This window comes from Schistocerca americana, chromosome 3 (assembly GCF_021461395.2).
Source record: "Schistocerca americana isolate TAMUIC-IGC-003095 chromosome 3, iqSchAmer2.1, whole genome shotgun sequence".
In the NCBI taxonomy this organism is placed as follows: domain Eukaryota; kingdom Metazoa; phylum Arthropoda; class Insecta; order Orthoptera; family Acrididae; genus Schistocerca; species Schistocerca americana.
In genome coordinates this window covers 425,505,276-425,577,364 of record NC_060121.1, presented here as the reverse complement: position 1 = coordinate 425,577,364, position 72,089 = coordinate 425,505,276, and the positions used below count along the sequence as shown (strand labels likewise).

Below are 72,089 nucleotides of genomic sequence, written 5' to 3'. Positions count from 1 at the left end.
TTATGCCACACTGAAACCAGAACCATGAAAGAACAAAAAACCAAGCAAAAGTTTTGTAATGAGAGCATTAAGAAACTGTATATTACATGATAATCTCAGGACCGTATATTTTGCTTATGTGCATTCATTATTGAAATATGTTGTAGTGTTTTGGGGGAAATTGTGGAGCTAGTCAGAAATCATTTAGATTACAGAAAGAGATTGTTAGAAAGTTTAGAGCAAAGATAATCATGCATGCCACTATTTAGGGAAAATAAAATACCAGTTCCATGTATTTATATACTTGAAAATGTAATTATTGTAAAAGAAAAACTAAACACCAACAGTCCAAGCATCACCCGTAATGAATCTGTACATAGCTACCACACAAAACAAATGATGTACATCTACAACAGACAAACACAGCCCTATTACAGAAAGGTAGACTCCACCCTGGCATCAAATTGTACAATGCATTACCCAAATCCACAAAAATAATAGACTTAAAAAAAGTTCAAATCAACTGAAGGATTACTTGGTTGAACACTGCTTCTGTACAGTAAAGGAATATCTAGGAAAACTAAATGGCCTCACCAATTAAAACTTTTTTATAAGATGTGTAGAGTAAGAAAAAATTATATAATTTAATCTTTTGTTAATGATACCTGGAAAAAAGATCAAGGAATGTGTATTGTAATTCATGAATGGTCCCATAACTTCTCTGCACTGTACAGTCCTAGATTCATAGGAGCAATAAATAAAACAAGTAAAAAGGTTTATATGTTCAGTAACCTAGATAAAGCATTAGTGTCATTCCTCAGGTAGGAACTTAAAACATTCAGTGCTGGAAGGGAGCATGAAGAGGAACAATGGCTCAAAATTAATCAATAGAGAAACTGCAACTACTACATAATAAGTGCAAAACAATACATTGCACTATAGAGAGAGATGCTGTTTGAAGCATTCAGTGACTACTGTAGCAAATTTTGTTGAAAGATTTTGCACAAGGCAAATTCTTGTCATAAGTCTGTTAGTATCCAGACACTGAAAGATGATACAGGAACTGAAATTGAGTGTAGCCAAGGAAAAGTAGAATTAGTGAGCTCAGTTTTCAAATGTTCCAACAGTGCAGTTGATAAATGGCTAAAATTTGACTAGGGTCAGCACTCAATGAAATCTGTATCAGATTATATACAGAATTTGCCGCTGAGATGGCTTCAGTTTTAAACATGTTATGTGATAAATGATAATTAATTGAATTGAATGATAATTGAATTAATTTGGCTTCCCTCTGACAACCATGCCTCCATCCTTGCTACCCTCCCTATTTTCCTTTCCCTGTTGCTTCATAACCTGTGTTGTGAGTAACTGAATCTCCTTCCCTTCTCCCCTTTCTTTCCCTTCTCTCCTCCCCAATGAAGGAACATTTGTTCCGAAAGCTAGGAATGTAAATTTTCAGTTCTGTTTTATGTGTATCTATCGGCTGTACTGAGCTGAGGTAAGTACTGGCCTGCCCCTCTCTCTCTTTGTTAGTATTTGTTTCACATCTTATGAGATTTTCCATTAATCATAATTAATTGAAACTCAGCTGCTCACAGGTGTTGTTGATATACCTCGATGGGGACAGCTGAAAATGTGTGCCCCGACTGGGACTTGAACCCGGGATCTCCTGCTTACTTGGCAGACACTCTATCCATCTGAACCACCGAGACACAGATGAATAGCGCAACTGCAGGGACTTATTCCTTGCACACTTCCCGCAAGACCCAAATTCCAAACTGTCCACAATCTACATACATAATGTACCTAATAGATATTTGCCCATCCACTCATTACTCGCGCACTCTAAGGTGACTATTCCTGTAAGAGTTCGAGCAACCTGTGCGCGTTCGCACAGACAAAGGTCAATGGCTGGGTAGCCTTTAATTATATGTATGAAGATAGTAACTGTTCTCGAAAGAATGGATACCATTGATGAACGTGCAGCTTCTCTAGAATAAATGATAATTAATTGAAACCCTCAGCTACCAACAGGTGTTGTTGATATACCTCGATGGGGACAGCTGAAAATGTGTGTGGTGGACAGTTGGTAATGTGGGTCTCACTGGAAGCGTGCAAGGGATAAGTCCCTGCAGTCGCGCTGTACATCTGTGTCCTCAGTGGCTCAGATGGATAGAGCGTCTGCCATGTAAGCAGGAGATCCCGGGTTCGAGTCCCGATCGGGGCACACTTCCAGAAGCAGAATACTTGGGGCATTCATATGTATTTTTTTAGGCTAGGCATTGTTTTAGGTTCTCTGGGTGCTTGCCAGTCGGCAGGGTGAAATTCAGGTTGCACACATACTAGACACACTTTGAATGTAAAAATTGTAATAGTACATTGCCAAAGTTCAAGATTTTTAGTTTCTCATGAAAAGTTGTCACTTTAAAATAACACTCAGAACTGAGAGTTGGATTAATCCTGAAGTAGAAAGCTCCAAAACATTTAATGACACATGGAGTGTGTATTGAAAAGACAGGTTAGACATCATAGGACTGCAATTGAGAAGATGTCTAATAAGGCCGGAATTGGGTGTGACGGCTAAGTTATCTGGATGATAGTAACCAGCATAGGTGAACTAAAAGTTAATTAGAGGATAATACTGGCCACTCAATGCTGCTGTAGCAGTTATGGAAAATTCAAAGGAAGTCTATGCTCAGTGGTGTGGAATTACCCTGATGATGCAATATTAGTTGGAAGTGACTTTTAACCTATGGAGTATATACTGAGATGTCAGTAGATGGTGCAGGTGGTAGAGTCAGTCTTGCTAAGTAGTTGTTCTGAATGCTTTCTCTGAAAACCGTATTGAGTAACTAGTTCCACAGCTCTCGCACAATGAAAATATTTTAGACCTTGTAGCTACAAACAGGCCTGACCTTGTTGATAAGAGTGAGGGATTAGTGACTGTGCTGTCATTTACACATTGGTTGCTAAAGTTAATACAGCCATCAAGAATGCTGTAACATTGTTTATTTTGGAAAGAGTAAATAAGCAGTTGCTAGCATCCTACTTAGTCAAATACACAAATGTCGTTCCAATGTGAATGGACATAGATCAAATAAGGGCAAAGTTTAAACTGATTCTAAATCACACTCTGGATACGTACATGTTGACTAAGTGAATTAAGGTTGGAAAAGACCCATCATGGTTTAATTAACAAAATTTGGAAAATGCTGAGAAACTAGAGGTTCTTTCACTCACTATTCAAAAAAGAATGCAGAAATTTCAACAGGCAAAAGTTAAAATTCCACGGTCTATAAAGAGATGAATGGGCATAGGGTACAATAAGTTTACAAAAGATGTTGCTAATAAACATAGAAAATTCTGATCCTACATCAAATCACTGTGACAAAGGGTCCTATTTACTCACTTATCGAGCAATCCAGTGTGCCAATACATTACTATAAAAGGAAAACCAAAGTTTTAAATTCTGCATTTAAAAAATCACTCACACAAGCTGATCATACACATACCATTGTTTGACTGCTGCAATGGAGGACAGTAATAGGCGTCCTTGGTGTTGAAAAACAGCTGAAAGAATTGGGGGAAAAAAATGCTAGGTCCAGATGGAAACCTAGTTTGGTTTCACTGTTGACCCCTCCTTGCATTTATCGCAAATATCTTGCCAAGTGCAAAGTACCAAGTGATTGGACAAAAGTGAAAGTGATGGGAGAAGGGTAACAGAACGGAGCCACCAAATTGCAGACCAGTATCTGAGATGTCAGTTTGCTGTAGAATTCTTGAGCCTATTATAAGTTCGAATATAATAAATTACTTAGACAAAAGCTTACATTCACAAATCAAAACTGATTCACAACACCACTCTTGCAAAATCCTCCTCGCCCTTTCCTTGTGCAATATATTGCGAACCATGTATGAAGTGCCAATAGGCAGATTCCATATTCTTAGATTTCCAGAAAACCTTTGACAACGTTGTCCCACTGCAGGCTGGTAATAAAGGTCTGAGCATACAGAAAGGTTTCCAGATAAGACCATGGCTGGACTTTTTATGTCATACAAGCCAGTTCACTGTTCTGGATGGTGAGTGTCCTTCAGAGACAAGGATATTGTCAAGAGTGCCCCTGGAAAGTGCAACAGGAAGGCTCTTGTTCTCTATATATAGGTCAAAAATCTGACATATAGGGTGAGCAACAATCTGCGATTGTTTGGTGATAACAATGTAGTGTACAGTAAAGTATGATCATTGAGTGACTAAGCAGACACGGGGTGAGTTAGGAATCCTCGTTGGCGTGATGAGTGGCAGCTTCCTCCAAATGTGGAAGAATATAAGTTACTGGTGACAAGTGGAGAGAAACAATTCCATAATGTTTTAATACTATGTTAGTTGTGTGCTCTTTGTCACAATGGTGATAGTCATATCTGTTAACATATTGACTGCCACGAGACTGCCAGTGTACACAGCAGAGCCACACGACTGATGCCATTTGTCTGGTGGCAGCCACATGCTCCACTCTGCTTAGTATAGTATACAGTGCATTAGTTTGTATTTCTTGATTGAGTTGATGACGGTGTCCAGGAAACAGAGTTCAGTATCTTGCTCTACATCTGTTATAAAGTATTTTCTGGTATGGACAGAGGATTTGCTTTATCACAGAATACAACCACAAGATTTTAGCTTCAATGGACCCTCTGACAGTGGAAGAGCACAATATTGGAAATGAAAAAAAAAGTGACAAAGATGATGCATTTGTGTACATAACTAATAGTGACAGCAGTGAAGATGACAATGATTGTATTTGCTGATGGCAATGGAGTGCAATACATGCACTGCAAGCAGAACAGAAAGAAACCAGAACTGTGACCAAGGTTAACTGGTACATACCTCAGGTGCCATCCAAAGATATGTTGTACTAAACAAAGTGGAGCCTGCTGCCGTTGATGGGCACATGGTGCCAGACTGTCGGTGGCCTCCTGGCAGTCAACATATCAAGTATCTAGATATAATGCTGCTAAGCAACATAAAATGGAAGATTGCTTGTATGGAAAGTGAATGGTTGACTTCAGTTGTTTGGAGAATTCTAGAAAGATAGATCTATAAAGAGGAATATGTACAGAACACTTGTGGTACCCATTATTGAATACTGTTGGTGTGTAGGGATACATACAAGACCAGAAGATGCTGAAGCAACTCGCAGCTTGCTGCTAGATTTGTCACCGGGAGATTCGATCAAAATGCAAGTAATACAGAGGTGCTCTGTGAACTCTTTTCATGAATAAATATTCAGATAGTTGAGAGAACCAAAATTTGTTACAGACTGCACAACAGTCCTAGTACCACCACCATCCATCTTGCGTAAGAACCACACAGACAAGAGAAATCAGGGTTTGTATGAAGGTGTATTGACTTATTTTTCCCTCACTCCTGCTAATGGAACAGGAAAGGGAAATACTAGAAGTGCTATAAGATACCCTGTTACATGCACCATATGGTGACTCCCAGAATATATACAGAATTATTCTTATTAACATTTAAAATCCCTCGAAGCAACATAGATGATGCTGAGACAATAATTAAATGTAAGACATATGGGGTCAAAAATGCTGGGCAATATCCCAATAAGGGATGAGACACTGAACATGGGCGTGAAAGGATGATACTTCTATTCGAACAAACTGTGCAAATTTTGAACATGTTTTGTAAATGTGATCTGTTATAAATGTAAAAGTTACAAAACTATTGTCCTCACTGTAACCAAGTAAATGATGTTCTTATTTTGTGTTTCTTTCCTTTTGTCCCTTTTTTTGTTTACAGACACTATTTAGCAAAGAAAATGTAGGTCATGAACAGGTAATGATGCAGTTCGGAAGCTTATACTCATTTACTTGTGACAAATTATGGTAGGCTTTTGTTGTACTGTACTTTGCAGTAAACCAGTGGAGAAAGTGAGACCGGCAAATAAAATAATTAATCTTACTTTACTCTGAACACACAGTTGTCTAATGCAATGAAAAAATACTGCCTGCCAGACACAAGACTCGAACCCTGAGCTCCATCCACTAAAGTCATACATATGATCCTAACTGACATGAATACTTGACTTGGGATGGGATGATCAGCTGCAACAGACCGGTTGACTCAATTGATGCACACATGGTGACATACATCATCTGGTGCCACATCACATGTTCAACGTTTGTGATCCACTTTCGGGATATTCCCCAACATTTGCGACCCCACGTGTCTTACTTTAAATTACTTCTCTCAGTACTGTCAATGTAGCCTTTGAAGTTTTTAAACATTAATAAGAATTACCCTGTATTTAGATTTTGTTAGATCCATTTAACCAAAAACTGTGCCGATTGGTTGGAACAAAGCAGAGGTCACATCCATCTACAAGAATGGTAGCAGAAATAATCAACAAGGTGACTGTCCAGTCTCCCTGACATCCGTTTGTTGTAAAATCTTACAACACATTGTGACTTCAACTATAACGAGGTATCTAGTTTAGAATGACCACTTCCAACGAAACCACATGGATTCTGAAACTGGAAATTCATGGTAAGTTCCTAAGGGACCAAACTGCTGAGGTCATTGGTCGCTAGGCATGCACACTACTTAATGTAACTTAAACTAAATTAGGACAACACACACATCCATGCCCAAGGGAGGACTCGAACCTCCGACAGGGGGAGTCGCATGAACCGTAGCAAAGCACCTCAGACCGCGCGGCAGGATTCTGAAAAATTGTTCACGTGAAACCATACTCTCTTTTTAAAATGACATTACGAAAACCATGTATCAAGGCAATCAAGTAGATGTAGTATTTACTAACTTCTAAACAGTATTTTACTCAGTACCACAGCAACAGGTAGTAACAGGAGTATGATCACAGGGTGTTTCAAATGTTTGCAGCCGGAGTGAGGAATATTATCCTGGATGGAAAGTCATCGACAGAAGTAGAAGTATCTTCAGCTGTGACTCGGGGAAATATATTGGGACCTTTGCTCTCCATATTGTATATGAATGACCTGACACACAATATAGGTAGTGGTATATGATCTGAGCTTTCCTGGCATTCATGCTGCTTCCACAGTTCTTGGGTGGTGTACAGCCGTATGCAGTCGTCGAAGGTCCCAATATTTTGGCGAGTGGTGTTGTCATTAGATGGTGTTGGTGGCTTGATGTGTCTTCTGCATGCTGGCAGTCTTTATGCCTGTTGATCCAGAGCCTGGGTCTCACCAGCCCCATTTGCTGCCCATTGTTGGTGAGGAAAGCAGGTGGCATGCAGCTGCAGTAGTGGGACGGAGAATCTCAGTTGGCTTCTGCCTACTGACCCCGTTGCATCACACATCCAGTCACGTTCTGCTTTGATGGAGCTTAGTCCTGTCTCCCATACCTTGCTCAATGGAGCTTAGTCCTGTCTCCCATGCCTTGCTTAATTTGAAGCCCATGTCATTGTTGGTTAAATTATGAGTCACATGGATTTCAATTGCTTCTTTGAAAATGGGAGTCCCAATGTTTATTCGTGGTAGCCAAGGCTTTCGTTTGCTGGAAATTGATTTTGTGTCCATTTTAAATGCAGTGATCTGCTATTGCAGATTTGATGTGCTGAAGTAAATGGGTGTGCCGCTCATGTTCTGTACACTGATCTTCGATTGTGTGGATCATTTGTCCAATACATGTTTTATTACATTCACATGGAACTTGGTACACCCCCACTTTTTTTGACACCCGTGTTATCTTTCACTGTCCCTAATAAAGCTTGTATTTTGGCTGTTGGGTAGAAAACTGACATTTGGTGTTTTCAAAGTAGTCTGCCAATTTTTGACAATACATTGCCAGAAAATGGTATGAAAGTGCTCTTCCTATTGTCTTCTTCCATGTTTTCAGCCTCTGTGTCATTATTGGGGCTCTTTATCACAGGACATCTGAATCTGTCGGTTGCTGTATCAATTCTTGTGGAGGATAGATGGCAGCTATTGTAGCTCTGCCATCAGACATTGTTCATTCAAAATGTACTTGAGTGTTGAGCACACTGTTCTTCTGTGAGGAATGGTGGCAACTGGAAACACAGAGACATGAATGTGTATGCATTGGCTTGTGGTATGCACTATGGGCATGCAAACCATCGGCCCTACGCTGAACTAGAGCATTGAGAAAAGGAAGTTTATCTTCTTCTATGTCCATGGGAAAATGCTTGTTTTCAGGGATGGAACTTGGAAATTTTAAGAATTTCTGTTGTTTTTTGGGTCCATATGGTGAGTGCTGTTGACATACCGAAAGAAACTAACAGGTTTTAATTTGGCAGTTGCCAGTGCTCTGTCCTTGAAGTACTCTCTGGACAAATTTGATACACCTGGCAAGAGGGGGCTACCCATGGCTACACCATCTGGCTGCTCATCACATTGTCCACTGAAAATAAAATAAGGCAGTGTCAGAACATACCTATAAAGCTGTATCAGTTCAGGGTTGAACTTCTCATTGAGTAGTTTTATGGAATGAGTGAAAAGTTAGCCAACATCAAAGCTAACCATAATGTTGGACTCTCACAACCTTAGCTCCTTCAGCTGACCAATGAAATCACTCAAGTTTCAAGTGTGATGTGTACACTTGCCAACATGGGGCCCTACAAATATGCCAGATGCTTCACCAGGGGATATATTGATGCCCTAATGTTTTTCGCTAATGATTGAATGCCTTCTTTGTGGGTCTTTGGCAGGTCGTACAGTTTACAGCAGTGCACTGGTGAAGTGATTTGGTGAAGTCATCATTGAATGGCCTGTTCTTTAACAGAATGCAGGTGGTTTCCTGCACTTTCTTAGTTTGATCTGCTGCTGCTGCAAGTTGCTAAGGGCAATGCCACACTTCTCCTTCAAAGTAAGGACTATGAGAAGAAAATGTTAGAAATACTGGACTAGCCAGCACACTGGAAAACAGCAAATCCACCCAAGAAAGTGCAGCAAAGCACCTCCTCTCTGTTAAACAATGGGGCACTCCGTAACATCATTGCCAAAGCACTTCGCCAATGAACTGCTGTACCACATAACCTGTATGGCCTGTCAAAGACCCTAAAAGAGGCATTTGACCACAAGTGGGCAAAATTGGAGCACCAATATATCCCCTGGCAAAGTATCTGGGTTATCTGTTGGACCACCATGCTGGCAAGAGTACACATCACATATGAAACTCAGGTGGTTACCTAAGACTGCAGGAGTCTGACATCACACAGCTCTGATGTCGCCTCACTTTTCACTCAAGTCCCCTTGCCAGACTCCATAAAACTAATTAACAAGAAGTTCAGCCTTAAGCTCACACAGCTTTGTAGAAATGATCTGACACTGACCTATTTTATTTTTAATGGACATTACTATGAATGGACTGCTGGTGTAGTCGTGGATAGCCTCCTCTTGTCAATTGCAGCAAATTTGTTCATGTAGTACTTCGAGGACGGAGCACTGGTAACCACCAAACTAACACCTGTGTGTTTCTTTTGGTATGTCACTGACATTTTTGTCATCTGTTCACATGGACCCAAAAAACTACAGAATTTCTTAGAACCATCTGAATTCCATCCATGAAAACATCCATTTTACCATGGAAATTAAAAAAAAAAAAAAAAAAAAAAAAAAAAAAAGGCACACTTTCTTTTCTCAACATCCTTGACAACTTGCTTGCCCACAGTGTATACTGCAAACCAATGTGTATGGATTTATATGTCCATGTCTCCATCCCCCCAGAAGAGCAGCATAGTCAACACTCTAGTACACAAAGCATGCCCCATTTCTGACAAACAAAGGCAGAGCTGAACCACCTGGAATCTGTCTTCCATGAGAATGGGTACAGCAGTGAACAGATTCCGATGGCCTTGCAATGCGAAAGCCCCAAGAAGGACAAAGAGATCAAAAACACAAGACAATAAGAAGACTGCTTTCATCTGTTTGCTGGCAATGTACTGTCAAAAATTAGCAGACTACTGCGAAAACACTAATTTTCCACCTACCATCGAAAACTGAGCTTTAGAAGGGAAATTGAAAGACTACCTCAGTCTCAAAAATGCGGGGTTGTATCAAATTCCGTGTGAATGTGTGAAAAACTTATGTTGGACAAACGATCCACACAATCAAAGATCGATGTAAAGAACACAATCACCACACCCACTTACTGGAGCCCATCAAGTCTACAATAGCAGAACACTACACTGAATATAGGCATAAAATGAATTACTGGCAAATGAAAGTCATGGCTACCACCAATAAATTTTGGGACTCCATTTTCAAAGAAGCGATTGAAATCCAAGTGATAGGTAATTTAATCAACAGGGGCTAGGGCTTCCAACTGAGCAAGGCATGGGAGCCAATACTACGCCAGAGAACCTTGGAACCAATATTGATAGTAACCTCAGACTTTATGCAGATGGTGCAGTTACTAGAAACTAAGTACTATCAGTAAAAAAAAAACTTTATAGATATCTACTCAAATCTCAACATTTCAAAATGGGAAAAAGATTGGAAATTTCCTTTGAATGTACAAAATTTTTAATCTGGGCACTTCACAAAACAGAATGGTAGTTTCCTGTGATTAAAATATGTCACAACTGGAATCAGACAATTCATACAAAAACCTGCATTATAAAAGACAGTTGGGTTATGAAACAGAATGATCACAGGGGCTGTCGTTAGTAAAGCATGTATGAAAACATTGGTTCACGGTAGGAAATAGAAAAAGCTGCCACTCAAAAAATGAGGCTGCATACAAAACAGTTACCGTAGTGTCCCGTTAATCCAAACTAATTGGGACCGGACCTTGTTCAGACCACCGATTTGTTCAGATTAGCCGGAATTATGGTGACGAGTTTCTAGAATGAAGTATACCAAGCAGATAAGTAGGTACTCCATGGTAACAAATGGGAACAAGTATGGGAACAATGGCTCACTCTCCCTCCCTGCCCTTGTTGAGGCCTCTGTAGTGTCTGAGGTAAGTGCACTGCCAGTCGGCTCGCACAGCGCTTGGTTATGTTACTTATCGATTGCTGGCACGCCTAACAGTTGTATTGTATTCATTCGCATGTAGTGGTGTACGTATTTTCATCATGAGTAAATGGAAACATACAATGTTAACTCTCAAAGAAAAACTGAATGCTTTGAAGCGGATAGACAATGGTGAGAATGTATCTAAACTGGCAATGGAACTGGGTGTTGGTAAAGTAACCATTTGTGATTGGAAGAAGGACCAAGTGAAGCTGGAACAGTTCTGTGCAACACCTTCGGGAAAGACACTAAAAATTCGGCACTTTGAAACAGTCCCGTTCGATAAAGAAGATGAAGCTCTTTTCCTTTGGTTTACACAGGAAAGAGAAAGGGGAACTCCTTGGAGTGGAGCACTGGTTCAGGAGAAGGCCATTTACCTGAACAAGTTAATGAATGGTGATGAATCTCTTAGTGCGAGTATGGGTTGGTTGGACAGATTCATAAAACATCATGGAATCCATCAGCTAACAATTACTGGAGAGAAGCTTTCTTCTGACCATGATGCAGCAAAGGAGTACTTGGGTGAGTTTGAAAAAATGATAAGAGAGGGAAAGTATTCTCCCCAACAAATTTATAATGCTGTCGAGACTGGCCTTAATTTTTGGGCATTGCCAACAAAAAGCCTGGCATCAAAAGCAGAAGACCACGCTCCTGGTTTTAAAATGTGATAAGATTGTGTGATTTTATTAGTGTGCAGCAATGCTGCTAGTAATCACAAGCTGCCTTTAATGCTGATTGGCAAATCTGCTAGGCCCAGAGCTTTTAAAAACTGCAACATGAAGTCCCTGCCCATATATTATCGCAACCAGAAAAAAATCATGGACGGATGATAAGCTGTTCAAAGAATGGTTTCATGGCCAGTTTGTTCCCTCTGTTCGATGGTTTTCTAAGGAAAATCATTTGTCTCCCCGTGCAGTCCTTTTGGTTGATAAAGCGCCATCTCACCCCAACACTGAAGAATTATGTGATGGAGAAATTGTGGTGAAGTTTTTGGCGCCAAATGTTACATCACTTCTACAGCCAGTGGACGAGAGCTTACTGCAAACATTAAAATTGATTTACAGAAAACAATTTTTAAGAATGCTGATCCAAGATGATACCATTCCTTTAGTGGACAAAATAAAATAGACCAATGTGAAGGATGTTGTTTATTGGGCTGCTGAGGCATGAAAAAATAATTCAGAAAATACTCTGAGAAAATGGTGGAGAAAACTGTGGACATCTCTTGAATTTCAGGACAACCTTGTTGAAAATGAAGAGGAAAATCTACTACAAATGATACAGACAATCCCTGGATGTGAAGGAGACGTAGATGAGTGGATGGCAGCGGATGAGACTTGTGTGGAGAGCCTTACTGACGTTAATTTGGTTGCTGCTGTGACTCAAGACCAGGAAGAAGTGGACTGCTGTGATGAACGTGACAATGAACTTGAAAGGGACAAAGGAGAGCTGGTACCACACAGTGACGCAGCAGAAGCCCTTCACCTTGCACTATGTTATTTGGAACAACAGCCCACTGCTACACCTGCTGATTTGATGTTTATGAGATGATGCCACAACTAGGCATCAATAACAGACTCTCTTCATTACGTCAAAAAACAATGACTGAGTTTTTGTCATCTAAAAAGCAGTGATAAAATGTCCGCTGTATTTTAGTAAGTTTGACATCTTTTCTTTCATTGTTATGCATTGTTTAAACCTAATGTTTTCTTGCCAGTTTTTCTAATACATGTTAACTCTACTGTGTAAATTAAAATACTGTGTATGTACAGCACTTTACCGCACAGTTTTTCGTACTTAGACTAACATTTTTCATGTTCAGATTAACAGAATGTTCGGATTACCGGAGTTCAGATTAGCGGGACTCTGCTGTATAGTACTGTTCATATACAAACACCAAAAAAAGTTTTACATCACTTTGGTTCCAAAAGTTCCGGAACCTATACAGAAAATTGGAATGTGTGAAAAACTTGTATTGAACAAATGATCCACACAATCATAGATCGCTGTACATTTCTGCCCTTTTTATTGCTCATGAAAACAACACATTTCATGTTGCACCATCATACAGTGAGACCTTCAGAGGTGGTGGTCCAGATTGCTGTACACACCTACACACCAGTACCTCTAATACCAAGTAGCACGTCCTCTTGCATTGATGCATGCCCGTATTTGTCATAGCATACTATCCACAAGTTCATCAAGGCACTGTTGGCCAAGATTGTCCCACTCCTCAACAGCGCTTCGGCGTAGATCCCTCAGAGTGGTGGATCGGTCACGTCATCCATAAACCCCAATTTTCAATCTATCCCAGGCATGTTCGATAGGGTTCATGTATGGAGAACATGCTGGCCACTCTAATTGAGGGATGTCATTATCCTGAAGGAAGTCATTCACAAGATGTGCACGATGGGGGCGCAAATTGTCATTTTTTATGCCTCGCCAATATGCTACCTATATGATAGCACTATCGGTCGGAGGATGGCATTCACATATTGTACAGCCATTACGGTGCCTTCCATGGTCACCAGCGGTGAACGTCGGCCCCATGTAATGCCATGCCAAAACAGCAGGGAACCTCCACCTTGCTGCACATGATGGATAGTGTGTCTACGGCATTCAGCCTGATCGGGTTGCCTACAAACACGTCTACAACGATTGTCTGGTTGAAGAAATATGAGAAGAGAACATGATGCCAGTCCTGAGCGGTCCATTCGGCATGTCGTTGGGCCCATCTGTACTGCACTGTACGGTGTCATGGTTGCAAAGATGGACCTCACCCTGGATGCCAGGAGTGAAGTTGTGCATCATGCAGCCTATTGCGAACAGTTTGTGTCGTAACATGAGGTCCTGTGACTGCACAAAAGGCATTATCCAACATGGTGGCATTGCTGTCAGGGTTCGTCTGAGCCATAATACGTAGGTAGTGGCCGTCCACTGCAGTAGTAGGCCTTGGGAGACCTGAGCGAGGTGTGTCATCGACAGATCCTGTCTCTCTCTATCTCGTCTATGTCCGAACAACATGGCTTTGGATCTTTCCAAGATGCCTGGACACTTCCCTTGTTGAGAGCCCTTCCTGGCATAAAGTAACAATGCAGATGCAATCAAACTGTGATACTGACTGTCAAGGCATGGCTGGTGTACATCCTTCCTTGTGGAATGACTGGAACTGATTGGCTGTCAGACCCCCTCCATCTAATACGCACTGCTCATGCATGGTTGTTTACATCTTTGGGCAAGTTTAGTGACATCTCTGAACAGTCAAAGGGAGTGTGTTTGTGATACAATATCCACAATCAACATCTGTCTTCAGGAGTTCTGGGAATCGGGGCAATTGCAAAACTTTTTTTGATGTGTGTATGTGAGACAAACAGGAGAAAAAGGGGATATTGAATGTGTACGAAAACAGCGGCACAAATGGTCAAGGCCTATTTGACTCACAAGATAGCATAATGGAAATGCTGAAAAAAAAAGGAACTGGCTGTCACTTGAAGAACAGCATCTCTTATCAAGCGAAAGGCTACTTACAAAGTTACAATAACAAGTACTAAGTAACAAGTATTAAGTGAAGCCTCAATGACTATATACTATCTGATCAAAAGTATCTGGACATTGCTGTGTGATTTGGAATTGACACTAGATGACATGAGAGGTGAATCCGCCAATAAAAAAGGTGGTGGTAAGTATTGTGTTGCCAGGGCAGAAGTGCTAACAGCAGAATGGTTTGGTCAGGAGAGCTCAGTGACTTTGAATATGGATTAGTCACTGGGATTCATCTGAATAACAAATAATCAGGGTCATTTCTATCGTTGTAAACCTGCCTAAATCAACTGTTGATGATTTGATTGTGAAGTGGTAGTGCAAAGGAAAAACCGCAGCTAAACCAAGACCAGGCAGAATTCATATACTGAGAAACAGTGACCATGGTGCATTACAGAGCATGTCTGTAATAAATCGCATCAAAACAGTAGAAGGTATTACTCGAGTGCTACCAGCAGTCCAGCTAGCATAATGACTATGCATAAAGAGTTGAAAAAGAATGGGATGCAAGGACGAAGCACCTCCTCAGAAGCCACACATTTCTGCAGCCACTGCTATGTGACACACTGAAGAGTGAATGAATGGAAACAGGTGATTTCGAATGATGAATAACACAATGCCCTGTGGGAATCTGGTGTAAGGATTTGGATTTGGTAAAGGCCTGGATAACTAATCTGCCATCGTGTTTAGTATCAACCAGTGAAGTACAGCAAAGATGGTGTTAAGGTATGTGGGTGTTCTTTGTGGTTAGAGTGATTGCGCTTAAGAGAGATATTTAAGCAGACATTTTTCTCACTCTCCATACATGAATGGAATGAGATGAAGCCATAACGTGTCTTAGAATGCTTAGTACCCTCAGCCACGTGCTCCATAGAATATGTATAAATGTATGTAATTGTAATTTAGCAGTTCTCTCATGATTACAAACACAAACCATTACCAGAGGTGAAAGAAAATCTCTGAGGACAATATGGAGACTCAATGTCAAATTTTTAGGTTTGTAGTCTAGCACTTACCCAATGAGCTACCAAGCCACAGCACAGATGTTTATGAAATGCCATGTTTTCAGAGTGCTATTGTTTGTAGCACTTTATATCAAAAAAATAGAAAAGCGGCAACTGTTCAAAGGTCATTAACCAGACAGACTGACAGAAGAATAGTGTCATTTACGAACAAGCTATCTGTCCTTTACTGTATCCTCCTAGGTACTTCCTTGTAACACACGATGTATTCCTTTAGCACAGGTACGTCAGCAATATTCTTCTCAGCAAACTTAATCACAGTAAACTTCCCTTTTCCATGAATTTAAGTTCCTTCATATGTGTTTTGAAATGAGTAATATTTTATTGCCACATGGACACTATCCTATTCACGACACAGTGTGGGTTAATTTTTGTCTTTCAAACATCCACTATTGGTGTCACAAAAACGAACAGGACAACTAGTGACTTGTGTGTGCAAAATCCACCAACGCATCATATTTTTGAGGGAGAGGGAGGGGAAGGGGGCAGTCCTGGGGCAACATAGCTACATGTGGGTATATTATTGTTATTGTTATTATTATTATTATTTTGACTCTGAGGGACAACACCAGTCAACAACTTGGTTTAATATGTTCAGTAATGATAACGACTTCAGCTGTATATGTTAGCTTATATTTACACTACAGCATTTGACAAGTTTTATGTGATTGACACAAGAGGAACACAGTTCTCAGCAACCCTCCGGCGAAATGTACACAAACTGGTCACAAATAAATACAAACTAATACATACAGCTAAAGGTATTATCATTACTGCACATAAACATAGCACCTGTTGTACCAATACCCACCAGAAGATGGGTGAACATAAATAGGGCCAGTATTTTTTATGTGCCTGTAAACTACTCAATTATATGGTGTGATGTTACCTTTACTCATTCCATTGTGTTCCACCCAGGTTTTTCTAGTACATACTCATAACTGTATAATTACTAGAATATAGGATGGCTAGCTTGTACTTATGATCACTATGCAAAATTATTAGTGCTGCCCATAAAACTGAATAGAAAATGATAATCCTAGCTTTTGGAACATATATATTACTTCTTCAGGGACGAAAAATGCATCAGTTGCAGTAGGTGGAAGTAGGGCAGAGAGGACGGTACAGGTACACCAAAGACCGATTTGTGTAAATTGTGTTTATTTGATTGTAAACCTCTTTCACAATAAACTTTTGACCACAAGAAATGGCTACATGCAGCTATCAGAGAAGAGGTGTGTGTGTGTGTGTGTGTGTGTGTGTGTGTGTGTGTGTGTGTGTTAGTGTGTGTCAAATGTTCACTTTATAGGAAGGATTTTTGTTCTGTGAACCAGTGTATGTACTATGTAAATAACTATTTAAAATATTAAATACTGAGGTGAGAGGTCATTCCAACTGATGACCATAAAATGATGGTGATTTACTGACTTTTAAGACTGACTTATACCTGCTCATTGCAGTGACAAATTTCATTTGTAACACAAAATGTCTATTAAAAACCAACTTTATAAGTATTTCAATTTGATTTGAAACTAAATAAACTGTTTGATGGTGCTTTAATTTAGTGATGCTATGCCACAAATAAAAGTTAATTTTGACTAATTTCTTCTCCAATAACTTAATTCTGACTTTGTTAAAGACTGACTACCACTATATTTGGTGATCACAGGGAACAAGAACAGGTGGGAAAAAACCCTCCTTAGTTGAAAAAACAATAAAAGCCAACATGTCTGCAAGGTAGTCACACATGTTTTATCATGTTTGCTGATGACACATGCATACTAATCCTGAGTCCAAACTCTACCTTACCAGACTGATCAGGTGGCCTATAAGTGGTGTTCAGCAGTTGTCTAAAGCTGACAAAGATGTCACATAATTTTAAACATGCAGTAGACACTAACAGTCACACAACAAATGAAACACGGGTCAAAGAAGGTAAAAAGTTGAGAAGGGGACAACACATACATAAGCTAATTAAAGGTTCTGTTGAGTGTGTCTTGTCTGTGGAAGTGTCATCTCCCCTTGCACTGACCTAAAGAAAAGATTGTTGGCTTATTCTGAATATTATCATACCCTCCCATCTGTGGAATTATTTTTTGAACGGCAGTGCACAAAAAGCATTTATTCAGTAAAAGCAAGCAGTAAGACTACTGAAGTCAAGCAGAATATTCAGGACTAATTGTCAGCTTTGATTAGCGACATAATATTTATGGCTGCTGTGATATCTTTCTGTGCATGTTTTCACAGTTTGGTTGTTAGTTGGTGAAGCTGACCTTGTAACAGCCAGGATGTTTACAATGTTTGTCGCATGTTTCCTAAGTAACTTGACAAAGCCAAATAGTAGTACTGAACATCCCTCTTTATCAAAATATTGTGTACAGAAGATAACCTGATGTCTTATAAAGGCTTCATATGGACCTCGGAATTCTTCCATTCACTTTGCAGTACATTTACTATCTAATGGTTTTTGTTGCTGATAATAAAAAATCAGTTTCAGATTAACTGTGATCTGCACAATCACAATCACAACAAAGCAAAAATTATTTACACGTAAACTGCCTCATTGCCTATGCTCCTGAGTTGAGTTATTTACTCTGGCAGAAAAGTATCAGACAAACTCTCATCTAACAAAAAGAAATAAATTTGGAATCCCAACCAATGCAAAAGTAAATTAAAAAGCTACCTCATTAGCCACTTTTATGCATTATCTGAATATCTAGATTGAAGAATTGAAAAATTATTTACATGTAAACTGCCTCCTTGCCTATGCTCCTGGGTTGAGTTATTTACTCTGGCAGAAAGGTATCAGACAAACTCCCATCTAACAAAAAGAAATAAATTTGGAATCCCAACCAATGCAAAAGTAAATTAAAAAAACATACCTCATTAGCCACTTTTATGCATTATCTGAATATCTAGATTCAAGAATTGAAATGATCTGTTAGCTACATGGCAAGTAGCAGTGTTCAATGTATAGCTGCTCGGTATGTAGTCCTATACTGTAAATAGGATGTTATATTTACAGATGTAGGTAACTATCTCCTTTGAAAGTGATTGTGTAATCAATTAAGTATTAAGCTTCCAATACGACAGAAATTAAGCTATTTAATATAACTGAGGAACCAGCAGGTTTTCAGCTTTCCTTGTAATTTACAAGGGCATATTTTGTTGCTATGAATATAAATAGCACACCACAGTTATTGCTAGTACAGTGTACAAATGGAAACCTTATCAGATTCTACATGGAATTTGTGGCTGAGTTAGCCCCTCTTCTAACTATAATCTACTGTAGATCTCTCAAACAAAAAACCCTGCCCAGTTCCTTGCAAAAAGTACAGGTCACAACTGTCTAGAAGCAAGGTAGTAGAAGTGACCCACAAAACTACAGTAAAATGTCCTTGATAACAATTTGCTGTAGAATCTTAGTACATATTCTGAGCTCAAATAAAATGAGGTTTCTTGAACAGAATGACATCGTCCTTGTCAACCAGCATGGATTCAGAAAACATTGATCATGTGAAATCCAACTCACACCTCTCTCACATAACATACTGAAAGCTTTGGATCGAGGCGGTCAGGTAGATGCAGTATTTTTTAATTTCCGTACAGTGTTTGACTCAGTACCATTCCTATATTTACTGTCAAAACTTCAGTCATATGCAGTGTCAAGTGAAATTTGTGATTGGATTGAGCGCCTTTTAGTACGGAGGACACAGCATGTTACCTTGGATGGAAGCCGTTGTTGATGTAGAAGTAGCTTTGGGTGTGCCAAAGGGAAGTGTTTTGGGGCTCTTCCTGACCATGTTGTACGTTAATGACCTGGCGGATAATATTAATGGTAACCTCAGAGTTTTTGCAAATGATGCAGTTATCTATAATGGAGCACTGTCATGAAAAACTTGCATAAATATTCAGTCAGTTGATAAGATTTCAAAGTGGTACAAAGATTGGCAACTTGGTTTAAATTTTCAGAAATGTAGAATTGTGCATTTTACAAAATGAAAAAAAAAAATGTAGCATCCTATGACTATAATATCAATGAGTAACTGTTGGAATCAGCTACCTCTTACAAATACCTTGCTATAACACTTGGCAGGGATATGAAGTGAAATGATCACAGTTCAGTTGTACATAAAGTGGGTGGTACGCCCCAGTTTATTGATAGAATACTGGGGAAGTAAATTCAGTCTACAAAGAAGATTGCTTACAAACCACCTGTGCAACCGATTCTAGATTACTGCTCAAATGTGTGAGACCTGTATGAAATGGGACCAACAGGGGATATTGAACGTATACTGATAAGGGCAACACAAATGATCACAGGTTTGTTTGATCCATCACACTGTGTTACAGAGGTACTGATGGATCTGAACTGGCAGACTCTTGAAGTTACACAGAAGCTGTCCAGACAGAGGCTATTAACGTTTTAAGAACAGGCTTTAAACGGCAACTCTAGAAATATACCACAGCCCCTTACGTATCGCTCACATGGGGATTGTGAGGATAAGATCAGAATAGTTGCTGCATGCACAGAGGCATTCAATCAATCATTCTTCCTGCACTCCTTATGTAGATGGAACAGGAACTAATAACTGGTACAGCGGGATGTACCTTCTGCCACGCACCTCACAGTGGTTCGCAGAGCACAGATGTAAATTATGTCCTGCAATTTCCACATTCATGAAGGTTCTCCTTGATGGTAGCTGTGGAACATGACGATTAAATGAATGTATATTTGACTATGTAGATTGAAATATGAAACTCCCATCTGTTCCCATTTTTACTTTCTTTGCACCTAAAAATTATTTAAATAGTCCTACTTTTTCAGCCTGCATAAAAGGCTGTGCCTCAACAAATAAAGAAAATATTAATCCTGCTATCCACTAATATAAATAATATTGATCATTTTAATTTACATAATCTCACAAACATAATTACAAAACTACTATTGGTGTCCTTGTTCTCTGCATTAGATCACATCATAAAAATGTTCACCTTGAATCTGTCACCATGCAGGATAGTGTGGTCTCTGTTCTCCACCAGATACTTCCCTCTCACACTCAGACATCAAAATCTTCTAATAAACTAAATTCCAAAGAAATAAATCACACAAATGAAACAAACAGTTTCAGTGGGGAAATTTATGGAAAAGTGTCATCTATTATACTGAATTGTGCTAAAAACAAAGGCCTACATTTCATTACCTTGCAACTACATAAACTATATATCAGACACAAGTAATTACAGTTTGTGTCCATTTATTTGTAGTATCTGTTAACGCTGACAAAGCACCGCATACATGTAATGTCTTGTCTTTACACAAACACAACCAATATAATTACTTACTGGACCAGAATTCAATAATTAGTTGATGCTACAGGTAAGTGGTGGCATTAAAAAAAATGTTTATTCTAGACAGTTTCTATACCATTGCTGAAATTTTATTTAGAAACTTTTAGATAAATCTGGTAGTAAATGATAATCTACTTATTGATGTTGTGAAGCTATTTTTGACTACTGTGAAGAGCCCTTGTCAGTAAACAACATACACCCCTATATAAGGTTGAATTGTTAATCATCATTTAAATTTGTTTACATTAGTCATGTAAAGTGAGCTAATGGTGTAGGTGACCTACAATATCCTTACTGAAAGTACAGACAGAAGAAATTAGATACAAATAAATGATGAAGATAAGTATACTTAATTCAATTTTCTTGTTAAAGAGAGGCACAAAGGTGACTGGCCGGAGAACAAACATCATTGGAGGGGCAGATGGCTATTTTTATGAGAACAGTTCACCCAGATCTCCTTCCTGCTGACAGAAGGAGCAGATTCCTTAACAGAGCTGCAGCAGCGTTCTGTGTAGCTTCTTCTGTTGTACATCCTTTTCCGTACTGAACAAGTGTAATATCCAGTTCCATTTTCAGAACTATAAGGTGTTTCTCCTCTTCACCCTTCTTCTGTATGGATTTCAATGTTGTTGTTGTTTGCAGCTTTGTGTTCAGTTCTTTTGCTATGGCTTCCGTTAATGTTAGTGCACTGCTATCAATTTCAACTTTACCACTCCTAAGCTTTTCTAGAGTCTCACTGCGCAGTTCCTTCAGCAAATGTATTACCTCTGGGAGCTTGTAACCGTAACTTTTATTGCTACTAGAATAGTTGCTGGCAAATGGCGATTTCCCAAGAAGATCTAACTTTTTCTGTAACTCTTCTTCCGAGATTTGGCGACTACTATTGGTTGCTTCAACCGGTGGAATATCTCCCAGAGACTCCCTCAATTTTTGATACAGCTTTTGAGCTGCGAGCTGTTTGGCTTGCTTTTTCGTTCGGCCTGTTGCAATCTTTTGATTCTTTGAAACGGTACACGACATGGTAAACTGCTTGGCGTGAGCTGGTCCTTCGTCTTTAAGAAGATCAAACTCAGGCGGCGGTAAGTTATGTCCAACACACAAATCAATTAGCAAGCCAACAGAATTTTCCTGAGTTTTATCCTTGTATGGTGATTCAACCTCAGCAACATTTACAGCAGGATCTGGTTGGTTGAGTCGTAACAACGCCTTCCTTGCAGCTTCATGTTTCGCTTCCTTCTTAGCTCTACCATCACCGATTGCTGTAATATCAGCAGCTGTAACTTTGTATTTAAATATTGGATCGTGAGTTCCTGTACCATCCACAATAAGTTCGTATTGCGGAGTGTATCCTCTTCTCATCATTAGCTCTTGTAACACTGACACAGGCGTCTTCTGATTCATTTTGGTCTACCTATTTCAACAAACATTCGCCCTTCACTTTATCTGCAAAGACAAGCGCACTTTTCTTCACACAATTGACAGGGCGCGGCGAGCGGGAGGAAATGCAAGTGGCGCAAATAGATAAACAACATTGCGGTATGTTTACATGGGATTCCCAAAACCGCCTTTCGTTACTGGTGAAAAGACTTCGAAAACCTATTCTGCAAATGCTGTTTAGCTGCCAGATTTTCACTTCTACAATCGATTTTCGCTCCCATGTAAACACGGTTTTTGAAACATCCTTGGGTTTCTGGTTACATATGGAAGTTTCCAGCTAGTCTGAATGCAGTGACTTTTTATGCGGTGAAGGACAATTGGAAATATTTAACAGAATTGTCTACCTCTAATCTGTAATTAAATAGAAGTAGCAATTGTGCTGACTAAATTAGAAGTTGGAACAGCTGATTTCCAGACGCCATATTCGATCGCTCTAGAAAACCCATTTCAGGCGAAATACCGTATCCGAAATTCGATTTTTTTTCTTTTTAACTCCGGAAATTGTGTCGCATGAGAAAATGAGAGAACGGCGGTGTTTTCCTCACGCAGACTCTTTTTATTTTGTTTCACAATGTTATTTTTTGGAACGTTTAGTTTTTTCTACAACACGATCCTCTCTGTGGAAGTAAATAGCGTAAAGACATTTATAAACTGGCGCATTGGTAATATATTAAAACATTATTAAGTTGTCAGAAATATATCCATGTATTGTGCAAAACTATGGCCACCTGTGCGTTAAATGACTGAGCAGTTGTCATTTCTTTCCGCGGAAATTCATTGTATTCATGACATCAATTGGCTGTGTTTGCATGGCCAAGGGCACAATGAAAACAATATGTTTGACATCTTTGGGCAAACACGATATAAAAAGCTTTATTAACTCATTTGATACTATTTTGACAGACTGTGATGGTAAAATCTAAACACGTTTGACAAATCACTATACCCTACAGCATTTCGATGACTTCATAACCACAGTCTCGTGTTTCAGGTGTGCTGTGGCTCGGCTCTGAGCTTATACCAGGTGCAAACATCGCTTTGAACACGTTTAGGAACCTCGGGAAAAAAATTTTCTACGTTACAAACAACAGCACAAAGAGTAGAGAGGAGTATATAGATAAGTTTAGAAAGCTAGGCTTCGTAGCGTCAGAAGTAAGTTTGTTGTTAAAATTTAAATGTATAGCATGTTCTTACTTTCAGCCTGAAGGTTGGTTTGCTATCTCTCTCCACATTACTCGATGCTACGCAGTTTTCTCCCTCTCGGAATAACTTTGAACCTGCTTACTGTATGCATCTCATAGTCCCCTTCAACAACTTTCACAACCTACACGCCTCCTGCTATACTAAACTGGCGATCTTTTGTGTCTTTCAGTCAAGTGATGCCAGAAATTTCTTTACACCACATTTGTATTCAGTACCTCACCTTACTCACAGTGGGTGCTGAGAATAAGAAATATACCAAATCTCAATTTTTTAATCTGAAAATGGTTTGTGAAATATGGCTATGTAAAATTTTCAAAAACTTGCCCAAACAGCGTGAATGGACTCCTATTTAAACAGCTCTAGGAGCTGTCCTGATTGAACTGGAGAGCTGGGTAAGGTGTAAATCTGCATCATTTTTATGCTTTTTCCAGTCATATACACTACACCATAAGTTGTAATAACAAATGTTTTTTTTTTTTTTTTTCAAAATACAAATTGAAATTTTAATTTTTCTCGTAAAAACATAATTTTAAGTTTTCAAAATATTTTCATAAATACTTAGTGCTGCTGTAAATCGCATGCCAAATATGATTATGAGAAGCTGATGTGGTCGTGTTAAACACAATTATTCCTGACTCTTGTGTTTAACTATAGCCCCAGTCTGACCAAAACTATCTTTATCCGTTAACTCTCGAGGTGTGGTCTCTCAGACAGCGCCAGAATTTTCCAAGTCGCACTCGTAGGTCGTTCACGTCGGAACGTTTTTATACATCACCTATCCTCATTTAATCACCAACCCTACAAATAATTATTATTGTCAGTTGCGTTATTGCCTTATTTGATTTTTGTTTACATGTGTTGTTGACATGTGATGTGGTCTCCTAGACCGCACCTTGTGAACTAAGCGCCTGCTTTCATCAGTTCAGTACAAAATGTGTTTGTGTTATCAAGAATGCGACAGTTTTACACACTCCAAGTTCGATGAAATTTTTAGTCAATGGATGGAGAATGATGTCAATGATAGAACAAGAAGTAGATGAAAAAGACAGTGGTTTTTCAATAGCCAGTGACCACAGTTCTGTTAGCGAACAAGAGGACCTTTCAGCGGAAGAACTTCGGGACAATGGAGATGAGGACCTTTCTGTTTCTCCAACAATATATGAAGTGTTAGTTAAAATTAAATGTGTTCTGAATGGTGTCAAAGAAAGATGTAGATCTCAGTACTGAATATTAATTTTGCAGTCTTTCTCTGGTTATTGAGTTCAGTTTTTATATGCAAGTTTAATCCCGGGAAATTAGTTTTGTGCGAAAATTTGCATTCTACAGAGATACCATAATTTTTCAGAAGGTAAAATTCAGTTCTCCAACAGTTCATTTTGTGTACTATTGAAAAAACTTAAAAGTATGCGATTGCTTGAAAAAAAAAAAAAAAAAAAATACTGTTGGCTGTATTTAGTGCAGTAAAGTCAACAAGGAGTATTTAAACAACAGTTATATAGTTGTAACTATAAATCTTATATAACAAATTAAATTTTCAAATGATTTACATCTTAAATCTTGGTTTAAAGATAGGGGTCTCAGAGACCACACCTCGTAGTATGTGTTACAGAAAAGTCACCATGTGAGTTAAGGATTAACAAAGAGAAAAGTGTAAGTATTGATGTGGTAATTCTGGTCCAAACAGATTAATCAAAATGCACATTCCATTTATACATATCAGGCTAGTGTATGCAGGCTGAGCAGGTTGATTTCTGCCTGTGCGTGCAGACTGTGAAGAAGTTGAAACAAGCACAGCCTGCTTCCAGCCATGCACTTACTGTCTGTCTAATGATTCAGTGGCTAAGAGTCTTTGCTGAGTGGATGTGCTCTGTATTTCTTCCTTCTGTGGTTGGTAATTGAACTTTAATATTAGTGTTTCTAAGTCATTATAGTGCACCATTGTATTAGCATAAACATTGAACCATTTTTTATCAAATATATTTTAGTGGAACTTTATATTGAACCCTACAGTTATGGCTAAAGGGATGCAAGGTGAAAGGTTAGGGCCCATGTACCATCATGTGCCCTACCTTATTGACTTAAATACCTCTGAAACAGGTAGGCCTTTGGGAATCAAAATTTCAGTTAATTACAACACAGATTGAGAAAGATATCAGATCTCAATAATATGGCAATAACATCAGGTGGGCCTTGATTAACAAAAGTTTCAGCTAACCCAAATTATGGATAGTTGGGTTGACAGAAGCATCCGATCCCACACGCCGCCTTTGACCCATTACGTAAGGGTGTTTTCGTGTCGGACGTCATGACGGCGCAGAGTTTGGTTTGTGAGTGTGGCGTGTTTGTAGATGTCGTCGTGTTGTGGTTTGTTGTGCTCTCTGGTGGTGTGTTCAGGGTTTTCGTTTGTGTGGTGTAATGGGATCAGTTACCTTTTGCTCATTATCCAGAATTGTTCAAGTGTCGGCTGTGTTTGTAGTGGAAATCGTTTCAGTGAGTTAATGATTTTGTGTAAAGGTTAATTTAGTGTTGTTCGCTGTACATCGTGTGATAATTCTAGTAAAATTAATTGGTTGTTGTTTTTGTTCAGGAATGTATATGACAGATAAAATTAACAGTGTGCGGGTCAAGGGAAGTGTTCGATCCCAATGTGTGGCTGTGTATGTTGATATTGGTATCGGGAGATGTTTTTGAGCTATATAGGCCAAGGGAAGTGTTTGATCCTAATTTATGGGATCGGGAGTTGCTGTTGAGCTATATAGGTCAAGGGAAGTGTCCGATTCCAGATGATATTGTGTTTAGTGGTATTTGGGGAGTTTTGTGATGTAGGTTTTTTTCGTTGTTTTGTGTGGTTTTGTATGGGGGTGGGTGTCTAAATTTGTTCATATTTATTTGCCCCCCACCCAGAAACACCCCATTTCCCGTGCTTTTCCTGTTAGTGTCATTAGGCCTTTTGTGGAAAGTGTGTGTGTTTGTTTTTCGATGTATTTTTGTCCTCATAATGTGTACGTACCAATTTTATATGCGCCATATTGGAATCGTGGTTTATGGTCGTTTCCCCCATATTTGTGACGTCATGGGTCAAAGCAGACAGGCGGGATCGGACGCTTCCATATTTCCAATTACCAAATAGAGAACAAATCAAACAATGGAAAATCCATGATAGAATATAACAATATTCCAATATCAGTGACTGAGCATCTCTGCTGTATGTTGAGTACCAAATAGAGAACAGGCAGGTGTTCAATAATAACAGCTTCAGTTAAGTAAAATTGCCAAATACCAACAGGCAGGCCTTTTTTAGTAACAACTTAAGTTGAGTAAGGCTACCAAATAGAGAACAGGCAGATCTCCAATGACAACAGCTTCAGTTAAGTGAAAGTAACAAGTAAATAACAGGCAAGCCTTCTTTAATAACAGCTTCACCAATAGGTGGTGAAGCAGTATTTTCAATAGTTCATTTACAAGTGAAACTATTAATTGATGGAGTGTCTTAAGTGATTTTTGTATCAGGGTGTTAAACTTGTAGAAAGTACAGTGCTGTAATCCGTTGAAGAAATCAAATTATTTCATTAGAGATGGGGGGGGGGGGTGGGAGAGAGAGAGAGAGAGAGAGAGAGAGAGAGAAATATCAAAGCATGAATGCCTAATGGCGCCATGATTTGTGATGAATGTGGGAAAGATATAACTCAGGTAAAAATACAGAGCCAATCATTGATAAAGATGCTGAAGATTCTTCAGGTCAAGAGAAATATTCAGTATGAGTCATCGGGTTTGGCCAGGGACTTATGTTAATGGCTGCTGTCATGTCACCTTTTGGTGCATGCACTCTCTCTTTTTTTCTCCAAACTGGTCTTGATGACACTGATCTGTAAATTAGCTCGAGGTATAGGACAGATTGGAATAGGACAATTTGGTTGTGAGTTGGTGAAGCCAACAAATGTGATATTCAAAAAGTTTTGTTGTGGGGAGACAGACAGATCTGTACCTTAGTCCGTTTGAAAAAATTGCCAATAAACATCACATTGTAGTCTCCATATTGTTTACTTTAAGAACTGGGCTAGTCCTGAATTGATAAGAAAAAAAAAATAACATCTAAGCACTGTGCCAAAGCAAAAGTTAAAAATATCTCGTCATCAGTGAAATGTAAACTTTCTATTGCTGCTGAAATTTCTTCTTCAGAAAATGGTATTGATATTGAGAATCTGTTCTCCAAAATCTCAAAACTAACTTTTAAATTATACAAACAGAGCAAAAAAACTTGAATCTTACAAGGTTACCTAAAAAGTAGAGTATCAGGAAGATAATGAGTGAATTTAATGCTGCTAATTACACTGTTCGGGAATCCGAAAAAATTTTGGAACAAAAATGGTCCAGATCTAAAACCAGGGGAATGTTTACCAGTAGAAACTGTAAAATTGTACATCCATTTTATGAAAAAGTTGGAATAAGCTGGTCAGTGCTAAATATCAAAGATCGTATGACAATTACTGGACCAAATAAAAGTAAAACAAAAATATCATCAATACTTAATTTGTGTAACCTTAAAGAAGCTTACAAATTTAAAAATAGGTTTCTCTAAATTTGCTGAGTTACGGCTAAAACATTGTGTATTAGTTGGACAGAATGGCACACACACAGTGTGTGTGTGTGTGCGCATCTCTTCAAAACACAGAATTACTGATAGAAAATGCCAAAGTAAATGCAGTACAGTAAAATGCCAATGTAAACAACATGGTAAATTGCAAATATAGCCCAGGGGAAAATGTAATACATAAAATTTTACAAGACTTTTGGATGAAAATTTAATTGAACAAGTTCAGTTCTGCCATTGGGCCTCAGTTGATTACAATAACTTGGAAATCGTACAGAAAACTTCCATGGAATTTATAGGTTTATTCCATAGCAAGATGTTCTTTTTAGTTTGGCATGTCTTCATTGCCAAGCAGCAAAGAGCAATCCTTAATGCCACAAAAGAAAATAATTAATCAAAATTTGTTGTTAAAAGATATTTCAGAAAATTATAATAGAGTTATACAGGATGAAGCTCGGAGTTACCACTGGATAAGCCAACAGATTACTATACATACGTTTTGTTAGTTTGTTACTTGTTACAAACAGCAGACAGAATTGAACATGGGAGCTTTGTCATAGTTTCTGATTGCCTCGAGTGCAATACAACTATTGTTTACACCTTTCAAAATAATCTAATTTTGTATGTAACAAATAAATTTCAAAAGCTTCCTCAAAAGTAGTAATGTTTTTCAGATGGCTCTGCTGCTCAATATAAAAATAAGAAATACTTTCTGAAACTTTATGTACATAGGAAAACTTTCATGTAAAAGTTGAGCCCCACTTTTCAGCCACGGCACATGGGGAAGGGCCTTGTTATGGCGTAGGGGGTTCCGTTAAGAGAATCGCAGCTTGTGCAAGTTTGCAAAGGCCATACCACAACCAGATCCAAATCACACAAGATCTGTTTGAATGGGCAGCATCTAACATAATACAAATAGATCTTGCCTGTTCCACTAAAGATTATGTGGCTTCAGAAATATTCTTAAAAAAGTGGCTTGATCAAGCATCGACAATCAAAGGGGCACAGCAGTTTCGTGCATTCATTCCCAACAATACATCAAAATTACTAGTGAAGTTTCAGACAGAGGCAATTAAAAACACAAAAGAAGATAGCACACCTCACGCACACATGCCTGGTGAAGGATGTGGTTCAGTTGTTCCTGTGTGGGGTGGTGCTGAGTGGTTAAGGGGGGACTGCTTTGTGGCTGGTTCGTGGGGGTGTGAGGGAAAATGGCTCTGGAGATCTTTATGTGGACTATGTTGGGGGGACAGTGACTGTCTGTGAAGGCCTTTGTGAGACGCTCGGCATACTGAGCATGGCATGCTGAGCAAGGAAGTTTTTGTCACTGCAGATAGGCAGCCCGCAGGTGGCCAGGCTGTAGGGGAGGGATTCTTTGGTGTCAAAGGGATGATAGCTGTCAAAATGAAGATACTGTTGGTGTTCGGTGGGTTTAATGTGAACAGAGGTGCAGATGGAGCCACTAGAGAGGAGGAGGTCAATATCTAGGAAAGTGGCACACTGGGTTGTGGAGGACCACAGGAAGCGGATGGGAGAAGGTGTTGAAGTTATGAAGAAACAAAGATGGGGTGTCTTGGGCCTGAATGGATCTCGTGAAGATATCATCAATGAACTCTCCACCAGACAGCATTTGTCTCCCCCCTCAAACTTTACACTATCATCCCTTCCACTTCCACACCTTCTCTCTAGGTTGCTGCTTGCATCCCACCCTGAGATGCTGTGATGGACGATTTTTTTGTTGTGTGTGTGTGTGTGTGTGTGTGTGTGTGTGTGTGTGTGTGTGTGTTTTTTTTTACTGATGGAGGCTGTGGTCAAAAGCTTTATATAATTGTCTTTTAATTGTGTGTGTCTGCGACTTGATGTGTCTTTTTTACGGTAAGTAACAATCTGTCTTTTCCTACACTGTTGATGTTCCTACCTATAGTTTCCATTGTTTGAAAATTACTAGTGAAGCACTTTTCAGACGATGTGCAGGCTTGGAAGGGGAGGTAACATCCACATCGGACAAACTGAAGTTACAAGGCATATCAGTCTACATTACCACTGTGTATGACAAAAACTGGTGGCTTTGGTACATTTTAGAAAAAAAAGGAAGAACTTGATGAAGTGAAAATAATTTTTTTTTCATCCATGTGGGCCAGCTACATCAGTCTCATGTCATACATATGCAGATGTCCTGTGGATGTCAGTTTTTGGTTAACTGGTTTCAACTCAAAACTTAATTTTTCCTAAGGTTAGTGTTAATTTATATTTTATAGATAGCAGTTTAAAAAATTATCATTAGTACCGGCTGTACTACATTTATGTGTATATAGATATCTATTATTCAAAAACAAGCATCATGTATTTAATTCTTTTGTATTTGATAGTTGTAGGTCCAAACATTATGAGCCAGAGGTATTATAGCAATTCTTTTTTCATATCTTATTTCAATTTGTAGTTGTAGGTCCCTTGTTCAGTATTTTTTGTTTTATCAATTAATTGTTTTAGTTTAAATTGTATATAATTAAGATAAGTGGTCAGCTTAAATCAATTATAGAATATTCTGATTGGTTTTAAGATGGTGATATTTTTATATTTACGATTTTTTTAGTTACCTTTCTGTATATTTTAACTAAATTCCTATTTGTTAATGGTTGGTTTGTTCAAAATGGGTATGTTAGTGAAAAACAAGATAAGGAATAATCTTTTTAACAATGAACCCATCATCAACCAATAATTATATTTTGCCATGTGATTTATAACAGTCTAAGTATTTATGGAAATATTTGAAAAATTTTAAATTATGCACTTCTTGGAAATAAATTAAATCAAAATTTCAGTTTGTATTTTGAAAAAAAAAAACTTAATTAGAACCTGTGTTGTGTTGTATATCAATGGAAAGAGCATTAAAAAAGTGCAAAATGACACCTTTCCCAACTAGAAATAGTTTAGTTAGGACTGCTCTGGAGTGATTTAAAAAGAGTTTGTTCATGCTTTTTTTGGTAAGTTTTAAACTTTATGTAGACATAATTCAGAAAAGGTTTGAGATAAAAAATTAAAATTTGGTATTTTTATTAGTCTCAGTTCCCACTATGAGTATTTCAAAGTTTAGCCAAATCTAAAATGGTGAGGTAGATGAGTGTGTTGATTTGACATGGTACAGCCCTTCCTAATACTTTGAAATATCCAATGTTAACAATTCCCTTTTCTTCAGAAATACTTTTATTGCCATTGCCAGTATACATTTTATTTCCTCTCTTATTCTGTCTCATCAGTTATTTTATTCCCCAAATAGCAAAACTCATATACTACTTTAAGTGCCTTGTTTTCTCATCTAATTCTCTCAGCATTACTTATTAATTAGACTACTTTGCATTATCCTTATCTTGCTTTTGTAGGTGTTTTATTTTATAAATTATCAGCTTTATTGCTGATTTATTATTATTTCTTTTTTTCTTTTTAAGATGCTGTCCATTCCGTTCAACTGCTCTTCCAAGTCCTTAGCTGTCTCTGGCAGAACTACAATGTCACATTTATTGACTGTTCTGTTGATTCTTGGTAGAATATTTTATACATTATGAATGAAACACACACAACACTGGTGTAATGTGTAATATTTAAAACATTTATTATTTGTTGCACAAACCAGTTTTCGGCTGTTACGCCATCATCAGGTACGAAGACAAGTATGTGGTGCAGTGAAATTTTGCTGGATCAAAGATGTTAAAGTATTGCCTGTACATATTATCTCCCTTTCCAGAGAGCAAAAATGTTAATGTTAGATTTAGGAATAAAGCAAGTGGGATTAGTTCAGTGTAAATGCAATGTGAGATTATTTAACTAAGATAAAACACGTGATGCATTAACTAATGAACTATAGACAATTTACAACAGTTTTACATAGAACAGCATAACTGAACAACAAACTTTTTCTCGTTGCTACAATTTCTCTCATTGTGTTAAAAAAATTTACTCTTTTCCAAAGCAGAGAACTGACTTATGATACTTGTAGTTTTACTGTGATGCAGACTGGGCCAGAAATTGTGAGGGTGGAAACTAGACAGCTTAATACCTGTTTAAATCTCAGGTAGCAGTGGTATCCTGGCATAGTTGTAACAAATTTCTAATTAACTTCAAAATATAAGTGGACACTCATGGTGAGATAGGGAAAAAAAGTGCAAGATTATTGACTTGTAGAATTGGCAATGGGTCTTTGGTTCCAGGCACATAAAAAAGGATATCTAACAGTAATCTTACAAAGTGATTCCGATTACAGTGAACAAGCAAAATCAGTTGCAGCAAATATGAATAAATGACCGCAATTTAACTAAGTTCTGGGAAAGTTTTGTACCTGTTAAGAAGCCTGTGTACATCTCTCATTTAACATATTCTAAAATACTTGTCACGTATTTATAATTCCCATCAAGGTTGAGTCTGGAAAATGTTGAAGAAATTCCAGCTTAATGTTGTTAAGTAGGAGAGAATGTTCATGCTCAGAAAACACCAAGAAATTGTTAAAAAAGGCAAGTTTGTTTGTGTGTTTTTTTTAATTTTTATTTTTTTAAAAGCTGATGGTGAATTTAGAGAACCAGTATTTGACACAAGAATGAGTCTGTTGTCTGCACAGGGAATTTCTTTTAAGTCGTAAATACAAGGAAAGAAGAAAAGGTCATGAACAGTGCAGTATAATTAGTTATTCTCTCTTGGTTATTTGCCAGTGAACAGAAAAGATACCTCTTGTAGTATTATGTATTCTTAAATTTATGCTGAACAAGGACTTGCAGATTACATTCATAATCGTACATACAAATGATATACAGATTTGACAATTTATTTCCAACAGATGAAAATGTGTTGTAATAGGCTAGGTACATGTTAGTTATTTAAAAATGTAATGACTTATTGTTGATCATTTTTGCAGGAGGAAATTCTGTCATCTTCATATCTATCAGCACGTTATTTAAATGACATAGGATTTAAGAAGAAGGTGTATGTATTTGGCACAAGTGGCATAACCAAGGAGTTGGATAAAGTGGGAATTCATCATACTGAAGTTGGGGTAATTATTAATTAAAGATGTCTTTTTAGTTGGTCAGTTGAATATTAAAAATGTGGTATTCGTGTTTTTTTTTTCACAAGGAACTGAATGCCATAAAAGTTTTTTTTTCTGTATTAGTTTTTTAAGACCATGGAAAGTCCAGGTTTGAATATCAACAATTACGGAAAGGATAGGGCGCTATTCACTGTAAAAATGATACATTGAGTAGCAGACACGCACAATGAAAAGACGTGCACATTAATCTTTTGGCCAAAGCATTCATCAGAAAAGAAAAACACACGTGAATTCACATGAACAAGCACATGTCACACACACATGACCATTATCTCTGGCTACTCAGGCCAGACTGAACTGAAACATGTCTTTGATGAGTAGCCAGAGATAGTGGTCATGTGTGTATGCAGGATATACTTGTGTGTGTGTGTGTGTGTGTGTGTGTGTGTGTGTGTGTTTTTATTTTCTGATGAAGGCTTTGGCCGAACGCTTAATATTAACAGTTTTTCCATTGTTCCTGTGTGCAACTCAGCAAGTCATTTTTATGGCAATTAGCATATAGCCTTTCTATAATTGTTAATTTTTTAAAAATAGTTTATAATCTGATAAGTTACTTTATGAAATAGTTATTGATAACCACAGAGTAATTTTAGGTAAAGCTATGGAGATATTACTCATACAGTGTATTTTTGTAATTTGTGTAGAATAAGATAGAAGAAAAATGTATTCTTACCACCATTGCAACTATTCCTGGTCTGATAAAACTGCAAGGCTGTAATATTGAGCTTTTAAACATAACAGTTCCTTAACTGGAAGAGAATTATGATTGTTGGAGTCGAGAAGAAAGGTAGAGAAATGTCACTGCAAGATATTTTAGGATAGGCTGGTCATGAGACTTCAGCAGGAGCAAAAGAAGAGGGTGAAATACAACTACTCTAGAATTATTATAATGAGCTCTAGTCAAAGATAGATCAGAAATGGCAGCTGTTATGTCTCAAAAAGTAGGTTGAGAATAAAAATATATCTAAATGAATTTCTCTGCAGTTAATTTAGATTTATTGTTTGAGAGCTCCACATTGAAAATCTCCAAATGTATTCATATATATAAAACATGCATAATAGGAAAGCTGGCCTTTAAAATTCAAATGCAGCATATTTGTACTGTATTTCATCTCTGAAGCAAAGTTCACAGAGTTTAAGTTAATGAAATTAGGAAACACGAAGCTAGTTAAATTGTCCAATCAGAACCCGTGAAAGGAATAGAAAAAAGCATGAGCAACAAGCAGTAGTGTGGTCATCTGTTGTGGTAAGAAAAATGTATAAATAGAGCAGAGGGGAATGGGAAATCATTCTAAGGACAATACAAACTATAAATGGGGAAATGCACTAACATCGACAAAGGGCGGATCGCTATGACCCAGTGCCTAAGAATGACCATTTTGGAAATGGCAAAGCTGGTTGGCTGTTCTCATGCCACTGTCGTAAACACCAATGGAAAGTGGTTGAATGATGGTGAAAGCACGAGTAGGTGACAAGGTGTTGTATGTCCGTGCCTCATAACAGCATGTTGTCAGAGGCTTGCCCCCTCTGTAAAGTGGGATAGGCAACTACCTCTGGCGGATCTAACAGCAGGGTATGATGCTAGTGAAAGTGCAAGTGTTTTAGAGCATACTGATTATCGCACAGCATTGAATATGAGGCTGTACATGTTTTCCCATGTTGACCCAACATCATCAATAATTACAGCTACAGTAAGCAAAGGGTCATCAAGATGCACTACACCACAGACACAGGTCAGTGAAGGCAGTACTTTGCTGTAGGGGAAATTGACTTGGGCATTTGTGGGAAATTGACTTGGGCATCTGTGGGATGTGGAAGTACTTTAAGGCACCATGACAACTGTGGCTGCTGCTGCTCTCAAGGTGGATGCCATTTCCTTAAAGGCAGAGTGGGTGAATTTTTCTGGTCTAAGACATTTGCTTCAGACTAACTGGGTGAAATGGGTTTTGGTACTGTCATTACATGAATCTCATATTCTGAGATGGAAAGGATAATGAATTTACTATGGTTGATTGATGGATGGTTGATGTTTGCTACATACACTGGTGGGCAGTGGTGCTGGTGTATGGTTGTTGCTGATGTGACAGTTCACCACTCCATACACTAGCTCACCAATTTTGTTAGCTAGTGTATGCATGGTGTCTTGAGCAGTTCGCTCCAGAGCCTGTCTGGGGCAAGGAATTGTAGTCTCTTGGTACATTTCCGCAATTTCTTCTCAGTTGGCTGCAGTCAATTTTGCACTGTCGCAGTATGCTGCAGCCCTGGTCCTCCTGCAGTCCTGATGGTGCAGCTGGCAGTCTGCGCTACATAGTGCACTACCCCTACTCTCATTGGAAGATGGTGTGATCTAACCACTGCTGCCGGCCAGTGTCTGCTGCTGTTGCATGACATGGTCTTGACGGCCACCTGTTGCTGTGTTGCTGGCTTCCTATCGAGGTTTCTACTGCTTGCTGGTGTTCATACTCTTCAAGCTTGTTGCCAACTGGCCCTGGTGCATCTCCAGGAAGGATTTGCACCTTTTTTCGGTAAAGTGTGATGGATGTGCTTTTGTTATGATGTGTTCCACTCCATGCATGATCTGGTTGTTAGGTGCCATCTTTTAACTTACAGATGTCTTGCGGTCTCTGTTCTTAAAAGTTACTTGTAGTAATGAACCTGCTATGCAGTGCTGCTAGACCGTGATGTGAGGCTTCTTCACCTTTTGCAGTGGGACTTGCTGAAAGAGATATGTGATCTATACAAGCTACTAAAATGACCTGGCCACCTTTGAGGTAACTCTTCTGTATTATAAGCCTAAAATTTCCACTCTACAATTTTGTTTGCAATTAAAGGTAAAACAGGTCTATCTTAACTGGTAGCTCAAAATAGATCACAACATGCATTCATGTACTGACTGGACATTACAGAATGACAGTTTTCATATATTCTTCAATTGTTCTGCCGTTTATCATCCACATTTTTTGCTCCATGACTTATGAGGCATTACCAAGCTTCAATCCCAAAGTATAAGCAGCCCTCCACAGCAGATGCAGATATGCTCTCACCATTGTAACTTGTTGATATTCTGAGCTGACTTCTTTTGCACCCAATCTGCACATATGGAAAACCAGAGAATGCATAGTGGGAAGTTTCACTCGTAACAACTACCTAAACATCACTTCCAGTTTTCATCTACATCTTTTATCAACTATCCTTCCCATCCCTCCCACATTGGTATTCCGCCGCCCACCGAACCTACACAATACCCTTGTCCTTTCCTAGACAACCCCTACTCCCAACCCCGTTGCCTCATGGCACATATCCCTGTAATAGACCTAAATGCAAGACCTGTCCCATACATCCTCCCACCAACACCGACTCCAGTCCAGTCACGAACATTACCTATCCCTTCAAAGGCAGGGCTACCTGTGAAACTAGTCATGTAATCTATCTACATGCTAAGTTGCAAACAATGTGCAGCATTCTATGTGGGCATGGCAACCAACAAGCTGTCTGTCCACATGAATGACCACCAACAAACTGTGGCCAAGAAACAGCTGGACCACCCCATTGCCGAGCACACTGTTGAACACAGCATCCTTCATTTGAATGATTGCTTCACAGCCTGTGCCATGTGCATCCTTCCCACCAACCCTAGCTTTTCTGAAACTGCACAGATGGGAGCTCACCCTACGATACATCCTACATCCTCATAACCATCCTGGCCTCAACCTTCATTAGTCATTGTCGTTACCCACCTATCCCCTTTCCTCTTTCCTTTCCAGCACTACACAGCTCTCTATTCCACCAACTCACCCACAGTCTTTTTACTTGTCTACTTTTCTGCTGCCCCTCCCCCCCCCCCCCCCCCCTCCAACCCCGCCCTCCGTCTAACATCCTGACTGCACCTAGCTGCCCCACCCTCACCCCACCTCGTCTGTATGATCCTGCAAGCAGCACTTTACCATCCCCCAGCCCTACCTTGCTGTCTCTCTCCCTCTGTGGCCTCGCTTCCTCCTCCTCACCACACCACCGAATTGTTTGTCCCATGATGCACTGCTGCTCACAGTCCAGCGTTGATAGCCAGAGACTGTGGTCTCGTGTGTGTGTGTGTGTGTGTGTGTGTGTGTGTGTGTGTGTGTGTGTGTGTGTGTGTCTATTCTGACTAAGGCCTGTTGGCCTAAAGATTTGTTTGACAGTGTTTTTCTTGTGCCTATCTGCGATTCAGCATCTCTGCCTTGATGGTGAGTAGCAACTACTCTTTTCATAATATTGTTATTATTTCACCCTGGATTTTTCATTGTTTGCTTTTACCTCAGGTAAGTGATAAAGTAAATAAATAAAATCATAAAAATTCAACCTACAGCTTTAAAATAAACCTCTCACATTTGGGAGAACAGAGGTTCAAACTCGTGTCTGGCCATCCAGATTTAGATTTTCCATGATTTTGCATGATTTTCCTAAATCATTTAAGGCAAATGCTGGGGTAGTTCCTTTGAAAGTGCACAGCCAATTTCCTTTTCCGCTCATCCCTAATCTGAGCTTGTGCTCTGTCCCTAATGACCTCATTGTCGATGGGATGTTAAACTGTAACCTCCCTCCCCACCTTTTAAAATAAACCTTAGGGTTTTCTGCAGTTTGATGACTGTTGAACTTGAGACACATTGCGTCTGTAATGATTTTTAGCTGCACCTACACAGTATACAATAGTCTCCACCAGGGTCAGGAATGTAAATGCTACTTAAGTCTTTACTTTCTTCCTTTCTGTTAAATATTCCACTTCTTATTAGCCAGTATTGTGCATCTCTGGATTGTAGCATGCCTTCCAGAAGGCAGTAGTTCACATAATACAAGGGCTGTTCATAAAGTAGGGAACGTTTTGGCATTAAAAAAGAAAACTAAGTATAAGAAATACATTTTATTATATACATCTGAAAGAGCAACTGACATACTACTTTTCCACGTAGGCACCAAACACATTGAGACACTTATCATAACGGTGGACAAGCTTTGAAAGACCTTCATCGTAAAATTCTGCCACCTGAGACTTCAGCCAGTGAGTCACGCTCGCCTGGAGTTCAGCATCGTCATGAAAGCGCTGTGTTGCAAGCCAGTTCTTCATCCTGGGAAACAAGTGGAAGTCGCTTGGTTCAAGATTGGGGCTGTAGAGTGGATGAGGGAAAATTTCCCATTTAAAAAAGTTAAGGAGTTCTTTAGTGCAGTTTCCCATGTAAGGTCGGGCACAGTCGCGCAGAAACAAAATTTCGAACATCAGCTTTCCTCGGCATTTGTTTTGAACTGCTATTCTAAGGCTGTGCAAAGTTTGACAGTACCGGGCAGAATTTATAGTAGCTCCACATTTGAGAAAATCAATAAGAAGCACAGCTTGCCTGTCCCAAAACATTGTCACCATCAACTTCCTTGCTGACAAGGTTTGCAAACATTTTCTTGGTTTTGGGGGGACCTTGTGTGCCCCCACTCCATGGACTGTAATTTTGTCTCATAATTGACGTGTTTCGCCCAAGTCCCATCACCAGTTACGATTCGATCCAGTAATGAATTTTCGATCCAGTAATGAATCACCATGTTTGTGGTAGACCTCCAAAAATGTCAATGTTTCCCCCATTCGCTGTTCTTTTTTGGAGCTCTTTAAGCATTTTGGGCACCCGTTGTGCACAAAATTTGTGGTAGCCTAGCTTTTGAGTGACAATTTCAAACAAAAAAGTCCGTGAAGCTTGTGGAAAAGAAAGCAAAAGTTCCGTTATTGTGAAGCGATGGTTTTCATGAATCGTTTCATCAACTTTAGTGAGTAGATCGTCAGTCACAATGTCGGGCGTCCACTCTTCTCTTCATCATGAATGTTGGTTCGGCCATTTTTAAACCGAATGCACCATTTCCGTACGGAAGTTGTTTCCGTACACTTGGCACAGTTCACGATAAATTTCTATAGGTTTCAGGTTTTTTGCCCACAAAAACTGTATCACAGACCACACCTCACAACTGGTGGGATTCTCGATTGCAGCTCACATTTAAATTCGAATGTCGAAAAAACTAGACATGCAGAGATGTTCCCACTGTCACGGATGGATGCCGACTGAGCTGCTGAGCATGCACACTTCAAAATATACCTGATCAGCAGCGCCTAGTGGCGTCAGACAGAAATGTTCCCTACTTCCTGAATAGCCCTCGCATATTACGACATACATGTTCTCAGGTCAGAGCTTTTTTTTTTTTCATATTCATTGATGTTCACACACTTATTGCCATAAAAATAAACCAATTACATACATAACTATCTCCACTAGTAAGCTTCTTTCTTGACATGTAGTGAAATCAAAATTCAATTTCTCATTCACATATTAATTATGAAAAAAAATATGTTTTATCCTGGGCTTATGAGCATCATACATTTTAGTATATTCACTAGGACATATAAATTCTCTCCTAAAGGCTCCGTTCAACTGACAAATCATCTTAAAATTGTTCTGGTGTTTGGAATCCCATTCTAATTCTTCCACAACTTTTGAAACTCCCTCTGGTGATCTGCAGTATCACTTGAAAAATTGGTGGCAGTGCTAGTACACTCAACCTGCTCTTTGTACTGTTTGTTCAGCTAGCTCCTGCAGATGCTCCTCCAAACTAATCAAAGTGCTTGGAATACTAATTACTTCACCAAATTCTTTGTTTTGTTCTAATGCCTCTACCCGGCCTCGCGTATTTGAGATTTGATTATGTATACTTCCGAATTCGTGGGTCAACAATTCCTTTATTGGTTGGATCTTGTTGTTTACCTGTTTAAAACTGTTCTTGAACTTCATTCATGAAGTCACGTTGTTTAATTATCTCTGTAACTCCTGTCTTTATTCCCTACCCTTGTGTTTTTAAACTTGAGAAGTTCGTGTTAAAGTTTTTTAATTCCTCCCTTTTAGCCTTAATGAGAGCTATTAATTCCTTTCTCTTCCTAGTACAACCTGTGTGCAACATTAAGAATAATAAGTATATCCTCATTTTTAAAACACTGTCAATAGATTCTGACCTAACTACTCAAAGCCAGTGAAATGTTTCTTTTCAACTATTCACAGAATGAACAACTAATAATAATAATAATAATAATAATAATAATAATAATAAAAGAAATCAGGTCAGTGCTGTTTACAGCTCACCTAATCATCCATGCTACAGCTAACTGCATGAGGATGCTTATGCGTCTTGCATGGTCTAGGTAGTAATGGGCTGATTGGCTGTTGCACTGTGAAGTGGAGCTGTGCTGTTGACTTACTGGCCAGCCACCGCAGGGATGCTGTAGCAGATTGCTGCTGCAGCTGTAATCTAGAATCACAACTTGGAATTCGTTGTACCACTCATGAAATTCTTCTTCACTCATGTGCCAAAGGTTACTTAAGCACGTGAATATCTTTCACTATTGACCTCATTCCTATGGTCAACGAACATCCTCTGCCTGACTCTTTATTATAATGAACTCTTCTGCTGTCGTAACCAAACTTAACTTCTTTGTTTTTAAACATTCAAATTAGTTCAGGCAACGTCACGGCATGTGACCGGTTGTATTTCCTCAGTTATTGGGTTGCTTTGGACAGTGTCATATCTTCTTCCATTGTTTTAGTCAAAATTCTTCAAAATTCTTTTTATTATTATTATTATTATTATTATTAAAGCTCTCTTCTTTTAGCACTTCTGATTTACATCTTGCACTAGGATGCCAAATGAAGTGTGATGGATGTGGTTTAGCTATGGCGGTTCCACTCCATGCACTAGACTGTGATGAGACACTTCACCGTTTGTAGTGGGTGGATGCTGAAAGAGCGCTAAAATCTGTTCAGATAGTCACTTTTGCAGAACCTCTTCTGTATTATAAGCCTAACGTTTCCACCGCACAACGTCATTTACAGCTGAGGGTGAAACAAGTCTCTGAACTGCTAGCTCAACATAGATTGCAACGTGTATTCTTGTTCTTTATTTGACATTACAGAATGACAGTTTCCATATATTCTTCAATTGTTCTGGCACATGCTTTATTGTCCGCAGCCTTTGCTCCATGACTTTCAAGGCACCGCAAAGCCATGACACTAAATCATAAGTGGCTCTCCGTAGCAGGTTTAGACATGCACCAGCTGTTGTACTTTCTCAATTTTCTGAACTAATTTTTTTTTTTTTTTCCAATCTGCACATATGGAAAACCAGAGCACACACAGTGGGATGTTCCACACTTAACACTACCTATACAATTATTCCAGTTTCTATGAACATCTTTCATCAGCCTGAGTGGTTAGAAGTGGAATATGTTAGTCTATAGAATAAACATGCTACTCCATATCAGCTGGCCACATGCATGCCCCTGCAGTTCGAGCACTGTGGCAATATCATCTTTTTCCACCTACCTTTTTGTGAGGTGTGGGGTCCTGCACATTCCCCACAAAGAGGGTTCCTGTTGAAGTACTTGGCCACATGGTTACACTGCTAGTATGTGAAATATTGAGAAGAGATGTCGAATTCTGGTGGCATCAGCCCGACCAATATTTCCACGAGTTCCATCAGGCCGAATATGTTGATATTCTCGTGCCAGTGCAGTTCCACAAATAGCCCCACTGTCACCCACTTTTGATTGGACTTCCATCACCTATGGTACAGCAGACTTTATCGTTGAGGCACACAAGCCTCTCACCAACGGCAAGGTCCATGGTTCATGGGGAGGATGAAGGGGGGGGGGGGATTCTTAGATATAATCAACATAAAGTATGCCTTGTTGGTCTCAAACTGATGCAGGCAGGCGAAGTTGCAGCAAAGTTTTATGTATCGTGACCATACACTTGTTCTCAAAGATAATGAAAGCCTTGTTGATAATGTTTGATTGGAGCTTAATTTCCAGTATCAGACTTTCCCTATGGACTTCGGCAGGTATGTCCTCACCTGGGGCTTACTTATATTTCTCCCATAGAGACTTTGGATTTGCTGCACTGCTTGTTTTTGGTAGTACAGCAATTGCTCTGAAAGGGAGACCAGCTTGACTTCTAGCAATAAGCCATCCCAGTGCTATTCTCCTTCCAATAAACCAAACTCCTGATAGGCCTCTCTAAATGCTAGGCATACTTTGCCTTTAACTTGGTCCTGGTCCTCAAACTGAGTTTAGAAACATCTGAAGGGTGTAATATTTGGCATTACTGGAAAGAACTGTTACACTCAGACCAAGGCATCACTTGTGTCTGCATCACGTTTGGGAAATTTCTCACATTTTGTGCAGACAAGTATTGCCCATTCTGATTGTACACTTCCTAAGTACAATGATCAACTAACGTACCATGAAATTTTTAGAACATTTAGGATTAGGGTTTTGGAGAAAATAATTTCTAAATAACCAAAAAATTTCAGATTCTTTCATCTTTATGTACACACATTTTGACAGTTTAAGAATTTCTTGCATTAATGTCATAGCTGACAGTTAGGAGTCCTTCCACTGTATCATTTCTCAAGACAGTTAACATCCTGTGACTATTCATATTTTCAAAATGTAATTTTGAAATTTGTAGAAAGTTACAGTTTATTTAAAAAAAAAAAAAAAAAAAAAAAGCTCAATAGTGCATATGTATTAATCATGTCTCACCCATAGTATTACGAACAAACTATTTATTGGAAATAAATTCAGATCTCTCTCATGTTTGGTTTTTTTATTACAATTTTTCCTTTTGTTATGACATTTTCACAAATATTCTCATTTATAGAGGTCTGTAGCATTTTAACAAATCATCAGCAAATCAAAATATTGTTGTTGTGGAGGAGTATCATGTGGAACTTCAACATATTTTCAACTTTATGAGTCAGTGCATGTATTGAAGAAGGAACTTACCCACATGTTCATAATTTTAGACAAGAAGTGAGAAATTATACTCTATGTAGTGGAGGAGTTTACAGTTCATTTTACTCATTGTGATTCCATGAACATGTGAAATCACTGTATTGAGTAATATGCTGTAAGCAAGCATTACTGTTCTCTGAACAGCTGACCACATGTGGGTTTTCTGTGGTGTGCTTAAAGCAAAATAGAAAAATGCTAGATCAGTTCTTGTAACAGTCCTTGGTCAAAAGCTGCCTCCCTTCTCTAGCTGAGCCATCTGTAATGACCCTTACATCAGTTTGATGTTAAATCCTGATCTTGTTCCTTTCCATTAACATACATAAACCTTTGATTTCTGTCAAAGTTGTAAATATTTGATAATTGATTGTACTCACATTTTTTTAAGTATTTCCCAGGGGTCAAGTTTTTTTTCCCCCCATTTACTGTTATAGTATTTGTGTAGCCAGGGCCAGTTTAAAGCCCAAGTGACACGAGCTGCCACTTTGGATGCCCTAAGCTGAGAGAGGCACCAAAGGTGCCAAAACAGTAAGATTTCTATGCTGGATGTATCAAAATTAGTAGCAGTCACTTGGGGTTGCCAAGCTGATTGTGGCACCCAAGTGCATGATTTGTGTACAGTGCATACCACAATTTCTAGTGAAAACTCACATAGACAAAAGCATACATGGGAGTGTCTCTTGGGTGAAAAAATTTTCTCGAACTGGTCCCGTGTTTAGCATTTGTATGACAGTTTGATGGCTTGTACTTAATACAGTTTATGTAACAGTGTGACATGATATCTACCACAGTATTGAAAGATGTGATAGCGTAATACAATTTTTTGGTTCTGTTTATGATTCTAAATTTATTTTATTATGGAAGTCAGCACCCCCCCCCCCTCCCCCCCATGAACCATGGACCTTGCCGTTGGTGGGGAGGCTTGCGTGCCTCAGCGATACAGATAGCCGTACCTTAGGTGCAACCACAACGGAGGGGTATCTATTGAGAGGCCAGACAAACGTGTGGTTCCTGAAGAGGGGCAGCAGCCTTTTCAGTAGTTGCAAGGGCAACAGTCTGGATGATTGACTGATCTGCTGGTACTGCGAACAGCTGAAAGCAAGGGGAAACTACGGCCGTAATTTTTCCCGAGGTGATGCAGCTTTACTGTATGATTAAATGATGATGGCGTCCTCTTGGGTAAAATATTCCGGAGGTAAAATAGTCCCCCATTCTGATCTCGGGGTGGGGACGTCGTTATCAGGAGAAAGAAAACTGGCGTTCTACGGATCGGAGCGTGGAATGTCAGATCCCTTAATCGGGCAGGTAGGTTAGAAAATTTAAAAAGGGAAATGGATAGGTTGAAGTTACATATAGTGGGAATTAGTGGAGTTCGGTGGCAAGAGGAACAAGACTTCTGGTCAGGTGACTACTGGGTTATAAATACAAAATCAAATAGGGGTAATGCAGGAGTAGGTTTAATAATGAATAGGAAAATAGGAATGCGGGTAAGCTACTACAAACAGCATAGTGAACGCATTATTGTGGCCAAGATAGGTACGAAGCCCACACCTACTACAGTAGTACAAGTTTATATGCCAACTAGCTCTGCAGATGACGAAGAAATTGAAGAAATGTATGATGAAATAAAAGAAATTATTCAGTTTGTGAAGGGAGATGAAAATTTAATAGTCATGGGTGACTGGAATTCGAGTGTAGGAAAAGGGAGAGAAGGAAAAATAGTAGGTGAATATGGATTGGGGCTAAGAAATGAAAGAGGAAGCCACCTGGTAGAATTTTGCACAGAGCACAACATAATCATAACTAACACTTGGTTTAAGAATCATGAAAGAAGGTTGTATACATGGAAGAACCCTGGAGATACTAAAAGGTATCAGATAGATTATATAATGGTAAGACAGAGATTTAGGAACCAGGTTTTAAATTGTAAGACATTTCCAGGGGCAGATGTGGACTCTGACCACAATCTATTGGTTATGACCTGTAGATTAAAACTGAAGAAACTGCAAAAAGGTGGGAATTTAAGGAGATGGAACCTGGATAAACTGAAAGAACCAGAGGTTGTACAGAGTTTCAGGGAGAGCATAAGGGAACAATTGACAGGAATGGGGGAAAGAAATACAGTAGAAGAAGAATGGGTAGCTTTGAGGGACGAAGTAGCGAAGGCAGCAGAGGACCAAGTAGGTAAAAAGACGAGGGCTAGTAAAAATCCTTGGGTAACAGAAGAAATATTGAATTTAATTGATGAAAGGAGAAAATACAAAAACGCAGTAAATGAAGCAGTCAAAAAGGAATACAAACGTCTCAAAAATGAGATCGACAGGAAGTGCAAAATGGCTAAGCAGGGATGGCTAGAGGACAAATGTAAGGATGTAGAGACCTATCTCACTAGGGGTAAGATAGATACTGCCTACAGGAAAATTAAAGAGACCTTTGGAGATAAGAGAACGACTTGTATGAATATCAAGAGCTCAGATGGAAACCCAGTTCTAAGCAAAGAAGGGAAAGCAAAAAGGTGGAAGGAGTATATAGAGGGTCTATACAAGGGCGATGTACTTGAGGACAATATTATGGAAATGGAAGAGGATGTAGATGAAGATGAAATGGGAGATATGATACTGCGTGAAGAGTTTGACAGAGCACTGAAAGACCTGAGTCGAAACAAGGCCCCGGGAGTAGACAACATTCCATTAGAACTACTGACAGCCTTGGGAGAGCCAGTCATGACAAAACTCTACCATCTGGTGAGCAAGATGTATGAAACAGGCGAAATACCCTCAGACTTCAAGAAGAATATAATAATTCCAATCCCAAAGAAAGCAGGTGTTGACAGATGTGAAAATTACCGAACTATCAGTTTAATAAGTCACAGCTGCAAAATACTAACACGAATTCTTTACAGACGAATGGAAAAACTAGTAGAAGCCAACCTCGGGGAAGATCAGTTTGGATTCCGTAGAAACACTGGAACACGTGAGGCAATACTGACCTTACGACTTATCTTAGAAGAAAGATTAAGAAAAGGCAAACCTACGTTTCTAGCATTTGTAGACTTAGAGAAAGCTTTTGACAATGTTGACTGGAACACTCTCTTTCAAATTCTAAAGGTGGCAGGGGTAAAATACAGGGAGTGAAAGGCTATTTACAATTTGTACAGAAACCAGACGGCAGTTATAAGAGTCGAGGGACATGAAAGGGAAGCAGTGGTTGGGAAGGGAGTAAGACAGGGTTGTAGCCTCTCCCCCATGTTGTTCAATCTGTATATTGAGCAAGCAGTAAAGGAAACAAAAGAAAAATTCGGAGTAGGTATTAAAATTCAGGGAGAAGAAATAAAAACTTTGAGGTTCGCCGATGACATTGTAATTCTGTCAGAGACAGCAAAGGACTTGGAAGAGCAGTTGAATGGAATGGACAGTGTCTTGAAAGGAGGATATAAGATGAACATCAACAAAAGCAAAACAAGGATAATGGAATGTAGTCTAATTAAGTCGGGTGATGCTGAGGGAATTAGATTAGGAAATGAGGCACTTAAAGTAGTAAAGGAGTTTTGCTATTTGGGGACCAAAATAACTGATGATGGTCGAAGTAGAGAGGATATAAAATGTAGGCTGGCAATGGCAAGGAAAGCGTTTCTGAAGAAGAGAAATTTGTTAACATCCAGTATTGATATAAGTGTCAGGAAGTCATTTCTCAGAGTATTCGTATGGAGTGTAGCCATGTATGGAAGTGAAACATGGACGATAAATAGTTTGGACAAGAAGAGAATAGAAGCTTTTGAAATGTGGTGCTACAGAAGAATGCTGAAGATTAGATGGGTAGATCACATAACTAATGAGGAAGTATTGAATAGGATTGGGGAGAAGAGAAGTTTGTGGCACAACTTGACCAGAAGAAGGGATCGGTTGGTAGGACATGCTCTGAGGCATCAAGGGATCACCAATTTAGTATTGGAGGGCAGCGTGGAGGGTAAAAATCGTAGAGGGAGACCAAGAGATGAATACACTAAGCAGATTCAGAAGGATGTAGGTTGCAGTAGGTACTGGGAGATGAAAAAGCTTGCACAGGATAGAGTAGCATGGAAAGCTGCATCAAGCCAGTCTCAGGACTGAAGACCACAACAACAACAACAACAGGGAAGTCAGCTAGAAATAAGAATTTTTAATAATCCTGCATGCAGATTTTCTGTTTGTCCACGACGAGAGTGAGACAGAAATTACTTAACACTATTCCCACTGCACATGAGTGGGTTTGGGACAGATTAATTTTAAGCCAATGTGTTCAAAGTGTAATTATTGATGGCCACTGAGAGGGTGGTGACTGTGTGAGAAGCTCATTGGTTTTAAGGAGAACACAAGGAGTTCAGGCATATGCCATTCCTGGGAGGTAGTTGGGGTTAGGACCAGCCAGGTAATGGCAATCTAACAGATCTGTAGAGCTCCCTCAGGACTCACTGGTAAGAAAGAGGTAGCTAATTGTGGGTATGGACATTAGGGTGGCAGTGAATCTGCTGTTTTCTTGCTGGGATCAAGTAGTTTAAATGGAATCCAGCAGGTTCACTCAACCATACTTTTGTCGATATCCTGGAGCGGTCGACAAGTAGTATCTGTGTTCATCGCAGAAGAGCTTGTGGACAACCAGCACCCTCCATCGGCACAACACATTGGACTTCTATGAACTAGAGGCTAAGTAAAGTGTCATCGTGCTCCACTGTTGCCCCTCATTGCTAGCACTTCTCTCTTGCACTTATCACAACTTTATAGCATCTTCATTAATTAAATTTTTATAACTTGTAATTGGTGCTTGATAGCTTGTGAACTTTACTCTTTCTTCTCAGTTTCAGTGTTTAATATTCAGTTTGTATTGCTTTTGTAAATGTTGTTGCAGTTAAGAAATTGAATTTGAGCTCTTTCCCTTGTTGTGATTGTAATACTGCCCTAACTGCTCATTTACAATCCCATGATTTGTTACTTTAAGTAATGTTCAAAATCACTTCTTGATTCATACCTGCAACTAGGACTGAGCCAGATGCTTCTGAGGCCTTATGATATGGTGTCACCTTCTTTGGGTTTCGCTTGTTAGTGGGATCGGTGGGCAGCAAAGGATAAATGTTGAGTAAACTCCAAGAATGACTTATATTTCTTAATGTCTATAAGTTTTCATCAGTCTTTCCAGTTTCATTGTCATTAACAGTTTTTTCTGACTAACATATTTATATTTTATCTATTAAATATTTGTGCGGAAGATCTGTCTTCAGTCTCAGTGAAATTAATTTCACAAATGTTCCCAATCAAAAGATCTGTCAATAAAAGTAGACTTTCCAGGCAGTTCTTGAGCAACAACATAGGAAAGACTTTAATATTGTGAAAGTTTTTGATTCCACGAACACTAAAGATGTGTGTCTATATCTCTTTGTTTTTTTCATTTTATACATATGTGACTAAATCTGTGCTTTGCAGCCTGATCCTATGGTGTGTGATATGGGAACACTAGTTAGCTCCAAAACAAAGCTGGATCCAGAAATAGGAGCTGTAATTGTAGGATTTGATGAACAGATCAGCTATCCCAAAATACTAAAAGCAGGCTCATATCTCAAAAATCCAGACTGTCTTTTTCTAGCTACAAATACAGATCAGCAATTTCCTTCAAAAAGCAATATAGTAATACCAGGTTGGTCTCTCATATCTTATAACTAAAAAAAATATATTATGCTTGACATTACTCAATTTCTCGTCTCGCAAGTGTTCAAATGAATTCTATATTTTGTGATTTTCAGCATAACTTATTAGAATATCATTAAGTTCTGTGACAGTTTAAACAATATTTTACTAAAGATTAAGATTGCTTTAGAAACTCTTAAAAATAAATCATCAATATTTCTTACCCACGTATCAGTGAAGTAATGTTACTGCTAACTGTCATTTACTACTTGCTTGTATCATGGACTAGTTACTGTACCCTGTGTTCCCCTTGCTTTTTAGTGCATTCAGCATTCTTAATAAATACTTTTCGCTCTTTCCTCCTTATGTAACAATAGATCTTCATTCATTCCTTAAGAGGCTTTGTAAAATGATCATCTCCATCCAAAAATTAAACTATCTCTTGTTATTGATGTTGCAATCATTTGTTCATGTTTCAGTTTTTCCACCCCAATATTACTTTTCTGCTCCTTACTCTTGAATGAGCAGAATTGATTTGGTTTAATTGTATGTGGGCTATTTGAATGATATATTGTATTGAAGTGGCGTGAGTCAGTTTATCTATTGTGTAACATAACTTAATGCTTGTTATGGAATTTTGCTGTGTTACCTGTGAGGCATTTTATGCCATTAGGTAAGTGAGCAAAGATTTTTCAGAATAACATATTTCCCAGTATCTGAGATTCAATTATTCCATTTTTCTTCTCTTATTTTAGCTGTAGCGATCACTGTTTGTTTTCATTTGTGATGGATTGTTCATAACAAATTGTATGAGACATTACATACAGATATATTCCAGTTAAAATACCTAACTAGTTAAACATAGCTCTTAGTGATCTTGAGCAAGCACCATAAATTATTTTTATTGGGAATGAAAGCTTCCTTTCTTGAAGATGAATTATACTAAATTATAACTCCATAGCACATCATAGTTGGACCTGGTGGTCTAATGGTAAAGCACGTGCCTGGAAAATAAGAAATTTGGGATTGAATCCCGGTCAGTCCATGGATTTTTCAGTGTGTGTCTTTTTTTAAACTAACCATCACCCCTCAATGATATGAGGATCCACCAAAAATGACATATATTATATGGTTTGGATTCCACTTCAAAGTGTAGATTACCTTTCACAGTTGGATAATTGGGGTAGTTAAGGGACACACAAGTTGCTGAAGTGGTGTCCAACTCAAACAATTGCACTAGACCATTGAGCCACATGTATATTATTAATTATTATAACTGAAAAAAATAAGCAAAGCGTGTTAACTGTTCTCTTAGACTTTAATTATGTGTGTTCTGAAAATGGTAGAAATAAATTGTTTAAGAAGCTCCAGGATATACATTTCACAAATTTAAATTCTTAAGAACTTGTATATCTAAGAAGTTGACACTAAAAGTGCAGAAAGGGTCAAAATGATCCCTCCTTCATTTCTGTTCTGGATACTGTACTATACAATATTGTTTTGTGATAAATACACTAAAAATGAATTGTCAGCTACACTGAATAACACAACAACATGGCACCAATGCTTAGTTAAGTTTCAATGAAAAATTAAAATTAGTTGACACCTGTTTACCAATAAGTTTGATGTTTGAAATGTAAAAAATAATACAGGTTCACCCAATTCGTTCCCAGTAACCCAGAGAAGAGTTGTGTCAGTTTCTGAATTGTTGTTGAGATAGAGGCTAAGTGTGTATGAAGTGATTCCCATACCTCAGTAAGAACACGGATCCTGGAATTCACCCTGTAGGAGAGGAAATTCTCCTACACCAGATAGAGCCTTGTCTAAACCAAGGAAGAAATGTGATGATAGACAACTTCTTTATGTCTCGTCATCCAGCTAACAAGATACAGGAGAAGGAAGACAGTAAACCAGGTCTGTTAAAAGACCTCTGAAGAACTCTGATGAGGTGAAGAAGTGCAGCACCAAAATATATTTCACCAGTGTCCTGTCACTGATGGGCAACAGGGACTGCACCTTGCCTGTACATCATGGAAAGAAAACAAAAGTTTTATTCTTCTAAGCACTTTGCATCATGAAGTGAAAGCAAACAAAGAAGTTGTTACTGTGTGTGACAGGGCAAAGTAAAGATTTAATGATCGATCAAATGACATCTTGGATGAGGTAAGCGGCACAGTTACAGAGCTTTTGGTAGAAAGGAAATACTTCAAGGAAGAAACATTGTGGGAGCACAGCTGGCAGAACATGAAGTTGGGGCACAAAAGCTGAGAAAGAAGTGCCATATAGGTCTCTGCAGAAACAGTACCATCAGTGACCTCTATAAAAGTATAGAAAATGTGCACATAGAATAGGAATCTTGTGTGCAAAATGTGATTAGCAACAAAGTGCTGTAAAGCTAAAAGATGACTACAAAGAGAAAAAACCGCTCCAAAATATATTTTGTACTATTAACCAAAAAAAAATTACGTTAAAAATCTGTAATTTGTAAAATTTCAAATATAATACTAAGCTGAATAGTGGATAAAGTGTAGTAAGGGAACATATAAACATATTGTAATATAATATCACTGACACCAACAAAATAAAATTGAATAATATATTCATTCTTGTAACAGCTTTATTTACATTATTTGCTAGTCACTCTATTGCTGTATGTCAATTGAGATCTATAGAAATAGCTATTTCCGCTTCTTTTATGTATGGGAACCACTGTTTTCATAATTTGGCAGATTTATTTGATTTTAAATTTGTGACCAGAGGCTCCTCCTTTCTGTACAATTGTTGCTTAGCCTACGGAAGAAAAGTTATGTGCCTCATCAGTTTATAAATTATGTAAATTTGGTTCTATATGTCCTCAGGAATGAAAGAGGAAGCCGCCTGGTAGAATTTTGCACAGAGCATAACTTAATCATAGCTAACACTTGGTTCAAGAATCATGAAAGAAGGTTGTATACCTGGAAGAATCCTGGAGATACGAAAAGGTATCAGATAGATTACATAATGGTAAGACAGAGATTTAGGAACCAGGTTTTAAATTGTAAGACATTTCCAGGGGCAGAAGTGGATTCTGACCACAATCTATTGGTTATGAACTGCAGATTGAAACTGAAGAAACTGCAAAAAGGCGGGAATTTAAGGAGATGGGACTTGGATAAACTGAAAGAACCAGAGGTTGTAGAGAGTTTCAGGGAGAGCATAAGGGAACAATTGACAGGAATGGGGGAAAGAAATACAGTAGAAGAAGAATGGGTCGTTCTGAGGGATGAAGTAGTGAAGGCAGCAGAGGATCAAGTAGGTAAAAAGACGAGGGCTAATAGAAATCCTTGGGTAACAGAAGAAATATTGAATTTAATTGATGAAAGGAGAAAATATAAAAATGCAGTAAATGAAGCAGGCAAAAAGGAATACAAACGTCTCAAAAATGAGATTAACAGGAAGTGCAAAATGGCTAAGCAGGGATGGCTAGAGTACAAATGTAAGGATGTAGAGGCTTGTCTCACTAGGGGTAAGGTAGATACTGCCTACAGGAAAATTAAAGAGGCCTTTGGAGAGAAGAGAACCACTTGTATGAATATCAAGAGCTCAGATGGCAACCCAGTTCTAAGCAAAGAAAGGAAGGCAGAAAGGTGGAAGGAGTATATAGAGGGTTTATACAAGGGCGATGTACTTGAGGACAATATTATGGAAATGGAAGAGGATGTAGATGAAGATGAAATGGGAGATAAGATACTGCGTGAAGAGTTTGACAGAGCACTGAAAGACCTGAGTCGAAACAAGGCCCCGGGAGTAGATGAATGGAAAAACTGGTAGAAGCGGACCTCGGGGAGGATCAGTTTGGATTCCGTAGAAATGTTGGAACACGTGAGGCAATACTAACCTTACGACTTATCTTAGAAGAAAGATTAAGAAAAGGCAAACCTACGTTTCTAGCATTTGTAGACTTAGAGAAAGCTTTTGACAATGTTAACTGGAATACTCTTTCAAATTCTGAAGGTGGCAGGGGTAAAATACAGGGAGCGAAAGGCTATTTACAATTTGTACAGAAACCAGATGGCAGTTATAAGAGTCGAGGGGCATGAAAGGGAAGCAGTGGTTGGGAAAGGAGTGAGACAGGGTTGTAGCCTCTCCCCGATGTTATTCAATCTGTATATTGAGCAAGCAGTAAAGGAAACAAAAGAAAAATTCGGAGTAGGTATTAAAATTCATGGAGAAGAAGTAAAAACTTTGAGGTTTGCCGATGACATTGTAATTCTGTCAGAGACAGCAAAGGACTTGGAAGAGCAGTTGAACGGAATGGACCGTGTCTTGAAAGGAGGATATAAGAGCAACAGGATTCTTCCAGGTATACAACCTTCTTTCATGATTCTTGAACCAAGTGTTAGCTATGATTAAGTTATGCTCTGTGCAAAATTCTACAAGGCGGCTTCCTCTTTCATTTCTTCCTCCCAATCCATATTCACCTACTGTGTTTCCTTCTCTCCCTCTTCCTACTGACGAATCCCAGTCTCCCATGACTATTAAATTTTCGTCTCCCGTCACTACCTGAATAATTTCTTTTATCTCGTCATACATTTCATCAATTTCTTCATCATCTGCAGAGCTGGTTGGCATATAAACTTGTACTACTGTAGTAGGCATGGGCTTTGTGTCTATCTTGGCCACAATAATGCGTTCACTATGCTATTTGTAGTAGCTAACCCGCACTCCTATTTTTTTATTCATTATTAAACCTACTCCTGCATTACCCTTATTTGATTTTGTATTTATAACCCTGTAATCACCGACCAAAAGTCTTGTTCCTCCTGCCACCGAAATTCACTAATTCCCACTATATCTAACTTTAACCTATCCATTTCCCTTTTTAAATTTTCTAACCTACCTGCCCGATTAAGGGATCTGACATTCCACGCTCTGATCCGTAGAATGCCAGTTTTCTTTCTCCTGATTACGACGTCCTCTTGAGTAGTCCCCGCCCGGAGATCCGAATGGGGGACTATTTTACCTCCGGAATATTTTACCCAAGAGGACGCCATCATCATTTAATCATACAGTAAAGCTGCATGTCCTCGGGAAAAATTACGGCTGTAGTTTCCCCTTGCTTTCAGACATTCGCAGTACCAGCACAGCAAGGCCGTTTTGGTTAATGTTACAAGGCCAGATCAGGCAATCATCCAGACTGTTGCCCCTGCAACTACTGAAAAGGCTGCTGCCCCTCTTCAGGAACCACATGTTTGTCTGGCCTCTCAACAGATACCCCTCCGTTGTGGTTGCACCTACGGTACGGCCATCTGTATCGCTGAGGCACGCAAGCCTCCCCACCAACGGCAAGGTCCATGGTTCATGGGGGATGTTGTCCTAATGAACTACTAAATGTGTGCAATTTTTAAAATAAATCTATGATCCGAATGTTGTGGGCTCCCCTCGCAAGTCAACATTCTTTCACTGAGACAGTAGTGTGAACTACCATCTTGGTGAAACAAATGCACTTACTTACATCCGAAAAAGGCATATATAGGTTAATGAAGGAGCTAGAGGCCTTTGCAATTGGACATAAAGGTGCTCCACCATTTCAAAACATCTTCAACAAGCAGCAAAGCCATAACTTGGATTGCATCCCTAATGTGTGCAAAATGTCCATGATTTGAAAGTAGATTATTGTACAAGACAAACAATATTTTGGTTGCATGTTAAAGCTCATGGTCCTATTACAGTAGTCTGAATGTCCCCCTACTTGCTCAGATTTTCATTATAATATAAGAAGTCTTCACAACTGCCACCAGCGGGAATTTGAAGACCTTCATTTTGGTCAAGTGTATTGTCACCAGAAAAGATTTGTTGTAAAGTGTCATCAGTGACAACATGGTTGGATCTGCCTATTGCATGGGCAGAATTATGTACTTTGTTTTACAAGAAAATGCAGGAAGAAGTTGCTCTTCGCAAAGGTTAAATGATGTGCCAGGTCAACAGTGCCCATTGCACTATGCTCTCACAGAGAAATTTTGAATGGTGTTGTGGTCCCAATATTTGATGCAGGGAAGAAATTGTGTCTGATTGTACAACCTCTTGGCTAGGTTGCAACATATGAAGTTGGACAAATATAAGGAGCATTCAAAAAGAAATGAGCCGGAGACATAACTACAGAAACCAGTACTATGACACAAGGCTGTGAATGGCTGTCTCATAAAGTTCGTGAGGCTGCGATGTTAACCAGTTCTGCACGTACAGCTGGACGTCATCATCCGTATGAGTGCAGGAAAGGTTATGCTGATGTTCTTCTTTAACCCACATGGCCCCCTTCTGATTCACTTCCGCAGCATGGGACAACACTGAATGCCCAGCATTACTCACAAACATTGACCACCCCTTTGTCAAGCGATTCAATCAGAACTTCCAGGCAATCTCACCCATGGGGTCATTCTGCTTCACGACGATGCAAAGTCTCATATGGCCAACACAGTCGTGGCACTCCTGCATAAATTCAAATTGGAGGTTCTCAGCCACCCTCCACACAGTCCGGACCTCTCTCCCTGTGATTACGCCATTTTTGGTCCCCTTAAAAAGGCTCGGAGGGGCAAACGATTCATCTCGGATGACAACGTCCAGCTGTACATGCAGAAGTGGTTAACATCGCAGCCTCGGGAATTTTATGAGACAGCCATTCACTGCCTTGTATCAAGTGTCTCAATAGCCAGGGTCAATACTTCCAACATACAGGTAATGGTTTCTGTAATTATGCCTCCTGCTTGTTTCTTTTTGAATGCCCCTTATAAATTTCAAGTACTTTGTCATGGTCACGAAGGAAGTTCCAAAGATTGTTTGACAGTATGAGTACAGTTCATTGTGTCTACAAGAGCTGTACTTTCTGGAGGAAAGATCCTAGTATACCTTTAACCATGCAAGTGGTAGGAGATGTAAATCATATTACTATCTTTGATGTACTTAACAGTAAATATGTGCTTTCTAAGTCCACTCAGTGGTGTAGTGTTTGTGTGTGTTGATTGGAGCAGGGGTAAGTTTATACGTTCTGAGTTTATTTATGGATGTGTGTTGCTGATACCAGTCTTCTGCTGTGCTTTCTTTATAAGTTGCGTAAAATGCTCAATGCTTAAAGGTTTCAGATGCTTATTTAAAAGGAGCAGGGTTCCAATCATTGTCTGGTGAAATTGGTTCAGTTCTTCTGGGGTTTCTCTAAAATATTAAATTTAAATATTTTTGCTGGTTTTCCCCTCAATGCTTTAGAACTGAGCTAGTGCCTTACTTGTATTCTTTCTATGCACGATATATTAAATATCAGTTCAGCTCATTTCGTGGTTTCCTTGTTCACTTTGTTGTTTCAGTTGCAGCATTTACAGTATATCATCGCAGTTCTAGCAGATATTTTGTTATGGTAGTGTAACTGAGTTGGACAAAAGAACTGTTTTATAAGTATTAAGAAAAAAAAAAAACCTGCATCCCTTATTAAAAGTGGCTGTAATTCGTAGGTGCTGGCTGTATAGTAGCAGCAGTAGAATGCTGCGCAGGACGTAAACCAAAAGTCATTGGAAAGCCTGGAGACTACATCAGAGATTATCTTATCAAGAAGCACAACATAAATCCTCAAAGAACGCTAATGATTGGTGACAGGTAAGTGCTTCTTAACGAAACTCCCTGTATCTGTCATTAGTTCTAAAGGAGGCAGAGGTTTGTTTAGTTGATATAACACACTCTCTGAGTAAAGTGTGTGGACACTTGTATGTAATGTAAAATTGACAAGATGTCATGAGAGGCAGACCCACCAATATAAAAGGAGGTGGAGTATATTGTGTTGTCAGTAGAGAACCAGTAACAGCAGAATGGTTGGTCAGGAGAGCTAAGTGACTTCAGACGTCAACTAGACATTGGGTATCACCTGAGTAACAGATCCATCAGGGACATTAAAATCATATGAAATCAGCAGAAGGAATTCCAAAGTGTTACCAGGAGTCCAGCTGAACACTGGGGAGCTCCTCATAAGTCACACCTTTCTGTAGTCTATGCTAAGCACTGCTTGATATGGTGCACAGATAGATGCCACTGGACAGTGGATGACTGGAAACAAGTGATTTGTGTTTGGGTGATGCTTGGAAAACCCCATCATGTTTAGTGCCAATAAAGACGTAGCTACAAGGTTGTGTTACAATATGGGGGGTGTTTTCCATGGCTAGGGTGTATACCCCTTATTGTGTTTAAGAAAATCCTAAATATAGGAGCATTGTGTGCTGCATATAGTTAAGGAACAGTTCACAGATAACTGTTTGTATCGGCATGACAGTGCACCCTATCAAGAAGCAGCAGATCTGTGAGACAGTGGTTTGTGGACGGTCACATTCATTAAATGGACTGGCATGCCCAAGATCTCAATCTGAACTCAGTGAAACTTTTTTGGGGGTGAGTTAGAATTTTGACATCACTTTGGATTCCAGTGTCTAACATCACTAGCTACCTTCTCTGGTTACAGCTCTTTAGGAAGGATGGACTGCCATTTCTCCACAGACATTCAGACACCTTATTGAAAGTGTCTCCAACAGAGTTTAAGCCATCATAAAGGCAAAGAGTGGACACACCCCATATTAATGTCCACTAATAGGTGTCCAGATACTTTTAATCACATAGTGAATGGTTATGAATTTTGATGAAAGTGTTATGGATTTTTTCCACAGTATCACAAGAAAAACCCAGTTTTTGCACCCTGTAATCATTAAGATTCAGCTGTACAGAAGTAGACCACTGTAGAGAAAATGGATGTCAGAGGGTGGCAGTTTGGCAACATTGTAATCACATCCACAAAATGTATCATTGTTCAATGCTGTGTTGATTTGTTGGCCTGTAATTGAAGTGGACAGGGTTTTGCATCAGAATACTCAAATTCACAAGTTTGATTCCAGCTCTAGGTGTAGCTTTTTCTATTTGTTAAAATAATGCACTACATTTCATTAATTTTGAAGTAAAATTGAATTTCATGGATTGTTTTAACAAGTTAACTAAACACTTCAGTTCCTCCAAGTGGGAAAACAGTGACAAACATGCCTACAAACTTCCAAAATATGTTTTATTCCAGCATAACAACCTCATACATTGTTGTTTCAATGTGTTTTCAGTAATTAGATATAGCAACACATAAAAAGTAGCAGAAAAATAATATGGGGTAAGTAACAGTTTCTAACAACACAGATGATTTATTGTCAGTACGCAGAGAGTGAAGAACAAGTTTCTGTCTGAATGTGGCCATGGGTTTCAACAGTGTCATCGTGTATATTTGGAGCACTATTTTTTTTCTTCGTTCCCCAAAGTAAAAACCTCAATTGATATGGCATCAAGAAACCATTTTGGGCACATAATAATGCCACAATGACCTGTCTGTCCCTCTATAAAATTAATTTATTATTAATTTTTCTAATACAAGCTGGAGAGAGAGAGAGAGAGACTAGTATCGACACCTGTTCAACAATATTTACAGCTTCAGTGGAAAAGAGAAAAAGAGTTTTGTGACCTGCCTTGACATTTGTATTAGAAAATTTTTTCAAATATTGCACTGCAAATCCTTGAAAATATTATATCACTGAACTTTATCCAACAGGTTTTGAAAGTCATTAAAAATTATGTATCATTCCAAGGAAAAAAAAAAAAAAAAAAAAAAAACAACATTTATTCCAATATTCCCAAACCTAGAAATATTGCTGATGTTCCCAATACTGCACTGCTTACTCCTTCATGTGCTGTCATTTTCCTAAAACTTCGTTTTGATAGTGTCTTCTTATTTAGGGCACTTTAAGACAACAGCTGGACGATCAGTAAAAGAAATAAATAGCAAAGTAAAATTTTCTTGGGATGCTTATGGAAAACTAAATAGGTTTTTCAAAATAAAGCTTCCTATCTTCCTAAAAAAGAAAGCTTACAATTAGTTTATATTACCAGTTCTGACTTTAACAGTGGCATGATGTGGACATTTGGTGCAAAAGCTGAGGACTGCTCAGTGGTGTCGATATTGAGTAGGTGGGATGTAACTTCATGCCAGGCATATTGAGCATGCTGCTTATTGTCAGCAGCTTGTTATAGCTTTATTGCTGCCACCACAGGGACAGGGGAATGTCATGATGAGTTTTGAGTGTCATACTGCTGATGAACTTGTAATACACTATGTCACTATCCTTTTCAATTTGTGTTTAATCTCATCCTCCAACATCAGCACTACAAGAACTGGTTACATGGCTTGAGGATGGCATGCAGGTCAACACTCTACTTGACAGCCACAAAATACACATTGCTAGTCCTTGAAATTGCAATACCACAAAGGATAACGGTTAACAAAATTGCACTTATATACACAGACTTTCAGAAGATGACTGTGCCCCTTTAGACATTGTCATATTGTCTGTGTGGATACTTGTGTTGCAGTAAACATGTCAATTTCCTGACTCAAGGTCCTTGACGTGGATGTATAGTCATGCACAGCCAAGCAAATATGTCTGTCGTCTTGAATGCCAGTTGTGTGGGCCATTGATGTCCTGCATGTGAGCAGCAATATTGTGAAATGATAAAGCACCATATCTACAGGCCACAATCCTACTGCTGTTAAATTCCAGTGTATGCCAGTAAAAGTTTCTTCGTACCTGAGGCAAAACTTAATCTTATCGAAAGCAATCCACACTCTAATCCAAATTATGAATGAGAAACCCACTGTTTACTTTCCTTGTACCAGGCATCCCCCCTAAGAGTTGCGAGGCATATTTTCTCTGATATTTTGGCACATATTTACAATTTAGTGTTTGCAGTGTGTAGTTAGTCAGCTCAAACAAATGTGATTCATCACATCATTCAAACAACACCCAATGTGAGTGGGAAGCATCTATTTGTTTCCTGTTACAAACAAAATTATTTTTAAAGTGCAATTTTACAGGCCCATTTATTAGAGGAGTCCCATATTTGTTTTATCAGTGTATATTAACAGGGGGACTAAAATGTAGAGAATAACCAGTACTACATCAGTGACTGAACAGCGCTGTTGCGTGGTTGTAGCAGTCAGGACGTTACTGTCATTGGAGGAGTACTGGTTATTTGTCATGTTCTACTGCCCCTGATAATACATACCAATAAAGCAGGTGTCATATTAGACTCATTTGGGACTGCTGTATCGAATGGTCATTTGAAATTCCACTTTCAAAGTAATTTCATTTGCAACAGGAAACAAACTGATGCTTTCTGTCAACACTGGGTGTTGCATGAAAGACATGATGAGAAGTATTTGTATGGGCTAAGTCCAGTTACACATTGCAAATATCTGTCCAAACATGAGAGAAAATGTGTTCGAGAACTCATAGGAGGGACACCTTGTAAATTGAATGTTGATGACTTTACTTCTACCCACTTTCTGCGTTAGTGCTCAGATGTAAAACATTTGCATACTCAATATATAGTTCACTTATGCAGTTTCACATTTGTTGCATGCCATCTTCATGGGGTTGCAGTTTTAATGTCTGGTAATGTATTTGGATGATTTTGTAGCTTTTTTTTGTGACGACGGTCAGGTCAACATGACGTGATGAGCTAACCGTTCTGATGACTTTTGACTTCAATCAGACACACACACATTCTTGTTATTTATTGGAAGATTGAGGCAGTATACTTTATTCTACCCCAAGAAAATGTGATTCTCCCATCATGTATTTGCCAATTTCTGCACAACAACATTGTTGTCCCATTGACATTGCAAATCAGTGGTCATCATATTTTTGAGACACTGTGGGAAGGCATAGCCTTCACTTACATAGAGCCTAGAAGTAAAAGACTTTATAAGTCTTCTGCTATAATTTTGAATGGCTACATAACACCGTTATTCCTCTTTAGGCACGAAACCTGTAATACTGTTAGTATTCATGTGGTAAACAGCAAGGTAGACTGGCTCAAAAGTTACTCTGCCATTGCCAAAATTACTGGCAGAACTTGATGCAATGCTGCTCACTACTATCAGGCTACCAATTCAGTCATTTGATGGGTGACTGCATGAAGTGATTCAGCCATTATTCTGAATTGGCTCCAAAGTGACCTGAACCACCAGAAAAACTTTGCCGCAATAGAATAAGAGAAATCACAGACAACAGATCATTATGTCTGTGGATCTACTTTTGCAAGAAAACTAGAATCACTTACTGTATTGTAGCATTTTGCTCCATGGTAAATCAATCTTCTTGGCCCTTAGCTTAGAAAGATCATACCTATGCAACACTTCCAAGGACTCGAAAAGTGCATCACCAAATACTACACCTACAGCATAAAATTTACCATTTTTTTACTGAACTTTCTACATTTTGTTGAAAGTATGAAACATAAGAATAGAATTAGCATCATTCTAACAGGTAACTGACTGTTGGAATCTTAACTACTAATACAAAGCTCACACATTTTAGCGCTCACATGCTACAGTTTACAGGTATATGTCAACTTTGCTAGCATTTTGTAGGCTAGCTTCCTTCATTGTAAACTACTTTCATTCCTATGATTTTTGCCTGGAAATAAAGACAAATGACAGTCTTTCTTCAGTTATGCATCTATCCATATTAATTTGTTAAAAAATACGTAATTTGTAACTGTAATAATCTAAAGGGACAAAGCGTGTTTCTTTCTTGGTAATTATGTGAACTTCTTAATATCACCTTGTTTGCGGGTAGAAGGAAGTCTGTGTCATACGAAGTGTGAGGCATTTGACTGTAAAATTCATCTTTTTGTATCTAATAGTTTTGTGCCTTATAGTTTTGTTTAATAAATCATAGTATAGTAATGAATTGGTAAAATATTAACACAAAAAAGCAGGATTATATGAGCAATGGAATTAAGCCTACATCAAGGCTGACAAAGTGATGTGCCTTGAAAGTTGGGTCAGAATGTATCCTAGCTCAACGTTGAGATGACACTCTCATTAATTAATGTAGGAGTAATGAAAGTCAAATACTCTCAACTTTTAGAATTAAGAATAACAGTCCTGATAGGAATTCAAAATTTGATGTGAACCCCAGTTGTCATTTAGTCTGAAAGCAAGTTACCTAATTAAATCATGAGTGGCCCTATGGCACTTTACAAACATATTGCTCCACTACATGTGTTGCCATCTGTGATAAATATTTTTTGCTCCAGTGTGTGTGTCATCATCTGCGATAAAATACTTCACTTTATGTTTAAAAAACACCACAATTTCGGGACATGTAAAATTGTAAATCATCATAGACTATCTTCGAAGCTGCACAGGGAAACTATTTAATTGTGTGGGTTCTTGTAGTACTCGTTAATGCTTATGAAGTAAAGCTTATGAAGTAAACTTGTTGGTGTGTAATGATATCATTATCATTAATGTGAAAGGAGAGAGAGCTATTATTTCTTTATGTTGTTTAGATTATACAAAAAATGTATCATTGTAAACATTATTTGAGTTATGAAACCTGTTACAGAGGAAACACAGACATTCTTCTTGGAACACGCTGTGGCTTCAAAACTTTAATGGTACTCACAGGAGTGTCATCCCTAGTGGACATTGAGCAATGGGAGAAGTCTGATGACAAAGAAATTTTGGGCTGTGTTCCCAATTATTATGTAAACACGCTGGCTGATGTTGTGCCTCTATTACCAAAGTAGGCAATATGTTCAGTTATTAATTTAAAAAAATATTATTATCAATAAATTAACGTTAAAGCAATATTAGCATTATTTTCTTTTCCAAGTATTGTTTCCCTTACCCATTTAGCACAGATGACATTCTGCAAGTAAATGAGTAACTAATGTGAATTGTGCTAGACAGATAATGCAGCAAATAATGTAGAATAAGAGCTCATGTAAGTAAGGTGCAAGAGCATTCATCTCGGAGTACTCAGCAAGCAGATTCCCACTATATCTGATTCCACATGTGGCCGCTGGTAGCAAATAAAAGCTGTCCATGTTGAATCAAAGCTGTCTGTTGTGTTGTTGTCACCACCAGTGACGTCAGTGCCATATTCTAGTTGGCAGGCAGCCAAAACCTTGACCCCTTTTGTGTATGTATATATCACGGTAAGAATAATGTCATGTTGAATTAACTTGACTATTGCTATTAGCATCAATCACTTGCTCACCTTTTATGACCCCACACTCCACTACCGCTCATCCTAAATGAGATCTCTTATAAAATGTTGTCAGGTATGGGGTCCTCAGTGCTCCTTTACAAATCACTACTTCTGAAGAGGGAAGAAAATGTACAGTCTTCCAAGAGGTATAGCAGTTGTCAGTACTATTTGCAGAAGTCCGTGTATGACATCCAAATGTTGAACTAGCACAGAGGTGATGCAAACATCTTTCAAAAGTATTTTAATGAACTGAAGAATGCAGCAGCTTCGGAATCCTGGAGAGCAACTCAGACAAAATAGATGTGGGAAATCTGCAAATCCAAGATGATGCACTCTATTTCATCATGCGTGATGCCACTTGCAGTCATTGCAACTACCTACAATGAACTTAAACAGTCGCTTGCACAACAGTACATTGTTTTACAGGGAGAAATTCCACAGCATGTGTATTTTGGATAGAGACTCCACTGAGCATTTTGCAGATTGCATTAGAAGAGTTATTACTAACTTTTTCTCATCCACACAGTAAGGCAGAGTTATTTGAAGGTAGGCAAAAAAATTACATACATTTCTCAATGGGCTGCAGGTTGAATTGGGCCAGGCAGTTAGACTGATACATTACAAGACCTTTGAAGAAGCAATACAAATGATAGTTTGATTTATTGAAGAGCTGTGGAGATTTCAAATCAATTACAACCCGGATTGTAATTTGTTCAGAGTTTACTCGGGAACCAGCTATCATGAGAACATGCAACTAAGAAAAACTTCTTGTAGGAGAGGGTCAATGTTTCTCCTGTGGAATGGAAGGACTCAGTGTGAAACTGTTAGAGCAACATAAGGACAAGAGCAGCGAGCTTTGAGAGGAGTATGTTAAAATGACAGGGGATGGAAGAGCCACCACTACTTATGCCCCCAAGAAGCTATAGTTACTGTGAGTTCTCCTGTTGACAGTTTCAAAGGTATGCTCATTAACATGATTTACCATGGGCAACATATATGTTTCCTAATCGACACAGGTGATCAGATTTCTTGGATGTGGGTTCCATGTAGTCTTGGAAGAAAGCTAATGGCAGTTATGCTGTACAATTAAAGGGTTAAATGACATCCAGGTACATAGTTATGGAGAAGTTATGATTGATTTCGTGATAGACCAAGATGAATACGGTGAAGAAATATGGATGACAGGAACAAAGAAAAAAAAACTATGAAGGTATGTTTGGGTTAGATTTCCTGGCAGCTAAACACACTCATATCAGTTCAGCAAAAAAGAGAAATCCAATTTAGTGATAATTTATGGCTGCAATAGACACTAAAGATCAGGCTCAAAGGAACAATAGTGCAACTGAGGTAATGCGCAAACCAAGTAGCAATGGAGTTATGCTGTTCCAAGTTGATGTTCGTTTGACAGTGTGAACACTAAAAACTCTGTATGTTGACATAAATATGCCAAAGTGCAGCAGAAGTAATTTGTTAACAGAGCCATCACCAAACAGTGACTTGCTAGACCATAGACACTGCTATATAGCAATAATGCTACTGTCGGTACAGGAGGGCCAAGTGGGGATGTTTATGATTGAAACTTCATGAAAAGGCCTCACCACTATGAAAAATGCCTTTGTTTTAATGATTGCCACCCCAGCTCACGTATCATATCTGTGACACACTCTCCTGTATTTCGAGGTAATATAAAACGAGCGTCCTACACTGGAATTTTTCGATGTCCTCTGTTAATCCTATGTGGTAAGGATCAAGTTTTGTGCCAATAAAACACATTATTCGGTTTGCCTTCACAATGTTATCTATGTCATTGTTCCAATTAATGTTGTTTGTAATTGTAATTCCCAGGTATTTATTTGAATTGATGGCATTTAGATTTGTGTGATTTATTGTGTAACCAAAATGTAACAGATTCCTTTTGGTACTCATGTGGATGACCTCACACTTTTCATTATTTAGAATCAATTACCAATTTTTACACCATAAAGATATTAAATCTGAAACATTTTGCAATTGGTTTTGATCTTCCGATAACTTTACCAGACAGCAAATGACAGCATCACCTGCAAACAATATAAGATAGCCACTCTGATTCTCTCTTAAATCATTTATGTAGCTTAGGAACAGCAGAGGGCCTCTCACACTTCCTTGGGAAATGCCAGATATCACTTATGTTTACTCATAGTGATCTTCTGTCACTATGAATTATGGCATTTCTGACAGGAAATCACGAATCCAGTCGCATGATGGAGATTACTCTGTAGGCACGCAATTTCATTATAATTCACTTGTGAGGAACAGTGTTAAAGGCCTTCAGGAAATCTAGAAATACGGAAACAATTTGAGGTCCCATGTCAATAGCACTCATTACTTCATTTGAGTAAAGAGCTAGTTGTGTTTCACAAGAACAGTATTTTCTGAATCCATGCTATGTGTCAGTAGATCATTTTCTTGGTGGTAATTCATAATGTACAAACACAATAGATCTTACAAAATCATACTACAAAGCGATGTAAATGGTACAGATCTGTAATTTGGTGGATTACTCCTATTTCCTTTCTTGAGTATTTGCGTGACCTGTGTAATTTTCCAGTCTTTAGGTACAGATCTTTCATCGAGCAAGCAGATGTGTATGATTGCTTAGCACGGAGCTATTATATCAGCACATTCTGAAATGAACTGAAGTGGTATACAATCTAGACCAGAATACTTGCCTTTTTTAAGTGTTTTAAGCTACTTCACTACCTCGAGGATTCTACATCCAAGCTACATGTGTTGGGAGCTGTTCTTGATTGAATTCTGGAATATTTACTTCACTGTCTTCGGTGAAGGAATTTCAAAAAAACCATGTTTAGTATCTCCTCATTACTGTCACTGTCACATGTGACATCACCATTACCATTGCTACGGCTCAGTGAAATTATAAGCTGCATCTAGCTGCTGGTGTACTTTACACAAAACCAGAACGTCTTTAAATTTTCTGTCAGATTTTGAGACAGAGTTTTGTAGTGGAAACTATTAAATGCGTTTCATGTTCAAGACCGCATTTAATTTTAAGCTTTACTAATAACATCACCAATCTTTGAAATTTGGCATGCTCGTTTTGTTGCTGTTGTGCCAGTCTTCTGATCTGTTTTTGTACAATGGGGTATCAGTTCTCCCTCTTATTAATTTATTTGGTATAGATCTTGTGACGGCTTTCCCTGCTTTGTTTCTTTGTTTGTTGTCCTCGGTGTCAACGTACTGCGTTGCTACATTGGCTGAAAAATGGGTTGTGGAAGTGGAACACTGATTACTTTAAATGATGTAGCCAACAGATGCACATTTTCATTTCATAGTACTTTACTTTCCCTGTTCACCCCCCCCCCCCCCCCAATAATACACAGTTATATGGCCAGTGCACTATTGTTTAACTTTTGATAAGCCTTATTAATAGTTTACTATTGAACATCAATGAGTAACCACACAGTTCTTGAAGAATAACAGTCACTGTCCTTGTTATACACATGGCCTAATTGTGTTACACTTATTTCGTGGATGCATTGTTGTTGATCTAATCAATACAGGTTCCTCGTTTGAAACTTGGCCGTGGACTGACTGTCTCGGAACCTAAAATCGGGCCCTTGTATATCATCACAATAATAGGTGCTGAAACTACACATTGTACGAAGTTAAATTTACATAAATTACAATTAAAACTTAACTCATTAAATTAACTGAATACATTGAGAAGTTGGTTCTTTTTAACAGTTTCTTCTACTGCAAGAATTAGGCTGAATTATTTGTTTAAATCATGATATTAATAAAAATAGTTATGCAAACAATACTTTTGACAAAACTGATAATTACTTTGGAATTAATTAAGGGCTGACTTTGCTTACATGTTTTCGGATAGGGCCAAAGAAATACTTAAATATTACCAGTATTTATAATTACTACAGAATTTTATATTTGCTTATAAGTCAACAACAGAATTTAAGTTGTGAAACAATTACTGATTTTGCCCTGTAATGAAAGATACTAACAAGGAATAGTCAAAATAAATTAGAAAGTCAATTACATACATAAAACTAAGCCAAAAAGTAGATCTGGTGTTGTATTCTTTAAAACTGAGGGCCAACCTTTCTCTTTTATGAAAATGCAGATTACACTCACTTATGTTAACGGTAATTAGTAAAAAGTGAAAAAATGAATTTTAAGGAGGCAAAACAAGAGGGGAAGTAAAAATATCCCAGCTTAGTTCTTCACAATCTCACGAATGTCATTGGTTTTACTTCTCTGTATTGAAGCCACATCTGGTCTACACTTATATAACTGGTTTGGAAGGAATGGAGACTGTCTCTTAGGTGCACACCAAGCAAATTTTTATTTGCTTTTAGATTTATTTTGCATTTATTTTTGGTGAATTTGGATGTTACAGTATTCAGTCTCACTTGAGTGATGTGGCAGTCACTAATACCTGTATCCATCATGATGCTCCCTGTTTGCCAAGGACTATTTGTTGTTGAAAGTTCAAGTGTGTTTTCACAACTATTTACAGAGCTCCTGAACTAATTGATTGAAGTAATTTTCAGAGAAAGCACTTAGTTAAATTTTGGATGATGTTTTATACTTGCCACCAATTTTCAACATGTATTTTCACAAACACATCAAGGGTACTTTGAAGCCAGTACCAACTGTAAGTTGTATGAGTGTAGTACATATTTTCTTTCTTTAACCCTCTCATTACCAAGTTTTTTCACACCTCTATTTTACCAAGCAGGGTATTTGGACTATCCTAAAAGAGTTTTGTGTTTTATAGTAATATTTGTTCTCAGATTTCATCCCCCCCCCCCCTCTCCCCTCCCCATGAACCATGGACCTTGCAGTTGGTGGGGAGGCTTGCATGCCTCAACGTACAGATAGCCGTGCTGTAGGTGCAACCACAACGGAGGGGTATCTGTTGGGAGGCCAGACAAACGTGTGGTTCCTGAAGAGGGGCAGCAGTCTGGATGATTGACTGATCTGGCCTTGTAACACTAACCAAAACGACCTTGCTGTTGTGGTACTGCGAACGGCTGAAAGCAAGGGGAAACTACAGCCATAATTTTTCCCAAGGGCATGCAGCTTTACTGTGTGATTAAATGATGATGGCGTCCTCTTGGGTAAAATATTCCGGAGGTAAAATAGTCCCCCATTCTGATCTCGGGGTGGGGACGTCGTTATCAGGAGAAAGAAAACTGGCGTTCTACGGATCGGAGCGTGGAATGTCAGATCCCTTAATCAGGCAGGTAGGTTAGAAAATTTAAAAAGGGAAATGGACAGGTGAAAGTTAGGAATTAGTGAAGTTTGGTGGCAGGAGGAACAACACTTTTGCTCAGGTGAATACAGGGTTATAAATACAAAATCAAATAGGGGTAATGCAGGAGTAGCTTTAATAATGAATAGGAAAATAGGAGTGCGGGTAAGCTAGTACAAACAGCATACTGAAAGCATTATTGTGGCCAAGATAGACACGAAGCACTCACCTACTACAGTAGTACAAGTTTATATGCCAACTAGCTCTGCAGATGATGTAGAAATTGATGAAATGTATGATGAGATAAAAGAAATTATTCAGGTAATGAAGGGAGACAAAAATTTAATAGTCTTGGGTGACTGGAATTCAACAGTAGGAAAAGGAAGAGAAGGAAACGTAGTAGGTGAATATGGATTGGGGCTAAGAAGTGAAAGAGGAAGCCGCCTGGTAGAATTTTGCACAGAGCGTACCATAACTTGATAATAGCTAACACTTGGTTCAAGAATCATGAAAGGTTGTATACATGGAAGAACCCTGGAGATACTAGAAGGTTTCAGATAGATTCTATAATGGTAAGACAGAGAACCAGGTTTTAAATTGTAAGACATTTCCATGGGCAGATGTGGACTCTGACCACAATCTATTGGTTATCAACTGTAGATTAAAACTGAAGAAACTGCAAAAAGGTGGGAATTTGAGGAGATGGGATCTGGATAAACTGAAAGAACCAGAGGTTGTACAGAATTTCAGGGAGAGCATAAGGGAACAATTGACAGGAATGGGGGAAAGAAATACAGTAGAAGAAGAATGGGTAGCTTTGAGGGATGAAATAGTGAAGGCAGCAGAGGATCAAGTAGGTAAAAAGATGAGGACTAGTAGAAATCCTTCGGTAACAGAAGAGATACTGAATTTAATTGATGAAAGGAGAAAATATAAAAATACAGTAAATGAAGGAGGCAAAAAGGAATACAAACGTCTCAAAAATGAGATCGACAGGAAGTGCAAAATGGCTAAGCAGGGATGGCTAGAAGACAAATGTAAGGATGTAGAGGCTTATCTCATGAGGGGTAATACAGATACTGCCTACAGGAAAATTAAAGATACATTTGGAGTAAAGAGAACCACTTGCATGAATATCAAGAGCTCAGATGGAAACCCAGTTCTAAGCAAAGAAGGGAAAGCAGAAAAGTGGAAGGAGTATATAGAGGGTCTATACAAGGGCAATGTTCTTGAGGACAATATTATGGAAATGAAAGAGGATGTAGATGAAGATGAAATGGGAGATATGATACTGCATGATGAGTTTGACAGAGCACTGAAAGACCTAGGTCGAAACAATGCCCCGGGAGTAGGCAACATTCCATTAGAACTACTGTCGGCCTTGGGAGAGCCAGTCCTGACAAAACTCTACCATCTGGTGAGCAAGATGTATAAGACAGGCGAAATTCCCTCAGACTTCAAGAAGAATATAATAATTCCAATCCCAAAGAAAGCAAGATAAGACTTTTATCCATTGTGGATGTGGAACACTGCGACTGTGGTGTGAAAAGGTTTTCAGAAATTACTGCAACCAGTCGCCTTTTATGTAGATGTATTTTATTTAACCATGACCGGTTTCGAGCTGCCTAGCAACTCATCATCAGATGGTATATACATTTAGTGCTTTTTTTTTTTTTTTTTTTTTTGTACCCATTGTGTGGGTGGTTGAGTATCTGTGGAGATAAATCTTTCTGCAGGTATATATATATCTCTTTTAGGACGTATTTTTGAAAGCATTGTGTCTTGTTTTTCACAATTTCACAAGTTAAAACTTTCACTAGATGTATATTACTTTTATGACGCACTGTTGGAAACATATATCTTGTTTTTCGTAAACATCGCTGAACACACTTAGCCACAGATACGAATACAGGATTTACACATTATGTGTAAATCCTGTATTCGTATCTGTGGCTAAGTGTGTTCAGCGATGTTTACGAAAAACAAGATATATGTTTCCAACAGTGCCTCATAAAAGTAATATACATCTAGTGAAAGTTTTAACTTGTGAAATTGTGAAAAACAAGACACAATGGTTTCAAAAATACGTCCTAAAAGAGATATATATATACCTGCAGAAAGATTTATCTCCACAGATACTCAACCACCCACACAATGGGTACAAAAAAAAAAAAAAAAAAAAAAAGCACTAAATGTATATACCATCTGATGATGAGTTGCTAGGCAGCTCGAAACCGGTCATGGTTAAATAAAATACATCTACATAAAAGGCGACTGGTTGCAGTAATTTCTGAAAACCAAAGAAAGCAGGTGTTGACAGATGTGAAAATTACCGAACTATCAGTTTAATAAGTCACAGCTGCAAAATACTAATGCGAATTCTTTACAGATGAGTGGAAAGACTGGTAGAAGCTGACCTCAGGGAAGATCAGTTTGGATTCCGTAGAAATGTTGGAACACGTGAGGCAATACTGACCCTACGACTTATCTTAGAAGATAGATTAAGGAAAGGCAAACTTACGTTTCTAGCATTTCTAGACTTAGAGACAGCTTTTGACAATGTTGACTGGAATACTCTCTTTCAAATTCTGAAGGTGACAGGGGTAAAATACAGGGAGTGAAAGGCTATTTACAATTTGTACAGAAACCAGATGGCAGTTATAAGAGTCAAGGGACATGAAAGGGAAGCAGTGGTTGGGAAGGGAGTAAGACAGGGTTGTAGCCTCTCCCTGATGCTATTCAATCTGTATATTGAGCAAGCACTAAAGAAAACAAAAGAAAAATTCGGAGTAGGTATTAAAATCCATGGAGAAGAAATAAAAACTTTGAGGTTCGCTGATGACATTGTAATTCTGTCAGAGACAGCAAAGGACTTGGAAGAGCAGTTGAACAGAATGGATAGAGTCTTGAAAGGAGGATATAAGATGAGTATCAACAAAAGGAAAACGACAATAATGGAATCTAGTCGAATTAAGCCGGCTGATGCCGAGGGAATTACATTAGGAAATGAGACACTTAAAGTAGTAAAGGAGTTTTGCTATTTGGGGAGCAAAATAACTCATCATGGTTGAAGTAGAGAGGATATAAAATGTAGACTGGCAATGGGAAGGAAAGCGTTTCTGAAGAAGAGAAATTTGTTAACATCGAGTATTGATTTAAGTGTCAGGAAGTCATTTCTGAAAGTATTTGTATGGAGTGTAGCCATGTGTGGAAGTGAAACATGAACTATAAATAGTTTGGAAAAGAAGAGGGTAGAAGCTTTAGAAATGTGGTGCTACAGAAGAATGCTGAAGATTAAATGGGTAGATTACATAACTAATGATGAGGTATTGAATAGAATTGGGGAGAAGAGGAGTTTGTGGCACAACTTGACTAGAAGAAGGGACCGGTTGGTAGGACATGTTCTGAGGCATCAAGGGATCACCAATTTAGTACTGGAGGGCAGGGTGGAGGGTAAAATTCATAGAGGGAGACCAAGAGAGGAATACACTAAGCAGATTCAGAAGGATGTGGGCTGCAGTAGGTACTGGGAGCTGAAGAAGCTTGCACAGGATCGAGAAGCATGGAGAGCTGCATCAAACCAGTCTCAAGACTGAAGACCACAACAACAACAACAACAACAACAGATTTCGTTATTTCCATTGAATGGGTTTATTTTGTGTTGAAAAACAGCTTTTCTGGTTATTAGAAGTATTTAATCAGATCACAGGTACAAAGTACAAAATTTTTTTTATATCTTTCACTTAATTCACTAGTCAACGAACAGAAAATTAATAATCTTTGTACCTCAACAGTCACTGCAGTAAAATAACAAAAGACTTTTTTCAACTTTTCTGTCAAGTATATTTTGCACTGCATGCACTTCACAGTAACAGTTTCTTCTCTGTATATATTACAAACAGGTTTCTTGCATGTTACACAACAAAAACTTGTTTTCCGATCTTCGTTTTTCTTGCAA

At 38.6% G+C, this 72,089-nt stretch overlaps 2 protein-coding genes and 1 long non-coding RNA gene across 3 annotated transcripts; 2 read left to right on the top strand and 1 right to left on the bottom strand.

Moving 5' to 3' along the window:
• Positions 1–20,448: 20,448 nt before the first annotated feature.
• LOC124607426 (RISC-loading complex subunit tarbp2-like) lies at positions 20,449–22,775 on the bottom strand. The gene has a single exon (XM_047139753.1). It carries the CDS (start codon positions 22,320–22,322, stop codon positions 21,366–21,368), a length of 957 nt encoding a protein of 318 aa, XP_046995709.1. The 5' UTR covers positions 22,323–22,775; the 3' UTR covers positions 20,449–21,365.
• A 335-nt stretch (positions 22,776–23,110) lies between these two features.
• Positions 23,111–62,453, top strand: LOC124607425 (glycerol-3-phosphate phosphatase). The gene is made up of 6 exons (XM_047139752.1): positions 23,111–23,270; positions 23,350–23,510; positions 33,056–33,193; positions 48,551–48,761; positions 56,233–56,374; positions 62,209–62,453. Exons 1-6 carry the CDS (start codon positions 23,144–23,146, stop codon positions 62,390–62,392), a joined length of 963 nt encoding a protein of 320 aa, XP_046995708.1. The 5' UTR covers positions 23,111–23,143; the 3' UTR covers positions 62,393–62,453.
• LOC124607427 lies at positions 24,191–31,732 on the top strand. The gene is made up of 3 exons (XR_006978830.1): positions 24,191–24,909; positions 30,116–30,385; positions 31,599–31,732. It is a non-coding gene; the product is annotated as an uncharacterized LOC124607427 (long non-coding RNA).
• Positions 62,454–72,089: the final 9,636 nt, after the last annotated feature.

Excerpts from the sequence above, each read along its gene's own strand:
- LOC124607425 (XM_047139752.1), top strand. The coding sequence starts at position 23,144 with ATGACATCAATTGGCTGTGTTTGCATGGCCAAGGGCACAATGAAAACA. Across the intron at positions 23,271-23,349 it reads TATTTTGACAGACTGTGATG|GTGTGCTGTGGCTCGGCTCT; the intron begins GTAAAATCTAAA and ends CTCGTGTTTCAG. Across the intron at positions 23,511-33,055 it reads TAGGCTTCGTAGCGTCAGAA|GAGGAAATTCTGTCATCTTC; the intron begins GTAAGTTTGTTG and ends TCATTTTTGCAG.
- LOC124607426 (XM_047139753.1), bottom strand. The coding sequence starts at position 22,322 with ATGAATCAGAAGACGCCTGTGTCAGTGTTACAAGAGCTAATGATGAGA.